We start from the raw sequence: 72,089 nt of genomic DNA, 5'->3' as shown, positions 1-72,089 counted from the left end.
AAAACAATTTTTTGGTGGAACCTAGTGTATGCATATCTCAATGTATACGTGCCTAGATGGATCTACTTCACATCTTAATCTTACACGGAAGGTATTATATTATTCTATTACAAATCAACGGATTATTCATTAGTCATTTACTGTATCCGTATCCGTATCCGTATCGTTTATCTCTATGAGGTACCGGGTGAAATAGAATGATCTTAGAAGGGATATAATGAAATTCCTCAATTGGCTCTTCCCAGAGTACCGATCTATTTTATTTGATTAATGGATCCAACATTATAATGAATTATAAAAGAGAGTGTTCTTATTCGAACGGTCGTGTGATCTTCAACCAGTTATGTGCTTCAATATAATTACCTGGCGTAAGTGCTATAGCCTGTTTCCAATATTCAGCAGCTTGATTGGACCAAGCTCTGCAATTACAGAATCTCCCTGTCGAATGGCCTGTTCTCCCCGGTCAGAATAGGTGGGTCAATTCCTTCCCTTAGAACCGTAAAAAAAGGTGTTTAAACATGTATTTATAGCCAAGTATCAAATATAGCCATTGGATTAACTGAACAAATATTTATGCACATCTTACATTGTAAGGTCCACAATGAAATTATTAATAAAAGGATTAAAGAATTGGGAAATATTACATGCATTTTATAGAGCACGAAGGCAGAACAAATAATATCAAAGGCTGCATTCCTAGATAGTATGAAATGCATATGGAATCCAAGAATACAACTGTTTTATTTTTCACTTCACATGGCCTGGACTGAAGCGAGCTAAGGGCTATGCTTTGAGCAGTATGAGGGTATGAAATGTTGAATGTGATGGCCATCTTATCAGCTTGTGCCTAGAAAAGATCAAAGCGGTATCAGTAGTTAAAACAAGAGGCCTTCAAGAAAATAAGCACTGACCTTTCCACTGTTCATTAATGTAAAACAAAACAAAAATTCATAAAAGCAAATGCACATAATAGATAATGAAGTTTCACAAATTGTACATAATGGTATAATATTATACATAGATATTCCATTTCCAGACAAATGATATCAGCAAGATTTCGTGTTTCGGTTTCAGTATGCGCTTTAATCGAAACCGAAATAAAAAAAGTGTTGATTTGGGGATGGAAATTTCTGTTAAAATCCTGTAAAATCATGAAAACAAATGAAAACTTATGTAAATGATGGAAATTTAAAATTTAACTTCAACGAGTGCCAGAATAAGCACAAATACACACCAAAACACATGATATAAGCAAAACAAATCACCCATAATAGTTTAAAAACACCGAACTCTTACTAGCAAGCGTTATCACGCATGCCTGGTAATTCAATATATACTATATTTCACACATAATCCATATAAATATCTATACATAATACATACACCATATTTCTAATGTAATTCACATATATAGCTCACCATAAGTTTGGTGAGCTCAGTTTCCTCATATATATATATATATATATATATATATATATATATATATATATATATATACAGGAATGAGGAAAGTGTTGGTGAGCTTAAGCGCCCAATCACATTGGGGCCTACTTTGTTAGGATGATCCAAAGCATTCATTTGAAAGGCCCTTACATAGATGGGGTGTGTACCAAAAATCAGCTCCATAGGATCATCCTAACCCATCCATTTGTGGAGGTCAAAATGAACAGACATTATTTGTCCACAAATCTGCCCATTTTTGTCCTCCACAAATGGAGGAGTTAGGATGATCCTATAGAGCTGATTTTTGGTACACACCCTATCTATGATAGGGCCTTGCAAATGAATGGTTTGGATCACCACAGAAAGTGCGGGACCCATGTGATTGGGGCGCTTGAGCTCACAAACACTTTCCTCATATATATATATATATATATATATATATATATATATATATATATATGAGAGAACGGTTCCTACACATATGTGTAGATAAGTTATCTACACACTAGCTTAAAATACAGTGGGGGCCACATTATTTGGGTGATCCAATCCATTAATTTTTAAGTCCCTCACATAGATAGGGTGTCCACAAAAAATCAGATCCATAGGATCATCCTAACCATTTGAACTGTGGAGGCAAAAAATGGATTAATTTGTGAAGGTTTAAAGACATCCATTTTACCTCCACAAATCGTAGGGGTGGGATGATCCTATGGATCTGAATTTTTGTAGACACCCTATCTTTGTGAGGGCCTTTAAAATGGATGGCTTGGATCACCCAAACAATGTGGGCCCCCACTGTATTTTAAGCTAGTGTGTAGAGAACTCTCTACACATATGTGTAGGAACCGTTTTCTCTCTCTCTCTCTCTCTATATATATATATATAGAGGAAAGTGTTTCTACTCGGTCCCCTAGATAAGCTTATCTACTCCTCCCTTTAAAAAAATACAGTGGGCCCACGCTGTTTGGATGATCCAAAGCATTCATTTGATAGGTCTTAACATAGATAGGGTGTGCCCAAAAAATCAGCACCAAAGGGTCATCCTAGCCCTTCGTTTTGTTGGGCACACCGTGTCCAAAATGGACGCATATAAACGTGGACGTTTATATGTGTCCATTATGGGCACCACAAGGCACTACAAAACGAAGGGCTAGGATGACCCTTTGGTGCTGATTTTTTGGGCACACCCTATCTATGTTAAGACCTATCAAATGAATGCTTTGGATCATCCAAACAGCGTGGGCCCACTGTATTTTTTTAAAGGGAGGAGTAGATAAGCTTATCTAGGGGACCGAGTAGAAACACTTTCCTCATATAGAGGAAAGTGAAGCTACACCGCCGGTGTAGCTAACTTAGCTACACCGCCGGCTTAAAATACAATGTGCCCACATTGTTTTGGTGATCCAAAGAATTCATTTGATTGGCCCTCACATAGATAGGGTGTCCACCAAAAATCAGCTCCATAGGATCATCCCAACCCTTCAAACTGTGGAGGCAAAAATGGACAAATTTGTGAAGGTTTTTACACGTTCATTTTTGCCTCCACAAATCGTAGGGTTGGGATGATCCTATGGAGCTGATTTTTGGTGGACACCCTATCTATGTGAGGGTCAATCAAATGAATTCTTTGGATCACCAAAACAATGTGGGCCCATTGTATTTTAAGCCGGCGGTGTAGCTAAGTTAGCTACACCGGCGGTGTAGCTTCACTTTCCTCATATATATATATATATATATATATGAGGAAAGTGAAGCTACACCGCCGGTGTAGCTAACTTAGCTACACCGCCGGCTTAAAATACATATTGTTTTGGTGATCCAAAGAATTCATTTGATTGGCCCTCACATAGATAGGGTGTCCACCAAAAATCAGCTCCATAGGATCATCCCAACCCTACGATTTGTGGAGGCAAAAATGAACGTGAAAAAACCTTCACAAATTTGTCCATTTTTGCCTCCACAGTTTAAAGGGTTGGGATGATCCTATGGAGCTGATTTTTGGTGGACACCCTATCTATGTGAGGGCCAATCAAATGAATGGTTTGGATCACCAAAACAATGTGGGCCCATTGTATTTTAAGCCGGCGGTGTAGCTAACTTTGAAAGTGAAGCTACACCGCCGGTGTAGCTAAGTTAGCTACACCGCCGGCTTAAAATACAATGGGCCCACATTGTTTTGGTGATCCAAACCATTCATTTGATTGGCCCTCACATAGATAGGGTGTCTACCAAAAATCAGCTCCATAGGCTCATCCCAACCCTTCAAACTGTGGAGGCAAAAATGGACAAATTTGTGAAGGTTGTTTCACGTTCCTTTTTGCCTCCACAAATCGTAGGGTTGGGATGATCCTATGGAGCTGATTTTTGGTGGACACCCTATCTATGTGAGGGCCAATCAAATGAATTCTTTGGATCACCAAAACAATATGGGCCCATTGTATTTTAAGCCGGCAGTGTAGCTTCACTTTCCTCTCTCTCTCTCTCTCTCTCTCTCTCTCTCTCTCTCTCTCTCTCTCTCTCTCTATATATATATATATATATATATATATATATATATAAGGGATTTGCTAGCGTCCAACGCATAAGGCATTTCACGGATGGGCCGTTGCATATGGGAGCAGCCACCTCATGAATGAAGACAAAATCTGCTGAAAAGTGAGCCTGTGTGGCCGCTCTCACATGCAACAGCCCATCCACGAAATGACTTCTGCGATGGATGCAAGCAAATCCCTATATATATAATTATATAACACATGGGTATGGTACAGTAAACCCCTATTACACTTACAATTGTAGTTTTGGTATGAGTTTTCGGAGTGGATAGAAACAAAAATATCATTTCGTGTCGATTTGGATGTAAATTTAAAACCACTGATATCAATCACTTGACACTAGAATAGGCCATGCAAGGCAATGCACAAGTTTAATATACCAAAAGTGATTTACCTGAAAGAGTTCCAAACTAATATAATATAGCATTCAATACTAAGTTTGATAATCCAAAAGTGATTTCCATAAAAGATAGCAAGTTTGATTGCAAGAGTTTAATAATCCATAATTTTAATATTCCAAAAGAAATTTGCTTAAGAAAATAACATACTACATAATCCAATACTATATTGTATATCATTACTTTCAAATATTTTCTATGCACAAGCGAATTATTAATTTGTCGAATACACGAGATATTGCAAAAACGCTTATGAATTTTGTGGTTTTGCAATAATTTGAAAAAGATTAAATTTTCATTAAAAAGTATATTGTATGGCATCATAACCTCCTCTTTTTCTTCTTTTTTTCCTAACAGAAACATCTTAGCCTACAAGTATCCCTGCATCCTCTGTTTTACTAAATCAATGTCTAGAAAATACAAAAGCATTTGTTCCAACGACAAAAAAGAAGGCAAGTAACAAGATGAACCAATTGACAAAATTCCAATACCACATCAAAATAAGCTCAGTAATTACCATCCATCAGTAACATTAGAATCAACATAATTCACACAAAGGCATATATGTAAGTGTTTTTTTTTTTTTGAATGGCAAGGCATATGATATTTTCAAACAGACATTAGGTGTTGGAAATGGGTCCCCAGAAAACCTGACAAGCTAACTAGTCAATATAGGCATGATGAAATTGGATAAGATATAGAAATTTTATTAAAAAAACAGATACTTAGAAATACATTAAGACTAAAAGATATGTAACAGCTAATAATTAATCATCAATACAAGAAAAGGACAAGATTGTTTCCATGTAGTAGTCTTAATGTGATATAAACAACCAATGTGTATCTTAAATGGATGTTTGAAACGAGAATGTTTAATTTTGGATTGATAGATCACCACTATACCATCCACGTAGACCACCAAAGATTGGGTAAGTGTTGGTTCCCGCTTGACAAGGTATGGTTAGCATGGCTTGGCTTTGTTGGTAGCCAACTTGGAATATTGCCCTCCTGAATCTACTGAACCTGGGCGGAGGGACATATAACTTGGGGGTGCACCCCCCGTCACTCCACCAATGACCAATGCAGGCAAACTGTAAATTAGTCCAGTCCCCCAAGTGTAAATTCCTGGCTTTGCCCCTGTAAATGAACCAACCCGTGGGACATCACCTTAATAGGGGGGCTTCTTGAGCTTGCACATCTGTGTTGCCTTCCATAGGGGCTTAAATCCTTATGGTGGAAGTATGTATACCTCCTCCGTAAGTCCTCATGATGAAATGCATTTTTAACGTCCCAACCGATACAGCAACCAAGATAAGTTTTCAGCCATAGATAAAGACCCCTAGTAGATTTCACCTTGTCCATCGAGCCAAAGGTTTCCATGCAGTACATCCCTTGAGTCTGAGAGTAACCCTTGGCTACCAGTTAGGCATTGAACCTTTCCATCGTTCAATCGAACTTGTATTTTGTTGTGAGCATGGTTTTAAATTTCGACCGAAATTTTGGATTTCGGTCAAGACCAAAATCGAAACGTACCGAAACCGAAATTGCCGAATGGTACCAAACTCCGACCGAAATTTCAGAAATTTTGGCAATTTCGGCTAAAATTTGGAGATAATATTAAATTTTTATTTTTTTACAGACTTTCGGCCCAAAAAACTGACATTTCAGGGCTTTCTACCGAATTTCGGCCGAAATTTCGGGATTTTGGCTAGGCCCAAAATTTATACCGAAACCGAAATTTAAAACCATGGTTGTGAGTACACATTTGCATACCATGTTTTTCCCTTCTAGCAAGGCCACAGGTTCCCATGTATTATTCCTTGTTAGGGCTTTCTCCTTCTCATCATACTTTCCCTCCATCTATGTTCAGATAGCGCCTCTGCAATATTGTTAAGAACAGAAATAGAGGAAACCAGCTCTTTGCCGGTGTAGGGTCATCTACCACAAGGTCAGGACAAGATAGAAAGATGAGAATAAGAACATGAATCTCTTCCAGAATATTATTCCCCTGAAGAGATGCCTGCGCTGAAAAATAAGGAACATGCTCGAAGGTGACATCCATTGTTAAATATCGATGACCACTAATAGGATCTAGAGACTTGTAACCTTTCTGTGTGAGTGAGTGACATAGAAACAGTACCTGATGGCCTAGCGTCAAGTTTGGTAGGGTATAGACCGAGAATGGGAAGAAAGAACACATAACCGAAACTACAAAGCACAATGAAGAGGCGTTGACTTGTGCACAAGAGTTGAAATGAGATACAAAACTGTAGAACCTGAGATGGCATCCGATTTATAAGATACAGTTGTGAGAAGAGCCTTCGTTGAGAACACTGAAATACTCACAACAAGAAGCATGGAGTTACTTATCAAAAAAGTGGTTGTGCTTAGGTGTACAATTCCATATTCTTCAAAGTACTGGTGAAGATTGCCTTCAAGGTATTCTCGAGCATTCTCAAATCTAAATATCTTAGGCATACTTCGCAAATTTGGCATCTTCCTCCCCCTCTTGAGATGTAGCCTCATCAACAGGAGAAGAAGACGGTGTAGATAATGGACCCCATTGTGGATCCCACTGATCCAATCGTGAACATCCGTCCTGCCACAGACGATGAGCTGCCTCCTCACGAGCTATCACTCACTCATGATGGGATGCCCCCTTACGAGCTTTCCGCTGGTGATACTAATAATAAGCTTCTTGAGCATAGATCTTGCCATCAACTAAACAAGCCATGCCTAAGTCATTGCACTCTCACAAGAAGTGTCTCCATTTCACGCATCTCTACATATTGTATCCTTAACTCGACGAATGGTCATTTGATGATCATAACCATAGTACTTGTGGTATGCATCAAGAACTTTAATCCATTGTAGACACACATTATCAAAATCTCCATAGCAATAGTAGTAGTAATCATAACGGTAGAAATATGGAACCCATGGTGCAATCATTGACGGGCAAATCAATGTTGCATGGGCCCAGATGGAATCTGTGGAAATCAGCCGTTAGATCTGTCCGTGGTGGCAAAAGAAACAAAATGGCTTTTGTGGATCTCAGATCGAACTCCCTGATGGCCTTAGATCAGCAGTCGGACCAAAACCGACTGATGATGAAGGATGCACGAAGTAGTACCTATGCTCAATGTGGGTTGTTGAGAAGAGGCTGGATAGACTCTTCAAATCGTCCAGATCAACTCTCGTGCCGAGGCGAAATTTAGCGGAAATGGCCCGAGTGAAGAGAGAGAAAATGAGATGGAGAGAGGAGAGAGAAGATGTAGAGAAAGAAAGAAAATAAAGATGAATAAGGGAGAAACATAAATCTTCTTTTCATTCTTTTTTCTCTTTTTTTCCCTTTGTCCTCTTCTTTTTTTTTCTTTTTTTTTCCCTTTTTTCTCCTTTTTCTTTTTCCATTTATTTCTTGCCTAAAACAGTGCAAACCATAGATGCAGGAAACGCCTAGGGAGGGGGGAAACGTACTTCCGAAACGGGTACGAAACGCTCTTTGGAAAATTGTGAAACGCCTGTGAAACGCCGGTGAAACGTATGTGAAACGTTTGTGAAACGCATTTCCCATTTCTTGGAAACGCGTTTTATTTCCATGGAAACTCGTTTCTTGGAATTTTAAGACTTTAAAAGGATATATTAAACCCCCTTTAGTTTACTGTGGACAGCCCTATCTAGTTTAGAATTATATATATTATATTCAAGATTCTAGTACAAGCATTTTCCTATTAATGTGTGTTACCATCACATTTATGTGTTTCACTAGCGTTTCCTTAAGGTTTCACTAGTGTTTCACAAGCGTTTCCCTTGCGTTTCCCAAGACGTTTCCCAATGCGTTTCACATGCATTTCTCTATCGTTTCCCGTTTCTCGTTTCCCCTTTGATTTTTTTCACGCGTTTCACGTTTCCGTTTCACGTACCGTTTCCCGTTTCCGTTTCCCGGACTAGTAACTATGGTGCAAACTTACCTATTTTATCTTTGAATGGCAGATCAAGCAAGCAGCATATATAGCAAGCTAAATCTCACAGTAACAAGAACATTCAGCAGATAACGCAAGAGAGAGAAACAAATTTTGCTCTCTTTTTCTTTCTTTCCTTATAAGTCACTTAACTAATAAGTCAGTCACGTGAACCACAAAGCTAAAAATAGGGGGTGTCCAAGGGGATGATGGGGGCGGAAATTACCTCTCTCCATTGGTTCACTTCTTTAGTGGTACTTGATTTGCAACTTTTGCTCTTATTACCTGTTATGCAGGTTGTAGGTAAAGATGCCTTTTTCACAACTCTTGCTTTCCCCTTTAGACAAAACAGAGCACAAAATCATGCCTTATTTTGCAACTTAACATTAGAAACTCCTTGTTTCTCACGAAAGCAACATGGAAGAGGAGAAAACGCCTGAAAAGATGGCTGGTCGTGGGTTTGCAGCGGCAACGCGAAATATAAGGCTGTGGCTGGAGATGGGGTGGGCAACGAGGACGACGGAGACGGCACAGTGCGACACCAACGGAGTCCGGCGATCACGCCGGAAAGGCCGGCGGTGTCTGATGATGATGGTCCGGCAGGCGTGTTCCCAAGATGGTGAAAAGTTATGAGGAAACTCACAGTTTTGGGTTTTTGGACATGGGGAAGAGTTATATATGGGACTGGTTTGGTTTTTGTGTGTGTGTGTGTGTGTGTGTGTGTGTGTGTGTGTGTGTGTGTGTGTGTGTGTGTGTTTGTGTGTGTGTGATAGGGTTTCAAGATGGGAGAAGGGGTGAAGCTAGGGGTTTGAGGTTGATTGTGTAATGGTGTGGCTATATTTATGGAGCTAGTAGACTGAGACAAAAAAGAGGGTGTTGTTCGGCTAAAACGATCTGGGTTTGGGTATGTTTAGGTGCAGGGATTCTTGGTGAAAACAAAAGGTGCGTTTTTATGGTATATGGGTTCTTGGTTGGGGGTATGAGTTGTTGTTATGGCTGTGAAACAGCAAAGTGCGGGGGGAGGTTTTTTTTTTGGAAAGAATTTGAGTTAGAAGAAACAATGGTTAAGGGGGAAGATGATGGTGTACCTTGAAGGGGATTTCGGGACTTATCTTCTGCGATTTGGATCCTTCGCTTGGTTAGTGAAACAATCTTGGATCTTTCGCTCTGATACCAAACCGATGTGATCCAGGGAGGAGAAATAGATTAAAGAGGAGAAAAGAGAAGCGGAAGAGAAGAAGAATGGTAGAATAAAAGGAGAAGAATAGAGGAGAAAGAGGGGAAGAAGGAGAAACAGCTTATAAACCCAACCGGGAACGGTGAAAAATAGGTGAAGACAAAATCAGAAGAAAGAAGAGAAGAAGAGAAACGAAAGAAGAAAAGAGATAGGGGAGAAATCGGTACTCTCAATTTAGTAATTCATCAAAAGTTGAAAATCTCTAATGCATGAGGCCTATATATAGGCAATTGAAATAAAATTCCATAGAAAATAAATAAATGCCCCAACTCTAAATAACATGGAAAATAAAAATCCTAGAAACTAAATAATATGAAAATAAATCCCTAAAAATCCTAATGTGCAAATATGCCACTTATTGGCCCTACATTGCACATAACTTTAACTTCTGGAAAAAGACATGGGAAACACCGACGGTTAAGAGTTTTATAGGGAAACATCATCATATAAGACGCCACTAGACCAGCTATGCATCAGCCTTTGCAAAAGTACATAAGAAACAACTGTCAATGTCTAAAACATCAAATTAGACTAAGAACTCAAGACATATCAAGCCCCAAGTTGACTCAGCTGAGTCAATGGATGACTCGGCGAGTTAAGCGAGTCAAAGGAATTCCCCACAAAGTGCTGGAGAGAATAAGGGTCGTCTGTTTAACACCTATGCTTAATCTTATTAGTTTCTAAAGTAAGCTCCATCAATCTACCTCATTGCCAATCGATTAGAAATTTTCTTCCATCGATCAGATATTTACATAAGTGCTGGAGAAAATAAGGGTCGTCTGTTTATACCTATGCTTAATCTTATTAGTTTCTAAAGTAAGCTCATCAACATACCTCCTTGCCAATCAATTAGAAGTTTTCTTCCATCGATCAGTGAAAATCTCTCTATGAGGGAGCACACGTATATGGTTCAAGAAAGAGCCCCATTAACTTCTGGAAAAAGGAGTGGGAGGCAGTGGAAGAATAAGAATTTTATAGGGAAACATCATCATATAATATAAAAATTTCCAAAAGTAGATAAAAATCAACTATCAATGTCTAAGACCTCAAATTTGACCAAGAACTCAGACATATCAAGTCCAAGTTGACTAAGCATGAGTCAATGGCTGACTCGGCGAGTTGAGTGAGCTCAACGAATGCCCCACAAAAGTGCTGGAGAAAATTAGGTGGTCGCCTAAACACCTATGCTTGATCTTATTAATTTCTAAAGTAAGCTCCATCAACCTAACTCCTTGCCAATCGATAAGAAGTTTCCTTCCATCGGTCAATGAAAATCTCTAAATAATGGTCTTATTATTTTCTTAAGTAGCTTAGCTGCCGTATATATACTAGTTTTGTTTTAACTTAAAATAGCCGTCACTGAGGCATAAATAAGTGAAATGATAAAGTATCTGTCTAATGAATCTCCATGTAAATTTGATAGAAGGGAAAGGGGAAAAAACAGAGAGAAAAGGAAGGAAAGAAGAAAGGGCAAGAAAGAAAAGATGCAGAATCCATGCACCTCGACTGTCAACCCGAAATGGAAATCAACTCGACTGTCAATAGAATCACTTCGTCATAGAGTTAAAAACTGTTTTAAGGAGTGATACATATTTCAGTTGGAAGGTCCTTTTTGTGGAAACCACAAGATTGTGGGTTCAAGCCAGCTTAAAACAAGGGCAACTTGCCCAAGTTTCGACTCAAGTCAATGAAATTTAAAATACCACAACTAATCACAACGAAAAGTACAAACATAGTGAGTCGAAATAAAAGAAGGGGGAAAGAAGATTAGAGCTCTGAAGAAATGATCACCACCAGTGCAAGCTAATGTCAAATTAAATACATATACCTCCAAAGGATCATTTCAACCAGAATGCAGATGTTATTAACTGCTGCTAACACAAGCACCAGCATACAAATGGCTACAGAGGAAACCAAGAGCGCCACCACGAGTTATATTCTGTAAATAACAACAACGATTCAGTATAAAGAGGTCTGACTTCGATACAAGTAGCATTTAGACGAAGAGAAAACAAGCAGGTAGCTCCGTCTTAATTTTTAATAAAACCAGATTAGTTGCTGAAGAACCAAAAGAGAAAAACAGCAATAAGACAGCAAATCACAAGTAATATTAAACAAGACGGCCCATAAACATATCAATACTAATTGCAGAGGATCTAACACATAAACAGTGATGAAATTCAAAATTAAGGGAGGCAACTGGGTTGCAAAGACAAGATAAATAAAAAATTCGAACAGACTAAGTTGTTAGAATATGTGATATCTCACCATTAGATTAGGCTGAGATATAACCACTCGATTGAGTCCTCAATAAGAAAGGTAGGCTAGATAAGGGAAATAGTTTAGATTAGGATTTCGTTCATCTTATCTTCTTATCGTTTTCTTACAATGTTTGTCCCTAAGTGGTTTATTTAAGCACTAGTTATTGTTAATTGTAATCAATCAGAGATTAGTGAAAAACTTCAAAGTTTAACGTGGTATCAAAGCACTAGTTATTGTTAACTGTAATCAATCATAGAAAAAGAAGGGAAATTCAACTATTACCACCACGATTAGCAGAAACATTATCATCCTGAGTGCGATAACGACTCGGCGGCGAACGAAAAGGCCATAACACGGAAAAGGGATTCCGCCTTCCACGACGCCAATTCTGATTCCCACTCCCTTCCTCATGTGAAATATCAGTATCATTCCCAAGATTACTCCCAGATGAGGCCGGTAACTCGTGCCGACAAACTGGACAAGAATTATGAATTTGTAGCCAAGGAATGATGCAATCCGAATGATAAACATGATTACAAGGCATCTCTTTCACTTCCCCACCAACCTCAAATTCCTCCTTACAGACAGGGCAATGGGACCCATTACCCAAATGGGTCGGCGTGATCTTAACAGTTGGCATTGCTTCAATGGCAAAATCAGGCGCCGGGGGTGGGCCCGGGCGATCATTCTGTGTCAGCTCCTCAATCAGCTCATTCAGTCCAGGCCCAATATAGAAATTCCGCGGATCAACAGAAGGGGAAGGGCTAGGGTTAGGGTTTGGATTGGGGTTAGGGTTAGGGTTTCTGGTGTGGAAGATAATCAAAGGGCGAGGAAGGGTTAGGGTTTCGATTTCGAAATTAGGGCGCCTAATCGGGCCATCTAATTCGCGGGTTTGGTGCCAATTTGGGGGAGGGAGAATGGAGGAGAGGGCTTCTAGAAGGCGGGATCCCGGCGAGAGGTCGAGGATGAGCCGGGGTTGGGGGAGGGCGACTTCAGAGACGAATTGGCCGGAGCAACGGGGGCAGAAGAGATCAGAGGGGGTCAGGGATGCAATCCTGACCGTCCGATGGCATTGGTAACACCAGTAGAGATTGTAGTTTCTGATGGTGTTGAGTCTAATAGCAGGAGGAGGGTTTATAGACATGGGTTTTGTTTAATTGGGTTGGTTGATGTTTGTTGTGTATTCTTTTTCCTTTTCTGGTTTGTGGGTAAAGTGTTTTTTAGTTTATGAAGGTGAAAATGATGGGGAAAGAGAGGTATATATGTACAGAGAGAAAGATAAAGAGGAGAAGAAGAGAATTGATTGATACCTTTGTAGATGGGTATGGAATGTTTGGGTGGAAAGAATAGCTTTTGGAGGTGAAGAAAGCAAGTCCCTCTCTCCATCTCTTCTGAGTCCTGCAATCCATATTTGGGGGAAAGGAATGAGGGAGTTTCTCACCCACTACTCTTGCCATCCATCCTCTGCAGAAAGGAATAGTGTTGATCTCTGATTCCTTTTTCTCTTCTTCTTCTTGTCCTACATTAACTATTTTTAAAACAAACTTGAGAGATATTCCCCACCGTTCACTTTTTCTGCTTTCAAATCCCATTTAAGATGGCACAAAGGTTACAATCTTAACTTTATTTAATTGGATTTAACTAACCAATGAATCTAGCATTCTTTTTTCTTTGAAACCATGCCTTAAACTTGAGAGAAAGAGAGAGATTCCCTCATTTTTTTTAAAAGAAACTTGAGAGATATTACCACCTTTTCTCATTCTAAGTTACAAATGTAAAAGATTGTTCCTTTTGGTAATTGGGATTTGCTAAAGACCATCCCAGGAAGCATTTCGCGGACTGGCTGTTGCATCAGAGAACAGCCACATAGGCTCACTTTTTAACAAATTTTGTCTGATTCATTTAATTCATTGAGGAGACCTTCTCTTATGCAACAGCCAGTCTGCGAAATGCCTTCTGCGATGTGCTTAATTTTATCTATAAATGTGATGCAATTGCTACTTTGAAAACTCCTACCTAAAATTGAATATGAAGAGTTAGAACTAGAATTCTTATCGGTGGTACTGGAACTCGTAGGGAAGAAAATGGATTTATGGATGGAATCAAATATGCAGTCTCTACAGAAAAAGTATTCGGTTATTAGGGAACAATCAATATACTTTGAATATACGGCTCTTTGAGAATGTCTCACTTTGGGGATTCTGACAATTTGCTTAATCAATACACATTGTAACCCAGATCTCGTAGATATTTCGATTCCAGCCAATGGGACAGTGATAAATTCATTAAATTTGCCCCTTCTAGGATAAATTCACTCCCCTTTGCTGGTTGTGAGGCTACAACACTGGTACAACCAATGCTCTCTCTCTCTCCAACATGAACCGTTGGTGGGGCCCAACAATTGAATTGTTTAAATCATTGAACAAGATCAGCCCGACCTTACTTATTCCAACAACCATTACTCTCTCTCACTTCTCTCTTTCAACATGAACCTTTAGTGGGACCAACAATGAATGGTTTAGATCTTTGAAGGTAGACACCATAAAAGCGTATTTTTTAAAAATCACTTGGGTTTGCTTTGTTTGAAGATCCAAACCATTCATCTGTTACGACCCACCCAACGTAAATAGGTCTTGCCTCAAAAATCATGTCCCTGGGATGATCCTATCTCTTCGATTCATGGAGATTCATATATGATGTCATTGCATTAGATCGGAGAGTTAGGATCATCAAAATATTTTTGGGGCACCGCCTATTTATGTTGTAGCTCAACAGATGAACGATTTGGAACTTCGAAAAAAGTGGCCCAATGAAGTTTCTTAAAAACATGCGTTATATGATATATGCATGTAGGTGAGGTGGGCCCAATTTATTCTAGATCTCCTCGTAGGTGAGCATATTTTGAAAAATAAAATGATGCCCACCTTATTCTAAGATCCAAACCATTCAGTTATTGGGCCCTAATGTTACTAGATTGTGCCCCAAAAATCAGCTCCTTTGAATGATCCTAACCCTCTAATCTATAAATAAATTACACCATATAGAAATCTTTATAGATCGAAGAGTTACGATGTCCAATGGAGAGATGATTTTCGTGGTACAACCGATGAGGCCAGGGGCGGAGCCACGAATTTACGCTTGGTGTGTGTGTGTGTGTGTGTTGGGGGGGGTGGGGTGTATTTATTTTCACTTTGCCGGCCGTGGCCAAATCACTTGGAATTATTTTTGCACATATCAGTACTAATAAAAGAGATTTTGCAAGTCATTGAGGGACTTGCCCCCCACCAACGCTATATGTGCCTCTGGCCCTGGCTGGGGCCTACTAATTGAATGGTTTAGATTTTTGAACAAAGTTGGCCCCACTCTATTTTTTAAAAAAATGCGTGCACCTTTGTACATACATCATACAACTCAATTCAAGTAAGCCTTTGTCCCAAACTAGTTGGGGTCGGGTAATGAATCCTTTAGAATATTTTCATGAAGAAGGTGAAAGGATCTACCTGGCTCAAATTGACTAAGTCTAATCCTGACACTAGTTGGGTTCGTCTACATGTATCATTTTCTTCCATTCTATCCTATCTAAGGTCATGTTCTCTGTTATGATCCTAGCCCTCAAGTCTTTCCTAACTATTTCTACACAAGTTGTTTTCGGTCTGCCCCTACCTCTTTTTATTCCATCTACTTGGCACAAGTCACTTCTTCTCACTAGAGCATCCAAAGGCCTACGTTGGACATGCTGAAACCATCTTAAGCGGTGCTCTCTCATCTTCTCCACAATTGGTGTCACCCCCACCCTTTCACGGATGTCTTCATTTTTAATTCGATCTAACCTTGTGTGGCTGCACATCCATCTAAGCATTTACATCTCCGCTACACTTATCTTATGCACATGCTGCTTCTTGGTGGCCCAACATTCTGAGCTCTACAGCTTGGCTGGCCTCACAGCTGTCTTATAAAACTTTCCCTTCAACTTGATAGGTATTTTACAATCGCACAGAACTCTTGAAGCATGGTAGGTATATTCTACTTCAACCAACCTGCTCTTATTCTGTGGTTAACATCATCGTCAATCTCGCCTTCCTTATGTAAGATTGAACCAAGATAACGAAAGATATATCTCTTAGGTACCTCCTGCCCATTCATATTTACTGCATCCTCGCCCCGACTCCTTACATTACTAAAGTTGCACTCCATATTCGTACATACACCCTAAAACTCATATTTATTAGAAAACTCATTACCACCCTTATTCTAATATCCAAACTATTCATTTGATGGGCCTAGTGTAAATAGTCCTTTCCCCAAAAGTCATCTATGTATGATGATCCTAACTCTCTGATGGTCAGAGGGTTTGGATCATCCTATGGAGATGATTTTATGTGCAAGGCCTATTTACGTTGGTGCCCAACAAATGAATGGTTTGGATCTTTGAATCAGATGGGCCCAAGTGATTTTTTTTTTAAAGAAAAAAATACACTTTTTACTATGTCCATCTCCTTCAAAGATCTAGACCATTCATTGTTGGGCCCCACCAAGGGTTTGTGCTCAAAGAGAAGAGAAATAAAGAGTACTAGTTGTGAGAATAAGTACACATGGAGCCTACCTTGTTCAAAGATCTAAACAATTCAGTTGTTAGGCCCCACCAAAGGTTCAAGCTCGGGGGAGAAAGAAAGTGCCGGTTGTAGCGGAGAGAGAGAGAGAGAGAGAGAGAGAGAGAGAGAGAGAGAGAGAAAGAAAGAGAGAGAGAGAGAGAGATGGTTGTACCAGTCATGATTGTTAGTTGGAAGGCGGATTAAAGGGATTTCTCAGGTGCAACAGAATGCCTGAGAGGAATCTATTTCAAAAACTTTTGATCCCTTCAATCCATTTCTCAAGATCCTAGTTACTAGATGATCGATGGTTGTGAAAAGAAAAACAGGAGAATAAGAAAAACATTACCAAATTGATTAGCCGATTGGTAATCTTTGCTTGATCTACTCCCCGATCAGCTTCACGCTTTCTCCAAGCACTTCAGAAGATGTGTTAGCCGAAGGGTTCAACAAGTCCTCTATAAACTTGTGTTTTGATGATCAATAAACCAACTATGTTATATAAGTGAACTAGTGCTTTTGATGTGCAAAGTGAATCTGTTTAAGTCCATAGTAATGGTCATGGCTATGTCATTGTATATCAAGATCAAAGGACCAAAGCAATAAATCAAAGAAGGTGCTCACTACTCGGACATTAAATGAAGAGCCAAAGCCAGTATCAAACTTGAAGACATTTTGAAGTTAAGGCAAGATCCTTAATAGCATGGGTGGGGCCGTTCATTTTACAATACCTGTTTTGATAAGGTGATGCCATCATTTTACACCCCGTGCATAACATGGGTGTGGTCCACCATTTTGCATCTCATGTTTTGATGAAGCGAGTGGGGCCCACCATTTTATACATCATGTTATACATGATATGGAAGAGACCACCATCTTTTCCTGAACGCCTGCATACGGTGGGGACCAACATTTTACATCCATGAGTGGGCCCACCATCTCCACTTATCAAATGCATGCATCGGGTTGGACACACTATTTTACCTCATATATCAATGGGGTGGGACCTACAATCTCCGCACAAACTCATGCATAGGGTGGGGCCAACCATTTTACACAGCACTCTTTTTAAGGAGGGCCCCACTATTTTACAACTTTTTTTTTTTTTTATGTAGGGGCCCATTATTTTACAACCATGCAGAGCATGGGCAAAAAATGCTAGCCTTCTAGAACGATTTTATATGTAGCAGTTTCTGTTTGGACATATCCTTAGGATACATGTAAATCTTTTATATCCTTTGTATAAAGAGTAAGCTCTTCTTACCCTACAAATAGTCAAGAAATCTTCATCCAGATATTGACATCTATTCATGTGATACTGCTTGATCTTAGCATACAGCTTGAACTGGAAATCCGCAAGGCTATAAATTAAAAATGCTAGCATTCTACAACGGTTTTATATACAGGAGTTTATGTTTGGAGATATCCTTAGGATACATGTAAATCTTTTATACTATAAAGAGTAAAATCTTCTTAGTAAAGAAATCTTCAACCAGATATTGACTATAATGCTTAATCTTGGCATTCAGCTTGAATTGAAATCCGCAAGCCTATAAATACTACCGTTTGAGCCTATACCTTCATATAAAAAAATAAAAAAACTGCCATAACTCTTAAGCAAGGATCAAACATGAAGAGTACCATTCTTCCTCTCTTTGTAGCCCTTCTACTCATCTTCTCCTATGGTAAATTATTTATACATTTAGCTTTTAGCATTCTGTAGCTCAAATTTTTTTTATTAACTTTTATTATATTCTAAGGCTGCCTACAAAAGATTATATTTTTTAGTTATAGATGTGAAATTTACTGCAATTTAGTCTACAAATTAAGCTTTCAACGTCTTTCAACAAGGCCCTATTTGCGTTGCAAAATTTTTTTCGAAAAGTTTCCAAAAGAAATTTCTTCCCAAGTTTCTTGTTTTTTCAGTGTTGAGGGGTTTATAATACCTTATTTATTTATTTTTTAAGAAAGGTAAGCTTGATTATACCTCAATATATGAGATGATATTTTATATATTGAATAGTAAAAATAACTAAAAAGTTAGGTATGGGACAATCTGTTTGATGATCCAAGCTGCTCATCTATAGGTCCTCGTTATGGAGTAGACAGTTTGAACTACTCCTTTCAATGGAAATTACTTATGGCCCCATTTGGATTGCAGGAATTTTCTGGAAAAGTAAAGGGAAACTATTTATATCTTAACTTTTTTACAAATGAAAAAATATAATTTCAACGATACCGATTTATTTTTCACATAGAAGGATTTGATATATCATAAGTTCGCTATAAATTAACCATAATTGTTTTAGTACCCTCTAAATAGCAGTATTTTTATTGTTTTAGTAAAACTCAAAATTAACATAACATTTGATGATGCCTATTTTTTTCATTTTGTGCACTTTCGAGAACGGAAATGATAAATTCACCCCTTTTTTTACATGGGGCAGTCAAATCCAGTGTATGTGGCAATCAGGCCCCTTGAATCCTTCCCATGTGAAGTAAATAAAACCATCTACAGTCATAGATACACAAGAGGTGGCTGTTCCAAGTAAAAAATGGGATGGATATATCACTTCCCTTCGATAACTTATATACAATTTTTTTAGAGAAACATAATCCCATTTTCTAGCATTTCTTCTAACTAAAATACCCATTTCCTTAAGGGGCTGTTTGGATACGTAGATTTTAGAATCCAGGTTTTAGTTTGAAAGTAGTGTAAAATTCTGGATTTTACAATGGAAGGGATTCTTAAAAAAAATAAATGATTACTTCGTTTCTTATAGTCATTTCTTTAACCAGTGGATAGGAGCATACTCTGGATCGGAATCATTGGGAAGTATAGCTTGACCATTTCTACCAACTTTAAGCCATCATTATGATTCCTTTTATGAAAAAAAATATCCTTTTGGTTTTGGATACCTTACATTATTTCCATGGAATCCTTTGCCGTCCACTCATTTTTTATTGATTACCAATATGGTAATTGGAACAATAACAATTGTAGAAACTTGATACTGGGGGGGGAAGTAGGTTGCAGATTGAGGATTTAAGTAAGAAATCCAAGTTTTAGAAATATCTCCCCCATCCTGAGATTTCTAAAACCTGGAAACACAGGATCATCTCCTACTTTCTGGCTCGATGGAAAGAAGGGCAAGAAATCAGAGAAGAGTCTCCTTCTTCTCTCATCTCCCATCTAAGATTTTGAGGAAATCCAAGATTATAAAATCCGCGTTTCCAAACATCCCTATTTGTTTCATTACACTATTGTATTCTCTAAAACTGATTTCGTCTTTGTGAAATTCAGGTGGAGTGAATGGTGCTCAAACCGATAATACCTGTCATTTTTCGTTCGGCCAGCCGATGTGCAAAAATGATGAGTGCAAGAGCTTTTGCGACATGAAATATGGCGGTCCCGGAACATGCAGCGATGCGAACACTTGTGATTGCACTGTGTCATGTACCAAAAACTGACCCTTAGATTGACTAAGGCTCAATTTATGTAGTTGTTTCCGCTTATTTTCATCGAGAATAAAATCTTCGCCATTTGATCGTGAGCTATGGATTTCATTTCTTTTTATTGAGATTGTTTTTACAGTACTTTTGAAGATTCTATGCACGGGAGATAAACATGGTTTGGAGTTGTTTTTAAGTTAATCTCTTTTTTCACCATTTTCTTCTCTTTCTTTCAACATGAAATGGGGGTGAAATATATTTTTGCCTATTTTTTAACTAAATATGGAGATAAAATTTGTTTCATGCCCATTTTACGTCGAGAGCCAACCTTATGTTGTAATTCTAAATATGGCTTACATATGAAATACTTCGTTAAAGTGTGACCTTATCACAGTACGATAAAAAAAACCCCTTATGGGCTACACTTCATATTCAATGATTAAAAATATAAATGGGATTTGAAAGTTTCAAATCCCATTTAAGATGGTACAAAAGTTACAATCTTAACTTTTTTTTAATGGGATTTGACCAATGGGGGCGCCTGTGAATCTAGCATTCCTCTTTCTTTGAAACCATGCCTCAAACTTGAGAGATATTCCCTCTATTTTTTGAAGGAAACTTGAGAGATATTACCACATTTTCTCATTCTAAGTTACCAATGTAAAAGGTTGTCCCTTTTCGTAATTGGGATTTGCTAGGGACATCCCAGAAAGCATTTCGTGGACTGGCTGTTGCATGAGAGAGCAGCCACATAGGCTCACTTTTTAATAAATTTTGTCTTATTCATTTAATTCATCCGTGAGATGCAACAGCGGCCCGCGAAATTCTTTCTGCAGTGTACCTAATTCTATCTATACATGTGATGTAATTGCTAAGCCCAATCATGAACGGTTTAGATCTTTGAAGCTAGACACGATAAAAGTGTATTTAAAATAAATAAAAAAATTACTTCGGTTCGCTTCATTTGAAGATCCAAACCGTTCAGTTGTTGCGACCCAATGTAAATAGACCTTGCCCCGAAATTCATGCCCGCTGGGATGAATTCAGGTGGAATGAATGCTCAGGCAGGTGGCATGTGTCATTTCCCTTTTGTTCCCCTTATTTACAGTGAAAATAAAATAAAATATTTGCCATTTGACCATGAGCAATAGATTCTATTGATTTTTATTTAGATTGCTTTTGCAATATGATAAGAAACTCCTTATTGCACCAACGTTCATTTGCAAGTTATTATTGCAAGTTGACATGGTGTGCCCTTAAAATAATAGTAAAACTTTGGGGAAAAAGAGTATCAATGTTGGGCATCACTCATGAGAATTCTATTAGAATATGTGAGATCTCCCCATTAGATTTGGTTGAGATCTCACCGTTGGGTTATCTTGGTGGTGGATTAGACAACTAGGTTAGATGAGGTTTCCTAGACATAATAGGCAATTAGGTTGGATTAAGAATAGTCTCCTTCCATGGTTATCAGGACTTCATTCTATGTTTATCTCCTAAGTGCCCAATATAAGCACACTTTGTGTTTGATAGGAATCATCTAAGATTAGTTGTATTGTAATCATCTAAGAATGTTGGTGAATCCAATTTTCATCACAGTATCAGAGCGGGCGGATCAATCCTCGGCCTGACCACAACACAACTAGCTTCCATCTTTGGTGGACGGCCGATCTTACTATCTGCTTGGCCTCCTTGCCTTTGCTTTCTCTCACACTCCAACCATCCTAGAATCATTCGTCCATGCATCTGTAACCACCTAACTTCGTCATCGAATAAATACAACTTGTTTGCCAAAATTGTTGCAATTGGCGCAACTCGCATCATGCCCTCTCTCACCATATTGATCTCACCATGTCTGATGCCACCATTGATTGTGCCAAGATATTCAACACCGACCCAAGCGTTCTGATAGCCCAAGGGTTCAACAAGTACTTTGAAACCCGTGTTTTAATGATCAACAAATCAAAGCAGCATTCACAGAAGTGGTTCACTACTCAGACGAAGAGCCAAAGCCAAAATCAAACTTTAAGACTTTCTAAAGCTAAGGCAAGATCCATGTTCAATTAATCGCGAAGCACCGAAGATTGGAAGAGGTTTTTATTCGATTGAATGTAAAACCAACTTCCCTAACCGCGCGCGGGACGGGCTTAGAGCGCGAGAAACTCATCACTATCTCGTAAGGGCGTTGAGACCATAGCATGTTACACGAAAGTGCCGCTTTCTCTGGAGTGTTGTCAGACAGCTTCCCGCCTAGAAGAGCCGCTCGCTCTATAGTGTTGTCACACAAGACAAGCAATCCATGGCACATTATCTACATGGATATCGAAACTTTAGTTGGCCCACGTCCGGTAGGCTAGTGTGGTGTTCATGTATATTTGAACCCATAGAGCAATTTGGTCAGTCAACCAAAGGAATGCCTAGAAGACCGAATCCCAAAGGTCGAATCTATTTAAAAAAAAAACCAGTAACACTCTTCGGTCAACCGAAGGATTAGCTCGATCAACCAAGGACATTGTCGGTAAACAGAGTAACATGTTTGGTCGATCGAACATGTGTTTGAGCCAACGGATTCATCCCAATGCTTGGTCAACCAGAGATCATTTGTTATGCCCATTAGACCTTCTAAAATAAGAGCCCTCTGAGTTTCTCTATAAATAAGGGCATTGGGTTCATTCAAAAAACTCTCAAGAACTCTAAAGAGACTCAACTATGTTGATTATCATCGAAGAACCTTCAAGGGACTCCTATTTCTCATTTTCAAGCTCTTTCGGCCAACTGAAAATCTTCCAGAAGCTTGAATATCACACTTACTCTCATGTGCATAGATCTTGCATCTACTTTAAGAGGTTGGTATAAGTTTATCAATGGTATATCTTTAAAAGTGTGAGAGAGTTAGATCGTTCATCTACCTATCAAGGGGCACAGTATTCTTTGTTAGAGTGTACACCCTAAAAGCCAGTCTTTGATGTATTGAACCTTCTTTTAATGAAACAATTCATTTCATGACATCTATTGGGTATTATACATGAGTGTTGATGTGCTTATGGAAGTGTCATGCCCATGGATTAACAGATCTTAAGGGGCAAGGAGATATGGCATTCCGGTTCTTTGCAGACCTAGAAGCTCCTAGTTAGGGTTGAGACTCGACATCTCTTCCTATACAAAACCAGCACAGAACTTGCCTCCATACATACATTCAGGTGCCTTTTCTCAACCACTGGGGTAGTGGCCCCAAAGCAAGTCCCAAAGCAAGTAGAATGTGTATGATGAATGGTTCATGCATTGAATAGAATCATGTCCAAAAGAGTCCGTGGACGAGGATATGGATAAGGCTATTCAGTTAGTCAGGACCGTTTATATTCCTTCGACCTTAGGGGTCATATTGGTTTGTGGAACTGTCTTATGGCTTTGGTCTATCTTAGAGTGGTCCCGGGTTCAGGATCAGTTATGGGTAGTACCAGACTTAGGGTAAATCATGAGATCAATAGCGATACCCAACAAGGAATCCTCCACCTCTGTCAAAGAGGATAATCATTTATAGTTTCGATCTCAGTATAGGCCTTTAAAATAACTCGAGACAGACGATTTGATAAAGTGTTTATTAAAGGTTTTCAAAAACATTTTTTTATTTTTCTAATGAAGATTTTCAAATTCATTTCGAGGCCCAGGCGGATAGATTGAAAAGCATACCATTGGGTGGGTCCAAGGGGTAGTTAATATCGACCCTTCTAGAGCCAATTGTTAGTCAAGGGTTCAACAATTAGCCATGTTTTGATGATTTACAAACCCAAATTGATTGTTAAATCATCTTGGACTAATGCATTGGTATTTGACTAAAATTATCGAAGTCCAGAAGTGGTAATCCAAGTACCTCAAGTGGCACTGTGATCAAAGAGCAAGAGCAAAATCATGAATTTCATCACTTGAATCGAGAAGCGAAGCCGAAGCTAGGACCACTTGGAGTCATTCACAAGCTAAGAAATGAGCAAAGCTCATTCAAGTTTAAAGAATTGAAGGCCAAGGACTTTTCAATATTAGAATGTATACTCCAACCTCCCCTAGTTAAAACCAAGTTCAAGGCAGTCTAAAAAGTTTAAAACAACCAAAATAAAATTGAAAAATCAAATGGACCCAAAGTGGAGAGCCCAAGCAATGTATAAAGATTAAAAGAACCAAGCTTGAACTTGGTCGAGCTACCGAAGGGAGCTTCTGCAGCCCAAAGGCCAATTCGGCCAAAAAGATAAAAAAAATTCAGAAACCTTTCTTTGGGCGCTTGAAGGTTGGTCAGGCGACTGAAGAAGGGTTCGGGCGCCCGAGCAACAATTTCCAGAATTTTTTATTAATGTATCGGCCAGTTACTCAGGCGACCGAGCCGCTACTGAGATGGCTCTTGTAAACCCTCAAATGGCTAATTTTCATTCTCCACTATAAATATGAGGTTGGTTTCTCATTTATAGCATCTTTAATCTTCATTAATCATCTCTAACCTTGAGTTCAGCATTCCTCCTGAAATTGGAACCAACAGCAAAGCAAGGAAATATTTGAGTTTTCTCTTACCCAGGAGAACTCTAGTCTCCAATTATAATTTAATATTAAGAGTTTTCTCCTATTTTAATTAAATATTGAGAGTTTTCTACAATTATAAAACTTCATAAGAACTCATAAAACTTCATTGAAAGAGCTGCCCAAGTTTGGCAGAGCAGAGCACATCAGAAGTGTCTACTTATTGCTTTTCACTTTGGCAAACAGAGGCAGTGAATAAGCAGCATATCACCACCCCTCTCCTCTTTTTGTCCTTGGCAGACTTTTGACACTACTCAACTTTTTTTCCTATCTCAATCTCATGAAAAGAAAACTTTTTCCATAATAAGTCAGATCTTCGAAAACTAAGGGACGGAGTTGGATGAAGTACATCAAGAGGAAGCACCATTGCCCATGTGGGATTCGAGCAGCAGCACAATCTTTGAAATCTGCATCCCTTGGAACAGTTGAGAAGCAAATAACCATGTTACATCCATGAGTGGGCCCACCATGTCCACTCAAATCCATGCACCGGGACACACTATATTACCTCATGTTTTGGATGGAGTGGGACCTCCCATCTCCGCACAAACTCATGCATAGGGTGGGGCCAACCATTTTACACCGCACTCTTTGATATGGAGGGCCCCACTATTTTACAACTTATTTTTTTATGTAGGGGGCCATTAATCCATTATGTTATAACCATGCAAAGCATGGGCAAAAAATGCTAGCCTCCTAGAACAGTTTTATATGTAGCAGTTTCTAATTTTCTATTTGGAGATATCCTTAGGATACATGTAAATTTTTTATATCCTTTGTATGAGGAATTCTAGACTGAAGGGAGCCCTTGCAAAAAAGAGGTGAAAGGGCTCCCCCATTGGCTGCACATCACCATCATGTGCATGATGGTGATGTGCAGCCAATAAGAGAGCCTTTTCACCTCTTTTTTACGAGGGCTCCCTTCAGTTTAGACTTCCTCCCTTTGTATATAGAATTAAATCTTCTTACCCTATAAATAGTGAAGAAATCTTCATTCAAATATTGACATATTTTCATGTGATACTGCTTAATCTTGACATCCTGCTTGAATTGGAAATCCCTTTGTATATAGAATAAAATCTTCTTACCCTATAAATAGTGAAGAAATCTTCATTCAAATATTGACATAATTTCATGTGATACTGCTTAATCTTGACATCCTGCTTGAAGTGGAAATCCAAAGGGCTATAAATATTACCGTTTGAGCCTATACCTTCATATCCCAAAAAAAAAAAAAAAACTGTCGCAACTTTTAAACAAGAATCAAACATGAAGAGTGCCGTTCTTCCTCTCTGTGTAGCCCTTCTACTCCTCTTCTCCAATGGTAAATTATTTGTACATTTAAATTTATTTCATTAGCATTATGTAGGTGAAATTTTTTTATTAACTTTTATTATCTACAAAGGATTATATTTTTTGGTTATAGATATGCAATTTAGCGCAATTTAGTCTCCAAATTAAGCTTTCAAACATCTTTCACCAAGGCCCTATTTGTGTTGCAAATTTTTTTTCGAAAAGTTTCCAAAAGAATTTTTTTCCATATATAGTTTCTTGCTTTTTCAGTGTTGAGGGGTTTATAATACCATATTTATTTTTTTGTAGAAAGGTAAGCATGAATATACCTCAATATATGAGATGATATTATATATATTGAATAAAAAGCTAAGGTATGGGACGATCTGTTTGATTATCAAAGATGTTCATCTATAAGTCCTTGTTATGGAATGGACAGTTTGAACAATGCCTTGCGATGGAAATTACTTATGGCCCTATTTGGATTGTAGGAATTTTTTGGAAAAGTAGAGGCAAACTATTTTTATTCTTACTTTTTGGGGAAATGACAAAAAAAAGCTGTTTTTTGGACTATTCACGAAAAAGCAGTGGGAAGTTCAAAAGGACCAAAAAGCAGTGATTTTCACTGTTCATGTTTTTTGAGGACCCTTTTACCCTTCACCCTATTGAATAAAGAAATTGTTTTTTTTTTTTTTTACCTTTAGTTTTGAAAGTGGCGTTTCTCTCTCCTTTCACGCTCCCTTTGAAAGTGACATTTAACTCTCCTTTGAAAATTAATTTGTAAATCCTTTACCAAATTAATTGAAATAAATTAATTAATTGAAATTTCCACGAAATTAAGGAAATTCATAAATTTCGGCCGACTTTTTCCAAATTTCGACCGAAATAAGTTACATTTCGCTGATTTTGGATTTCGCCGATTTCGATTTCATTCTTGGGCGAAATCCAAAATTTCGAATTTCGGCTGAAATTTAAAACCTTGATGGTGGGTACTCTCTCTCTCTCTCTCTCTCTCTCTCTCTCTCTCTTTCTCCATATATCTCTATCTCTCTCTCCATTTTTCAGTTTTTGTTGTACAGTGGTTAAGCTTAATCTGGTTGGTTGAGGTAAACCCTTGTTTAGTGGTTGTGAAACACAATGTAGTTGTTCAAACTCTGTGTAGTTGTCAATAGTTGTTCAGACACTATGTAGTTGTCAATAGTGATTAATGTGTGTAAGTAGTTGTTGAAACTCTTCTAGCACTGGTTCAAGATTGTTCAAATGTTGTTCATTGGATTGGTTTCCATCTAGTTGAGGGTTTCTGTCATTGGATTGGATTTCATCTACTTTAATAGTGGTTGATGATTGTTGGAATAATGTTTAAAACTGTGTAATTAGTAGTTGAAAGAGTATCAATAGTAGTTGCAGCACTGTCAATAGTGGTTAATGTGTAAGGAGTTGTTCAAACTCTTCCTAAACTTGTTCATGGTTGTTCAAATGTTGTTCATTGAATTGAATTCCATCTAGTTGAGGAGTTGTTCAAACTCTTCTTTTCACGTCTCCCATCTAAGATTTTGAGGAAATTCAAGATTCTAAAATCCGCATATCCAAACGGCCCCTAATTGTTTCATTAATCTGATGTATTCTCTAAAACAGATTTCGTCTGTGTGAAATTCAGGTGGAGTGAATGGTGCTCAGACCGATGCCACCTGTCATTTTCCGTTCAGCATGCCGGAGTGCAAAAATGAGAACTGCGAGGTCTTTTGCTACAATAAGTATGGCGATTTCGGAACATGCCGCGATGCGAACACTTGTGATTGCACTGTGTTCTGTACCAAAAAGTGACCCTTAGATTGACTAAGGCTCAATTTATGTAGTCGTTTCCGCTTATTTTCATCGAAAATAAAATCTTAGCCATTTGATCGTGAGCTATGTTCCATTGCTTTTTATTGAGATTGTTTTTACAGTACTTTTTAAGATTCTATGCTTGGGAGATAAGTGGTTTGGAGTTGTTTTTAAGTTAATCTCTTTTTTCACCAGTTTCCTCTCATCTTTCAACATGAAATGGGGGTGAAATATATTTTAGCCTATGTTTTAACTTAAGATCGAGATAAAATTTGTAACAATGCACATTTTACGTCAAGGGCCAACATTATGCTGTAATTCTAAATATGGCTTACAGTTGAAATACTTCAGTAAAGTGTGACCTTATCACAATACGATAAAAAAAACCCTTATGGACTAGATTTCATATTCAATAAAAATATATATAATAGTAATGAGACAAGTTATTGTGTAGAAATCTTCTAGGCAAATCAGATCTGAACATAATGACAAAAATAAAGAAAACCGCACAATTAACTCCGAGTTTTTACATTGTTAGGCAGAGATGCCTACGTCCAAGGGTAAGAACATGATCTTCTACTTTTAGAGAGTAAAATCTAAGAACTACAACGGGATTAACCGAAATATAAAACCTACAATCGGTAACCCTTATCATTTCTTCACAAATAAAGACTGTACATACACAAGCAAACCCAAGTAAAATCCACTTGAAGAGTTTTTGTTGATGTCACGCCCTAAACCCCACCCTGGGCGTAGGACATTACAGCGCCATACATCTGCAAGACGAATCCCACAAATGTACAAGGTTAGAAAGCAATAACAGAAATAACCTGGCATTTCAAAGCTAAAATATTAAAGTTCAATTAATGCGGACCCATCAGAGTCAATCAAATATCATCTCTCCCCAAGAGTCAAAGCAAAAATAAATAATATGATCTTTACATCTTATTCAAAGTACTCACTTTCTAAAGAATTTGAAATAACTAAACTAATCTTGAATATCCAATCTAAAGCTAAGCGTCTTGTTCCTCGTTATCTTCACGAGGGCCAAGACCTGAAAAATATTAAATAACCACAGTCAGCTGAAAAGCTCAATACATAATAAAGCACTACTCTAAGTATAGACTAAGTATGACAGGATTCAATGGGGTCAGATAACAAAGTCAAAACTGAGTACTGAATTCTTAACTGAACAGTAGGTATAAAGTAAATATAATGCGTGTCAAGTAAGGTTCTGAATCAAAAGTGCAATAAAGCAATTCAATGTTTAAGTTCGGATCAAATTCAGAGGTTTTCAGAATTCAAATACACTCCAGGCTCATCAGCATGGTCCAGAAGACATGTTATTGCTTATACACCGACAGTCAACGGTGTTGAAACTAGTTTCTCAAGTTCAAATACAAGTCGACAGGGCCAGCGTTTTATCCCACTGACGGGCCAGAAGTTTCAGTGTACTACCCCCACTGTGGGTTTCAGAATTTGCCATTTGTACTACCCCCATATGGCAGGGTTTCAAAATTTTCCAAGCCTCCACAGAAGGTATCAAAGGTTCATATTCAGATAGTTCAAAGTGTTCAAACGGTTCCGATAGTTCAAAGTTCAAACTGATAGTGTCAAAAGTTCAAAGTGTTCAAACGGTTCCGATAGTTCAAAGTTCAAACTGATAGTGTCAAAAGTTCAAAGTTCATAACAGATATTCTTAACAGTTATTTCCAAGGTTCAGAATTCAGAGCAGTTATTTCAAAGGTTCTAAAGTAGCAGCAGGTGAAATAAATGGCACGCTAGACTTTAAAGTTAATTCAGAGATTCAAAGGCATCGATACAAGTTTCCAAGGTCAATAGTGATTCAAAGTGAAGAGGGTTTACAAATACCCAAAGTAGTACGTTATTACGTACCTGAATGATGTTCAATTCCTCCCTTAATTCTGATTATGATTCAATACTCTAATCTGAACAGAACATATGTAACATATAAGGGCCCAAAAAGGTAACCCAAAAGCCTAAGAATCGAAATCCAGAAAACATATTCTCAGATTCAGACAAATTTTCAAACATCAAAGGCGTTCCAGTCGACTGGTCCTTCATTACTGTTTTGGTCTCAAAACGCAGTTTTGGCGCGCCAGTCGACTGCCCGTCAATTGTTGTTTCAATTTTTAAAACACAGTTTTGGGGCGCCAGTGACTAGTCAACTGCCCCTCGAGAATTCGTTGTTCTTGGGTTTTTACTCGATTTTTCTCAAAAACTTTAACTCATCATATCTTTTTTCGTTCGGACTCCAAATTGCGTGAGGTCGGATCCAATGGACTCGTATCGACGAGAGGACTCCATTAAACCCAATTTCACGATCCGAATTCAAACACATGATTCAAGAAAAATCACTAAAGATTCTTATTCGGGTCTCCAAACTTCAAATTTCAGAATTGGGTTTCTTATTAATCGACTTTGAGTTCGTTGAAATCGTAAAAAAATAATATTAGATCCAAGAACTCAAGATCAATCCAGAGATTTCTTATTTATAATCCATATAATCACAGTTCTTCCTTCTTTCTTCTTACCAAACCCTTGTTTTAGGGTTTCTAATATTCCAAATCGTTCATAGTTCGTAGATCTTACCTGGATTCGCGGCTTCGACTCCGAAATCGCTATCTTCTCGGTTTTCTTCTTCTTTCTCTCCAATTTCTTTCTCTAAGGCTGAAAAAAACGTTTAGGGTTTGTTTAGCCACGAAACGGTATATTTATAAGCTTTCTTAAGAAACCCTAATTTGAGTCAAATACAAACGGACAAAAACGCCCCTCTTTATTCAAGGGGGGACGAAAATTTTAAAGGGGTATTTTGCGTATTTACAGTTGATGTTGCTATCAGTCCCCTATATATTGTCGCAAACCACATTGGCCTTCTAAAGTACCCCACCTACACACCATCGAGTCATTGTTGTATTCTCTAAAACTTATTCAGTTTTGTATAATTCAGGTGGAATGAATGCTCAGGCAGGTGGCATGTGTCATTTCCCTTTTGTTCCCCTTATTGACATTGAAAATAAAATAAAAATTTTGCCATTTGACCATGAGCAATAAATTGCATTGATTTTCAACTATATGACAAAAGTTATTATTGCAAGTTGACATGGTGTGCCCTTAAAATAATAGTAAACTTTTGGGGGAAAAGAGTATCAATGTTGGGCATCACTTATGAGAATTCTATTAGAATATGTGAGATCTCCCCACTACATTTGGTTGAGATCTCACCGTTGGGTTATCTTGGTAGTGGATTAGACAGCTAGCTAGGTTAGATGAGGTTTCCTACAGAGATTAGGCAATTAGATTGGATTAAGAATAGTCTCCTTCCGCGGTTATCTATGTTTATCCCCTAAGTGCCCAATATATGGACACTTTGTGTTTGATAGGAATCATCTAAGATTAGTTTTATCGTAATCATCTAAGAATTGTGGTAGATTCAAATTATTATCAAGGTATCAGACGGGGTGGAACAATCCTCGGCTTGACCACAACACAACTAGCTACCTCTCTAGTGGACGGCCGATCTTACTGTCTGCTCGGCCTCCTTGCCTTCTCTTTCTCTCACACTCCAACCATCCTAGAATCATGTGTACATGCATCTGTAACCACCTAACTAAGCACAACTTGTTTGCCAAAATTGTCGCAATTGCCAAAACTCACATTATGCCACCATTGATCGTGCCAAGATATTCAACACCGACCCAAACCCTCTATTAGCCCAAGGGCTCAACAAGTACTCTGAAAAGCCGTGTTTTAATGATCAACAGCCAAAGCAGCATTCACAGAAGTGGGTCACTACTCAGACAATTGACAAAGAGCCGAAGCCAAAATCAAACTTGAAGACTTTCTAAAGCTAAGGCAAGATCCATGTTCAATTAATTGCGAAGCACCGAAGATCGGAAGAGAATGTAGAACCAACTTCCCTAACCGTGTGTGGGCCTGGCTTAGAGCACGAGAAACTCATCACTACCTCGTAAGGGCGTTGAGACCATAGCATGTTACACGAAAGTGCCGCTTCTCTTGAGTGTTGTCACACAGCTGCCAGCCTAGAATAGCCGCTCGCTATGTAGTGTTGTCACACAAGATGAGCAAACAATGGCACATTATCTAAATGGACATTGAAACTTGAGTTGACCTACATCCGGTAGGCTAGTATGCTGCTTATGTACAATAGAACCCATAGAGCACTTGGTTGGTCGACCAAAGGAATGCCTGGACGACCGAAGCCGAGAGATTGAATCTATTAAAAAAAAACCAATAACACTCTTCGGTCAACCAAAGGATTAGCTCGATCGACCAATGACATGGTCGGTAAACAGAGTAACATGTTTCGCGATCAACCATGTGTTTGAGTAAATGGATTTATCCCAATGCTTGGTCAACCAGAGATCATATGTTACGCCTGTTAGACCTTCTTAAATAAGAGCACTCTGAGTTTCTCTATAAATAAGGGCATTGGGTTCATTCAAAAAACTCTCAAGAACTCTAAAGAGACTCAACTATGTTGATTATCTTCGAAGAACCTTCAAGGTACTCCTATTACTCATCTTCAAGCTCTTTCGCCCAACTGAGAATTTTCCATAAGCTTGAATATCACACTTACTCTCATGTGCATAGATCTTGCATCAACTCTAAGAGGTTGGTATAAGTTTATCAATGGTATATCTTCAAAAGTGTGAGAGTTAGATCATTCATCTAACTATCAAGGGGCGCAGTATTCTTTGCTAGAGTGTGTTAGAGAAATAATTCTGTATCTGTTGGAAAGAAAAAGCAGTAACCAGTTTGCTTCAAGGCGCGAAATCGCTTTCCTTAAGACAGATTTCGCCCCCACTAGAAGTGTGCAAAGGGGATCCGCGAACTGCCTCCAAGATACAATAAAGCCAGTAGGAATGTCCTACTAATTTGACGACGCTATGCACAAGCGGAGTCAAATCCGAAATGCCCTTAGAATCTTACAAGTCTGAGAGAATCAGTCTAATTTCTGTTACTGCAGTATAACAGTAATTAGATAAACAATAAGAAAATAGTTTAGTAAAACGAATTTTGGTGGGAGCAAGAAATAGAGTATAATGCACTAGAAGTCTTAAGAATTTATCCAGAAATGGGTAAATTCGATTGTACTTTGAAATGGTTGGGTTCTGCAACTTTTATAGAGCCTCTGGTGTCTTTTCAGTGTGAAAAGCACCCCTGTATAGAGTCTTTCCAGATCGGTTTGAATTCTGGCCGTTAGATTGCGCCCATACGCGATTCAACGAACCAGATCAATCCTAGAGAGTCTGTTGGGATATTTAAATTCCCGTCCTCCCATCTAACCGTTAGATGATCCATCTATGGTACAGATCGCACCCCTTAGATCCTTGACCGTTGGGAAGGGACACAACCCAATGGATCGCACCCACTGACCGTTGGAGCACTGGGCCCGCTGGGCCGACCGTTGTGCTCGAATCAAAGCCCAACCCAATCGAACTATTCGACACTGGGCTTGGGCTTGATGGGCCTTTGAACTATTCGGCCCACCCACTAGACCGATCCACAATCATCTAAAAAAGCGCCACTATGCGCCCTATAGCCCATTGCCCACGCCGCGCGTGCGTGTGCGTTGCACCGTCCCGCGGGTCCAACCATGGGTTCAACCCAATGTACAATCAAACAAGTAATAGAAAAGTGTAGTGCTTTATAAGCCCTTCTCTTTCTTTTCTCTCATCCGATTTGGGACTATCTTTTCAACTACATTACACTATTCTCTTTCTCTTGCAAAAAGCAACTATTTCCAAAGAAAAGTTTTTCTTTTTCCAAAACACACTTAAAGAAAATATTTTCCAAAAATTGTTTTGACCAAAAACACTTGATTTTGAAAAATCTTTAACAGAGTGTAAGCCCTAAAAGCCAGTCTTTGATGTATTGAACCTTCCTGTAATGAAACATTTCATTTCATGACATCTATTGGGTATTATACATGAGTGTTGATGTGCTTATTGACACATGTTTGTCCTTAGGCATCATCGTAGGAAGTATCATGCCCATGGATTCACATATCCTAAGGAGCAAGGAGATATGACCTTCCGGTTCTTTGCAGACCTAGAAGCTCCTAGTTATGGTTGAGACTGGACTTCTCTTCCTATACAAAACCAGCATCAAACCTGCCTTCATACACACATTGAGGTGCCTTCTCTCGGCCACTGGGGTAGTGGACCCAAAGCAAGTAGAATGTGAATGATGAATGGTTCGCGCACAGTATAGAATCATTTCCAAAATATTCTGTTGATGAGGATATGGATAAGGCTATTTTGTTAGTCAGGACCCTTTATATGTCCTTCTACCTGAGGAGTCATATTAGTTTGTGGGACTGCTTTATGGCCTTGGTTTATCTTAGAGTGGTCCCAGGTTCACGATCAGTTACGGGCATGATTTGAAATTTCGGTTTCGGCTAAAATTTCGGACTTATCTGAAACCGAAATTTCAGCCGAAATCCCAAAATTTCGGGCAAAATTTTGTACACACTCACGAAATCCCGAATTTTTTAGACGAAATTTTGCCCGAAATTTCTATAATTTCTTTCGAAATTCTTCAACACATTAAAATATTATTATTTTAATTTCAATTTTGACGAAATTCCCTAAATTTCTGAAATTTCGAATGAAATTTGGTAAATTTCGATTTCGGTACGTTTCGGTTTCGGTCCTCAATGAAATCCGAAATTTCAAATTTCAATCAAAATTTAAAACAATGGTTACGGGTAGTACTAGACTTAGGGTAAATCATGGGATCAATAGAGATACCCAACAAGGAATCATCCAACTCTGTCAAAGAGGAGAATCATTTACAGTTTCGATCTCAGCATAAGCTTTTAAAATAAGTCTAGCCAGATGATTTGATAAAGTGTTTATTAAAGGTTTTTAAAAAAAAATTATTTTTCTAATGAAGATTTGCAAATGCATTTCGAGGCCCAGGCGGATAGATTGAAAAGTATATCATTGGGTGGGTCCAAGGGGTAGTTACTATCCAATTGTTAGTCAAGTGTTCAACAATTACCCATGTTTTTATGATTTGCAAACCCAAATTGATTGTTAAATCATCTTGGACTAATGCTTTGATGTTTGAGTAAAATTATCTAAGACCAGCAGTGGTAATCCAAGTACCTCAAGTGGCACCATGATCAAAGAGCAAGAGCAAAAGCATGAAGTTCATCACTTGAATCGAGAATCGAAGCAAAAGCTAGGACCACATGGAGTAATTCACAAGCTAAGGAATGAGCAAAGCTCATTCAAGTTTAAAGAATTGAAGGCCAAGGACTTTTCAATATTAGAATGTATACTCCATCCTCCCCTAGTTAAAACCAAGTTCTAGGCAGTCTAAAAAGTTTAAAACAACCAAAATAAACTTGAAAAATCAAATGGACCCAAAGTGGAGAGCCCAAGCAATGTTTAAAGATTAAAAGAACCAAGCTTGAACTTGGTCGAGCTACCGAAGGGAGCTTCTGCAGCCCAAAGGCCAATTCGGCCAAAAAGATAAAAAAAATTCAGAAACCTTTCTTTGGGCGCTTGAAGGTTGGTCAGGCGACCGAAGAAGGGTTCGGGCGCCCGAGCAACAATTTCCAGAATTTTTTATTTATGTATCTGCTCGTTACTCAGGCGACCGAGCCGCTACTGAGATGGCTGTTGTAAACCCTCAAATGGCTAATTTTCATTTTCCACTATAAATATGAGGTTGGTTTCTCATTTATAGCATCTTTAATCTTCATTAATCAACTCCAACCTTGAGTTTAGCACTCCTCCTGAAATTGGAACCACCTGCAAAGCAAGAAAATATTTGAGTTTTCTCTTACCAGAACTCTAGTCTCCAATTATAATTTAATATTAAGAGTTTTCTCCTATTATAATTAAATATTGAGAGTTTTCTACTATTATATTTTAAGAAAGGGAATGACATCAGCACAACCGTGTTTTTATAATTGCAGTAACCCATTTTGTCTTTTATTATTTAAAGAGCTGTAAAAGGGCTATTACAGTACTCAAAATTTTCTCAAACCAATTAAAAAGGAAAAGACAATCTGAGTGTGTGCAATTATTAAAACATGGTTGTGCTGATATCATTTCACTTACGAAATTTCACTTTTCTTCCTCCCCTCTCGCTTATTCTTGCTAGTTGTGTGCACTTGAGAGAGGACTAAAATGAACCAAAGGGTACCTGTCAAATGACTAAAACATCATAATTTTTTTAATTGGGCTAAAGAAAGAACAAAAATAACAAAACCTCTGATTTCCCAAACTGTGCAATTTCCCTTCCTCATAATAACATTGACCAAAATAATGCTACCCCACCCTAACCCCAAAGAACTCATAAAACTTCATTGAAAGAGCTACCCAAGTTTGGCAGAGCAGAGCACATCAGAAGTGTACTTATTGCTTTTCACTTTGGCAACCAGAGGTAGTGAATAAGCAGCATGCCGCCACCCCTCTCCTCTTTTTCTCCTTGGCAGACTTTTGACACTACTCAACTTTTTCCTTATCTCAATCTCATGAAAAGAAAACTTTTTCCATAATAAGTCAGATCTTCGCAGACGTTGAAAGTACGAAACTAAGGGGCGGAGTTGGATGAAGTACATCCAGAGGAAGCACCATTGCCCGTGTGGGATTCGAGCAGCAGCGCAATCTTTGATTTCTGCATCCCTTGGAACAGTTTAGAAGCTGGTCTCAACTTGATGCACTGCAAAAGAAAATAATCACGTTTTCACAAAATTTGTTTTGAACAGTGAAAATTTTTTTACCAGTACACAGATAACAAAACAACAACAAAAACACAGAAATATGATAGAGTTTGGCTAAACCAGTCTTGGTTGGATTTAAGTGTATATAACTACCTCATAGAAAGCATATGATAAGAGTTTGACTAAACTAGTCCTACTTGGATTTATGTGTATATTACATAAATACCTCAAAGAAAGCATATGATAAGAGTTTGGCTATACTAGTCCTAATTGGATTTAAGCGTATATAGGACTAGTATAGCCTATATACGCTATACTAGTCCTACATACGCATATTAGAAAAGTTTGGCTAAACTAGTCTTAATTGGATTTTTGTGTATATTATATAACTACCTCATAGAAAGCATATAATAAGAGTTTGGCTATACAATACTTTACCTTACAAAAAAAAAAAAAAAAGTTTGGCTATACTAGTCCTAATTGGATTTAAGTGCATATTATATAACTACCTCATAGAAAGCATATGATAAGAGTTTGGCTATACTAGCGCTAATTGGATTTATGTGTATATTATATAAATAACTCGCAGAAAGCATATGATAAGAGTCCTATACAAGTCTTAATTGGATTTAAGTGTATATAATACACTATGGGGATGGTGAGAAGAGATATATTTTACATCCCAGAAGGGCTATAATTGGAGATACTATTGTTTATGGTACATAAGTTCTTATATCAATGGGAAATGCCCTACCTTTAAGTGCGGTTTGAATTATTGATTTACGTAATTAGAAGTAATCAGTTAGGTTTACGACTACCTCATAGAAAGCATATGATAAGAGTTTGGTTATACTAGTCTTAATTGGATTTAAGTGTATATAAACACCTACCTCATAGAAAGCATTTATCTCTTCCTCAGTCAGAGCTTCTTCTTCTTCTCCTGCGTTTTCCTCAGGTTCTTCCCACCCGAGAGACCGCAGAAAAGCTGCTTCCTCCTCATCTGTACAAACAATTGCATCTGAACCATATTTCTTCTCTCCATTGCCAGAAAAACTATCACCATTGCCAGCCATGTTGCTTTCGTTCCCAGTTGAACAGTCCAACACAGGATCATTCACATCCTTTCCCTCACTAACAGTAGCATCACTCACTGGGATCTGTTCATCTGACTTTTCCAAAACGGATGACATAATAGGACATGAATCAGGGATAGCAGCTGAAAGATTTTCAGTTTTCTTCCTCAGAGATTTGAAGAAATCACTACGATTCTGAGCTTGAGACGGGGGTCGTTTATCCATGGAGGAGCTTTGTGTCACTGGCAAAGCAGGTGCCTTGCGATGATCAGTAGAAAGCTTTGGGGCGTTAGAATTAGGGTTAGGGTTCCTGGAAGGAGCAAATGGTCCAACACCAAGTGACGCTCTGTTGGTATTTGTCGGACTTTGACTGTCTTTGACAGTCGGGGAGAGACCGTTCTTTTCTCGTGCAGGTTTCAGGACAAGAAGCTTCCCAGCTTGAGATGTCTTGGGAACGTCTAATCTAGCAGGCCCACGGAGAGCATGGTTGACAAGCTGAGGGGATGAGGGTTGTTGGCCAACCTTGCTCACATTACCCAACTCGCCAATTCTGCTTGCTTTGGGTTTTAGTTTATCTGAAGAGTTCAGAACCTGAAAAGAAATGGAATCAGTGACCAACAATGGTTAAATATGTGACTCCCCAGCAAACAAAATAATCTAACTATTAAATGGGAATATGCATTATATTAAGCAGCAGGCAATATTGAATGTATCTGATAATTCACCATGGGAAACAATTACAAAAATGAAGACATTAACTCCAAAACAAGCTGAATTTGTAAGAACGCACATGGCGCAGTCACCTATGAGCTAAAGGACAGTCACTCTAGTCCAAACCACAATTTCAAACCGAAACAAATATAGTTGAGTGCTATGTTTGTTTGATTTTCTTTCCTTTGTTTCTGTTTCTTTCAAAGTTTCTTCATTCAAAGCGAGAGCTTGACGTATATGTATAGGTATGTATATGTATATGTGTGTGTGCATGCTTGAGTGTTGGAAGGGGAGATGATATTTCCACACCCCCTTGTCCAGCATTTCCAACAACTGTCTTTTCCTAAAACTAACTGCATTTCCAACCCCTTTTGTTTGTCTTTTCATTTTCAAGAGAAGACAAACAGAAAGCGATGGAGATATCATTTCCCTATATGTGAGTGAACATATTATATGACAGACATAGGAATATCTTGAACAGAATCGCATGTTCACCGATAGAACAGGAGACTTAAGAGATCCATGGTAATGGCAGCCAGGTGTATAGCCACGACAAATAATCATATTCTTGACCATTCAAGCCAGTCAGGAAAAAATAAATGCCATCAGCACAATTGGCTTCCATTATCATGATGTAAACATTCACATCAAGCGTAAAAGGGGAAAACAAAACGGAATATATGTTGGGGAGGAACAAATTCTTAACTACAACCAGTGAAACCTCAGTGTGGATAAAAATTCATGGACTAACAGGCAGCAGTTTGGCAATGATCGTGTAATCATAGTTGTCAACCCTTGACTCGACTCATGACTCAATTTCTTAATTTTACGACTCATGACAACTCGACTCGTGACTCGTAAGAGTTTTTGACAAGAACAGAAACTTAGTTGAAAAAATATATATAATTGTATATCAAAAGATGAAGCATGTAAAAAATATAACCCAATACCACATATATAAAGCATGAAGCCGAACATATAAATAAATATATGCTTGTAACTTGCATGCACAAAAATAATTAAGTTTCCAAGTTTTCAACCATCAAAACAAGAAAGCCCAAGCCCAGCGAATCGACTCGACTCGTAAGAGTCTTATTTTTTCGAGTAGACTCGCAGCGACTCATAAGAGTCACCAGACGACTCGTAAGAGTCTTCAACAGAGGCGAGTCATCCATGCGACTCTACTTGAGAATTGACTCGTACGACTCGTAAGAGTTTGGCAACTATGCGTGGAATTGTGAAAAATCGGAGGTACACCTGATTTCAAAAAGTGGAAATCCTAGGTTTGAGCAGCATTAGGTAAGAATTATTCCCGAGATGCCTGCTACCTTTCTTTAAGGAGAAACAATCCTTGTTCATAATAAAATCATGGATCAGCCGGAGATATTTTTTATTGCATGGTTCATAATCTAGTTGACAGAGTGCAATTCACACAATCAAATCTCACTCCATAGCCATTCCAGATGATTCTGAATAACACAAGTTCAAAAAGAAAGCAGAATTGTCCAAGTCCCTAAATAGATTTGAAAAGGTATGTACTGTGGGACTCCACAAGAATACTTGATTTGGACTCAGTTTGAATTAATTGATCCTGAACTGATTTGGGAGGGTAGGGTGCCTCAATTGGAGTCAACTAGTTTGAAGCAAGAGATGTTTTACATGAATATAGATATTAAGAAATAAATCCAAAGAATACGAGCAGCCCAAAACAACAGAACATGTGTTTACATGTGAGTCATCCATTATCTAGGTTATCCAGGTACACTGACACTTTGGTGATATACAAGTGGGAGAATGACAATATCCCAAGAAACGTAGAAAATATCTACGAGGGAGGTCAGCTTCGCCTAGCCCAATGGTGATAAAATCTCTGCAGATAGCAAAGATCTTAATTGCAAATTAGAAAATAACAAAGAAAATCCATAAACTGAATTGGGGTTGAAAAACCTCAAATCAAATAAAACCCATTGGAAATAAGTCAACAAAGACATGGGAGGTATTCTTCGCGAGCAATATGCTACTATGAGATGGGCATATACACGACCTTCAGGGCGTACAGATACAACGATTGCAGAGGCTCATACACTTTTAGCAAGAATTCAGTTGATAGAGGCCGCCGAACTGGACATAATAAGAGACTCTAAAAATGTCATCAAGGATGAGACACAGAGAGGGTCGTGAAGTAGTTTTCCAAATGTTTTGAGATCCGCTAATAGCGAAGCCAATCAGTTCACCCGGTTCGGTACCTTTAGAGAAGATTTGGAATGCTTGCAGTTCCTTCCATCTTGTTAGCTATCGTGCAGCTTTATTTTCCTATGGTCTTTTTTCTTTTTTCTTTTTTCTTTTTTCTTTTTCGTGTTTTTTACCACTGTGGTCACCAACCTTTTGGCCCTTTATTTTGAGTAATGCATCATTACCAGTCAAAAAACAGAGAGAGAAAAAGAAAATAAGCCAGCAAAACATATTCCTGCTAAAACAAATAATGCTCAATGAATATATCTAAGAAGTCTCCAACAGAGAGAGACTTAAACTTCTAGGCTTCCTCTCACATTCCTCCCACTCTGAAATTCACCAAATACGTAGTAGAGAAGGCAATGACATGGTTAGTGATGTGACCCGAGCCATTGGATCATTCGGATCCTTCTTTTTATTATTGTATTTATCTTATTTTATTTTATTGGATTATTGGACTCATTTAAATTCATTTTTATGTGCCTAGGATGTGGGGGATGTTCACATCATCTAGGGCCCACCATTGCACACACCACTTACCCTTGTTTATTTTTGTTTAGTTGCTTATTCCTATTATGCGCTTATTGTCTTTTGTTCTTCTTTGTGTTTAAAGGGGCAAGGCAGTCTTTCCACCCTCCATTAAGTAGCTAGCAAAGAGGGCCCACTAAAGGAGATATATAAAGAGAGAGCCACATGGGGAGAAGCCTTAGAATTGACATTTTGAAAGAAATCCAAGAAAAAAGCCATCGGCTCCCTTCTTCTCTCCCTCACACCTTGGGCATACGCACATCTCTCTCTCTCTCTCTCTCTCTCTCTCTCTCTCTCTCTCTCTCTCTCTCTCCTTACCTAGCCATCTTTTCTTAGAATCCTCCACCTCTTTACCCTCTTTCCCTCATACCTTCCCCCTATTCTCTTTCTCGCACCCTCATACCTTCTCCCTATTCTCTTTCTCGCACCTTCATACCTTCTCCCATTCCCTCGAACCCTCTATAATCTCCTCCCTACTTCTCTTTTCTCCTTCAAATTCTTATTTTGGGGACGGCGTTGATGCCCGAACATATGGATCGCACCGAGGAGCTTCTCCCCCATTCTCTTGGCCTCTTCGCTAGAAAGATTTAAAGTGAAAGGACTGTTGTGTTCAAACCGGTGAGATTTTTCCATATCTTCAGCCCTTTTCTTGGTCATTTTGTTACTTTGAAACCTGTAGGAATCTTACTAGTAGATTACCCTAGCCATTTTTAAGCCTTTTGTCACCTTTTAGTAATTTTAGGAGCCCTACTAGTAGATTACCCTAGCCATTTTTAAGCCTTTTGTCACCTTTTAGTAATTTTAGGGACCCTAGATCATTATTTTCCCTTGAATGCTATGTTACATGGATTCTTTTGAATGGGTGACAAATCCATGTGATGCAGATGGTAGGCCAAATAAGTGGCATATTTGCCCATTAGTATTTATTTACATATTTTTAGTTTTTCAAATTATTTAGTTTCTAAGATTTTATTTTCCATGTTACTTTTAGGGCTTTTATTTTCCATGGAATTTTATTTCCATCCCATTGCCTATATATAGGCTTCATTATATTAAGAATTATTGACTTTTGGATGATTAATTGAATTGAAAGCTTCTCCCTCAGATTTCTTTCTTCCTCTGTTCTTCTACTTCTCTTCTTCTATTCTTCCCTCTCATCTCCTCTTCTCTTATTCTTCTTCTCCCTAAATTCTTCTCTTCTTTTTCTTCTTTCTCTTCTTTCTTCTATTTCTCTTCCCTTTCTTTTTTTTTGAAATATTAATATATTGATGGAAGGAACCGAGAAGGTTCACAAAATACAAAGACATGGAAAAAGAAAATACAATTTACGGAGGGAGATAATCAAACCACTCTAAAGTAGCCCTGCTAACCCCAGATTTGGCAAGGGAATCAGATTCGCCATTTGCCGAAATTCAAAAAATGGCGGTTCTACATCAAAAATGGCGGTTCAGATTTCTCTTCCCTTTCTTCTATTTCCCTTCACGGTTCTACATCAAATTTGGTATCAGAGCCAAAGCTCCCAGAGTCAAGAAGCAGTTGAAATTCAAAAAATTACGGTGCCGTTGATCTTGCCGGATAGCGCTCCCGTCTTCCGCCGCAGTGGTGTCCGAACCCAAACCACACCAAAATTTCCACCCGAACCATCCTCCAACTAAATCCATACCCTAACCAAGCATCCCCCTGTATCTTCTTTCCCCAACCTCTTCTCACACTCTTGAACCACCCCTTTGCATCCACTTTAATCTCGCCTTGAACCCTTGTTATCGTTGCCAAATCTGCCCATAACCATTCCCTGTTTCAACCATATCTCCCTGGCCCAAAGTAGCCCAGGTACGCATAAAAATCCATCTTCAACTTGTGTGTGCATGGACACAATAGGAACCAATCCCTAGTTCATCCCATCAGCCACTTTGTTCCATCCACTCATAGCCTTGCTTCCCTGTAGTTAAACCCTCCTGTTGCAGCTGCCGTGAGCACCATTGTTTGTCATCCTTCAAGACGTAATAGAGAAGGAAACTTTCACTTTCTTTCTTTTTTAATGAAACTGATAAGGTAATAATTGGCAGTCCACATCACTTATTGACATTGCTGTTGCCGCACGCAAGAGAACTAAGTTTGCGTGTTTGGGAAGGGAAGTGATCGATCTTCATCTTATTTTAATAACCTACAGCCATAGGTGTGTTGACTGGCAGTAACAGGTTGCAAAAGATGGAGCTAGCTTCTACTTACCTTTTACATGTAACCCACAGTTATAGGTAAACAGGTAAAGCTCATTAACTTTTAGGAAGGGCTATCCACCACCTTGGTTTCTATTATTGATTAGAGAAGTTGCTTTTAGATAAAAAGAAACGTTGCTTTCCTGCCGAAATTTACTTCAAGGCAAGTATACAGTAACGTACAAAGAAAGTTACTTTTTCTTGAAAAGGTAATACCTCCAACCCCATTTTCCTCCCTTGAGCACCCCTCTTGTTTTATTTTTTTAAAGTTATTTAACCCCCTCTTTCCTTCCTTAGACTGCCCCTTTATATTATTTGGCAAAACAGATTCTGAACCCTTTATTTCCCTTGGACACCCCCTTTCTATTCATTAAATAGTTTCAACCCCTCATTTTCCCCTTTGTGCACCCCCCCTTACCTTACCTTAGATAACAGATTCAATTTGAGTCTGTCACGTGAATCTGTTAGCACAGAAGGTAAAGAAAAAAAAAACAGAAATAGATTTTCCCCTCTCTCTCTCTCTCTCTCTCTCTCTCTCACCCGAGCCATTTCCGCTCAAAATTGGGTTTCGCCATCAACACGAAAGTTGTTCGTGACAACTTTTAGAGTATATCCAGCCTACTTTTAGCAGTCAACGGTGAATGCAAGCACTACAACGACCAACTTTGGGCGTCCGTCCGTTTTGGTCCGACCACTGATCCGAATCATCCAGGAGTCCGATTTGCGATCCGAGACAGGCATTGTGTTCTTTTCGACATGACATACAAATCACACGATTGATTTCATTTTCCAACGCCGATCCCAATGGCTCCGCCATATGTTCCAGGATTTTATGAGTACGACGATCGATATTTGCAACACCGGACTCACTACCGCTATTATGAGGATGCATGTCTATGGTGGATCTATGCTCTAGAAGCATATCATGAGTACTATTGCTATGATCACAGTGCTACTATCTCTCGAACCAGAAATAATGTACTACGACAAGCCCAGTTGTTCTTGCTAGAGATGGTGAGGGCGCGCCGTATTGCAGATGCACCTCCATTCAATCGATGAGAAGAAATCCGTTCTGAGTCTATGAGAACGTATGTACAGAGATTGAAACGCGAGCGAGCAGCATATAAACAAAGATTGATGCGTGAAGAAGCCGCTCGACGAGAAGAAGCTGCTCGACTTGCACGAGAAGCTGAATTTCAAGCTATATTGAGAGGAAATTGACAAATCAATCAGCTGAGATGGACTTTGTTAACACTACAGAGGAGTCGCCTGATGATCCAGCTGACATTGTTGATGAGATTATTATAGTTGAGTCCTTAATTATGTCAGATACTGAGTCTATGATGGCAGATACTGAGTCAGGATCTCCGATATAGAGCCAAAGAGTCCAGTGATTGCCGAGGCTAACGTTGATGAGCATGACGATTCAGAGATTTCCCCAGCACCAGTTGCCGAGCATCCAGAGAGACAGCTTCAAACTTCTGAGGCAGATATTGTAGCATGCCCACGTGAGGCTGCTCCACTGACTGAGTCGACCAAGCATCATCCTGAGTCAGCACCGAGTGACTTGACTTTTGCTCCATTACCTGAGACGGATGATCAAGATTATATTACGGAGGATTGCCCTATCTTTGAGCCGATTGAGCAGATTGTCGAACTTTGTGTTGACACAGAGGAGCATCGTGACAGTGTTGAGTCTCCCGTGGATATTCCGACAGAGGATTTTAGCAAACTAGTCGACATCATTGAGCCAAATACGCCCCTAGATTTTATTGATGACTCCATTGAGCCTGATGAGATACCAGCGAGTGTTGATCTTTTGAAGCGTGGTCATGGATTGATACTTCATGTAGCTCTCATGCCCGTCCAAGAGGAGTACGTTGCCATTTTTCCAGTTTCCTTGATTCTCAGGAGAGGTTCATGTTTTTTTTTTTTTTGAATGGTAGAATTCATTAAAAAAGACCGAGGCGGTCAGTATGTACAAATAGAAAACAAACAGTACAAAGAAGGCAATACACCCTCAACGGGGAAGAAAATCAAATTTCTAAAAGGACTCTAAATCAATCCCCCTCCTGACTTGTGAATCCGCCTCTCCATTTGCCGATCTCCTAACATGATTGAACCTCACATGAGAGTCTCTGATAATATCAAGGATTTATGATTCTATATAAGCGATTTCTTCCCTATCACTCGGCCAGCATTTCAGATCACTTTCACGGTTATTATGAGTTTTAGACATCAGGAGTGCCTCCTACGGATTACGACTACTACTACTTGAGTGGGTCGTCAACGTATTTGATCCGGGCGGACTAGATATCGAGGGTGAGTTCTTTTCAAGCGGGGGAGAATGATGGAGATAGTAGGCCAAATAAGCGGCATATTTGCCCATTAGTATTTATTTACATATTTTTAGTTTTTCATATTATTTAGTTTCTAGGATTTTATTTTCCATTTTACATTTAGGGCTTTTATTTTCCATGGAATTTTATGTCCATCCCATTGCCTATATATAGGCCCTCATTGTATTAAGAATTATTAACTTTTGGATGATTAATTGAATTGAAAGCGTCTGCCCAAGATTTCTTTCTTCCTCTATTCTTCTACTTCTCTTCTTCCCTCTCATCTCCTCTTCTCCTATTCTTCTTCTACTTCTTCCTAAATTCTTCTCTTCTACTTCTAATCTTCTCTTCTTCTTCTTCTTCTTCTTTCTCTCCTTTCTTCTATTTCTCTTCACTTTCTTCTATTTCCCTTCCCGGTTCTACATCACCATGTCAGACACGTCTCGGATTCCAATGCTTTACGATTCACGGAGACACTTCTAGGTCTCTTTTAATTTTTTTTCCCTGAATATTGCTCCCATAACCTTACAATTACTGCATGTTTCAACTTTTATACACCCTAATAGTATGTTTTTATATGATAATAAAACATTATATTTACTCAACCTACTAAAAATTTAATATATTATTTATTATAATTAAAATTCCAGAATTAATTAAAACAATTTGGCAAATCAACGAATCTTTCTTTTTAAGGTTTGCCGAGTCCGACACTCTTGCCCTTCCTGATGCAACATGGCTTGAATGTGATTATCATATTATCCTAGAAGGCATTGACTAAAAATGTGATTACCATATCCTCCAAGAAGGCATTAAGTAAACCAATCCAGTTAAAAAATAAATGTGAAGTTACAATTCATTTGCTCAATCAAATTAGTAGAGAATCAAATTATACGCAGCAATCTCACTCCATGATCTCTACAGTTACAGGTAGTTGTTAGTCATACTAAAACAATAGCTGCCTCAAGCAAATCAACTCCATTTCCACATGTCAATGATTATTTCAAATGCCTAGCAGGCAAACAACAACATCCATTAAATTTTTTGCACACTTCTAAGCAGATTGGCATGTGAAGAATTCATATTCAGATTCATCAGAGAGTGCATAGAAATATTAAGTTGGCGAGTATAGCAGCTTTAGGCTTTAAAAAATATCTTTTTTTTTTTAAGATGTAAAAAATTTGGACCATTTCTCAATTTTCACGTGTCATCCTTGCGCAGGGGCCATGCTAATCGATTTTGAACAATCTCACAATCCTCCATAGGACCCTGCTTCATGCCTCAAAGCTCTTGAGGCATACCAAATTCTGCTTAACTTCTGCATTCCAATTCTGAAACTGTGTGAAGGTAAACATCCAACTGCAAACAACTTTGCAAGCTACACCCAATCAATTTTTTTCCAATGGCTAACCCAATCAAATTTCTCTTGCAATAAGGTAAGAGCCCATCAAGTTGAAGTTCTAGCACTACCTAACTTAACCATAAAAGTCCAACTCACCAACCGACCCCATCTGCTTCATATTCAACCCTAGAAGGTAAATGTTCATTCCAAGTCCCAAGAAAAAATCATATCCGTGCCACTTTTGTCTGTTTCCTTTTTTCTTTCATTTATAAATATAACCCTAGTGGTTGAAAAAAACCTAGTGGTCAAAAGTCATTCCCATCATGTTCAATATTCACAAGAATATTTCTTCCTTTTCTCGTGCCTTTTGTGTGACACCCCCAAGAAAGGTGCAACAATCTAGCTACTTAAAGCAATGTGGGATGACACAGCAAAAGCAGAAGGAACAGATTTGATCAAGAGGGGGAGGGGTGAAACCCCCAATGAGAGCAACACACACACGCACACACAAGAGAGAGAGAGAGAGAGAGAGAGAGAGAGAGAATAAGGATGTTTTCTGGTCGTACGGCCACTTTGGGGAGAAAGAACCTCCTCTTCGTTTTCATAAATATCCAATAATCATCTCCATTACAGCCATAGCTCAATTTGTCATTAAGCATCTCTAAAATCAATCGCAAGCATTGAGATAATCTATCAACCCCAACCCCCCCACCCCACCACACACCTCCTCTCTCCCCTCTTCCCTTTAAGTGAAAACCTAAAAGGCCACTAAGTGATATAGTCTCTACCAATTAATGCTATTTAAATACTGGCATAAACAACTTAAGTTATGAAAAGAGTCACTTAAATTATGTAAGTTATAACTTGATGTTCCTCTGCCATTTTAAGTCACTAAAACCCCCAAAAATATAAAAATTAAAAAGGGCTGCTACTGCTCCTTCCACAAGGTTCTAATGGTGTGTCTGCATCAACTTCCACAGGCTGAAGGGAACTTGCCTCCAAGGAAAATCTAGTAAATGTTGATGATTTATGAATGGATCCTACTGGTTTAAGTCACCGTCCGAAATTGATGTGCTTTCATTTGGTCATCAAAGCCACTTGATAAGGATTCGTCAATATTGATTACCTCAACGTGAAAGGGCTTCTTAGGCAATTGTTTTGATTACCTCAACGTCAAAGGGCTCCTTGCCCAATTGTTTCACCCAATCACAAGCTGTAGGCTGATCATCAATTTCATCAAACTCATAATAATGTGAAGATCAGCTGCATTTAATATAGGACTGATTTGGAGATCGTAAGTATCTCTACCGCATAAGCATTAGAGCTGATTTTCTTCAAATCCTTCCACGGACCAATCTTTATATTCACTTGGGAAATCATTAATTTCTTTATTGCACCTAAACTTGATCACCGTTGCTAAATTCTTTGAAGCAATGATGCCGATTTATTGATTCCATGTAGTGCTCATTGCGATGTGTTTAAACTTTAAAGTGATCACTCATCCATCTTGAGGCAAGAGGACAAGATCAAGAACGCACTGCAATTTATGCCCAGAAGTTGCTTCGAATGGGGTCTTCTTGATAGGGAAATTAATTGAGGCATTGTAGGCAAACTTAGCCTGAGGTAGAATTGACTCCAATGTTCTCATATAGTACCCAACAATTCAACAAAGTAAGTTATTAAGGTTTCGATTGACAACTTACGTTTTCCAGTCTATGTGTGGATGACATGTGATGGAATACTTCAATTGAGCACCCAATTTCTTCCATAGAATATGCCAAATATGTCCCACAAACTTAACATCCCGATCTGAAACTATATTCTAGGGAACACCATGAAGACAAACTACTTCATTGAAGAATAGCTCGGCTACGTGGTGTGACGCATCAGCCGTCTTTGAGCATGGAATAAAGTTGACCATCTGTGTGAAACAATCAACTAGTACAAATATCATATAGGCAGTCTTTGGAAGTCCAAAACTAAATCTATTACACTAAGATGGACCCATGTTGAAGTGTGTGTTGGCAAAGGAATGTATAAACCTGTATTTTATGATTGTCCCTTTGCAATTGACATATTCAACACCTCTTCACTAATCACTCAATGTCCTGGTGCAACTTCGGCCAAAAGTATGACGTTCAGCCACCATAGCAATGGTCTTAACCATTGGAAAATAACCCCCAAGTCCACCTCAATGCAGATCTCTAATGATCTGAACATGCAAGGATCCCTCTGGTATGCACTAATTGGTTACCTTTAAACAAATAGCCATCATGAACAGCAGAAGTATTTGACGCACCTTCAAACTCCCATCAATACACAGCTGAAAAATAGAGCACTTCTGTACTTAATTTTACAATTTACAGATCATCGAAGCCCACAACTCATGCATGCATTGTAGTCAATGACTCAATAATAATGAGTACATACTAAGTGCATTATTTGATTCCCCCAACTTGTGCTTCAATAGTTCAATGAGAAGGTGAAGTCTTAAAGAGCTCCATTTAGCATGCCCAGGACTAAGATTCTTTTGTGAGGTCAAGTATGGCGTAAACGAGAAATTCTTGGTGCACCAAATAATGTCAACAATATTGTACTGTACGCACCATAGAGATCCAAGTCATAAGTGGAATAATGTTTCTTAGTGTCCGTCAACTTCTCACAAAGAAGAGTACAGACCTGCCATCTTGGCTCAGAAAAGACCCTATCCCAACATGTGATGTGTCACATAATCAAACTTCAATTTCGGCCCAGACTTCAATCCCCACGGAAGTGGAAGTATTTTGTGAAAATTAATATAAGTCCATGGAAATCATATAAAAATCAAGAAAAACTATGAAAATGATGGAAATTTGAGATGAAACTACAGAATATACTAAAAAAAGCACAAATGCACATTTAGAAACCATCGCATAAGCAAGATAACCATCCACATAAATTTAAAAAGATCAAACACATAGTGAGATGCTCGCTAGAACAACAAGGTTTAATCTAAAAATAGATATTTCAGATTTCAGATTTTTTAAAGAAGGATGATCATGTCATTTCTTTTACTTTCAACTTACTCATCTTATTAATAGAATGGGCAATAATATTTCCTATACATATGGGGTTTTTTTGTTGGGTACATGGAAGGAATCAATCATCAGACTTCTATCAAGGCTTCATACTTCGGTCCCCACGGAACTAAACATGTCAGTTAATAGCTATGTTGCATGGATTCTTTGCCCTCCTATGCCGAATCCGTGTTGACACGTCTCCACATGCGAATCAGCCATGGATTCACATGGGACACACCCGGATTCTTTTCGTAGCCGTGTCCCGCAGAAATCCTGTTTTTTTCGGGCGAATCGGATTCATCATTGTTTCTTTTGAAATGCGAATCATGTGTATTTTCCCTTTAAATATGTTTTCTTATCCTTTTTTATATGAAAGCACAACCCATGCTCTTTTAATAAAAACCCATACTCTTTTAATAAAAACCCTAGCACCTCGACCCTCGAGCATCGACTCCCTTTCCTCCGTCGACTCTCTTAATACAGAACTCGCAACAACCTTCTCCCCTCAAATTTTTCATGAATATATACACATGCATATACATACATATATATAAAGGGAAAATAGAGGGCTAGCCTTGGCGCAACGGTAAGGTTGCTCCATTGTAACATGGTGAGCACGGGTTCGAGTCACGTAAACAGCCTCTCTGCAAAGTAGGGGTAAGGCTGCGACGCTGCGTACATCTTGCCCTCCCCAGACCCCGCAATGGCAGGAGCCTCGTGCACTGGACCACCCTTTTATATACACTTGCATATATATATATATACATATTCAAATTTTTTATTTTGAAAATGTTATTTCATTTAAAAATTACCGAATCTGAATCCTACTTTTGGGGGCTTGCCGAATCCAAGACCTCGAATCCGTGTCGGATCCCGACACTCGAATCCGAATCCATGCAACATAGGTTAATAGACACGTGTTGGTGGAAGTTTAAAACCAAGCTCACGCACCAACCCCATGGAAATCACATAAATGCCTCTCTCTAAATCTCATCCCTACGATTAGGCGGCATTAGGTGCACATTTTTATTCGGTGAGACAGCTCCTACCACCTCAATGACATGCAAAATACTCCTCATTCTCACTCACCTTGTGGCAGTCCATTTGGCAAGTCTTTTTTTTTTTTTTTGAAAATTGACAAAAATATATTGATAATTCATACGAGAATTACATGAAGAAGGGACCAGGAGTCCCCCATGAATTACATCGTATGAGGACCTAGGAGATAACTCCAGGGCCCTAAGAGAAAAAATCCAAAACTATTCCCCCTTTACCATTCCCCTTTACATTCACCGGTCCAAAACAAAAACACTAAAATTTCAAATTCTGCAACCTTCCTAGAGATTGTCCCCGATATCCATGATAATAACACTCATTCAGTAATTACGCCCCCTGAATACAATACAGTGATCCTCCCTGTCAGGTGCAATAAAGACACTCGTGATCTCCAGGAAAAACACCTTCTTTGGCCAGGCAATCTACCCTCACATTTGTCGACCCCCTCCTAGTGCTATCATCGGTCTAATTTCACGAACGAGGTACCCGAAATCATTCGCAATCGGAAAAAATCCTCCTTCCAGACAACAATAATACCCCCAACGGATCCGACTTCATCTTATGATTGTTTCCACCCCAAATCTCATTGATAGAATTCTCCGCTACCCCCAAAATTTAGACTCAATGATATAAAAGATGTCAGGTTTTCTCCTATGGAAGATGTCCTTTGGCGCCATCTTCTTCTTCATCTCCGTCCCCAAACCCCTAATCTTCCAAATTATAATCTTCTTTTAAGAAACCGAGTAGCCCTCCCACAATACGCTCTAACCTTCATTCGTCATAAGGCTTTGTGCTCCCTTTTTCCTTTTCCCAAGCTTTTTGTTTTATGTTTACCGGCTCGATCCCTATTTTCGATCTCCATGAAAGTCTTTCGGGTGCAAACAACATCATTCTTATTCAGCATGCCGAGATCGTCACCCATAGCATTCATGGCGACAAGCTCATCATCCATGACCTTATCCACTGAACCCTCATCAACTTGGCTACGAAAATAATGAGATTTGATGTTCCCGAGAAGCGCCCTATTAAGGGCCCTACATCTGAACAACACAGATTTTGGATCCTTGGATATATCTGAGGAGGGAGAGTCCAGATCCTCCAAGATATTCCTCTTGGAATTCTCTCTCAGCATTGACACATGGCGGAAGGGCGTTGATATTAAGAAATCACTCTCCATTGCTTCACTTCCGCCTATAATACCGCCAGTAGTAGGTAACCTACCACTGACACAGCTGGCAAAGGAGGCATCTGTCATTTCATCATTTGAAATTCAAACCCCTCGATACCTTGAGCAGAATTAACACCAGTTTCACTAACGTGAGCCATCGTCCTCTCCGGCTCTTCACCATTTCCGGCAGCAGGAAGATCCTCCTCCTCACTCTTCATCAAAATATCCCCTAAAGTTTCACCCTCACTACCTTCATTTTTCGACTTTAAATCCATTTCATCGGCATTCCGGAGATCATCTTCCATTGAGGAGCCTGAATTTTCTTCCCTTGAAGCTTTAATCCAGAAAACTTCTTTATCAATGGTCACCGGAAAGTGAACAAGATCTGGACATTTGCCTTTCGTCAGAAGTCAGAATTTGAATCCTAGCCATCTCGTAACCTCTCCATTTGGCAAGTCTTCACTCTCTAATATCCTACATTAAGTTCTAAATTTTAAAGGAACTAGGTGATGCCCTCAACTTAATCCTCTATGGTCCACCCAACCAGAATATAAACCACCCTGATTTCCTTATCTTCTTCTTCAAATTGGTATGCCAAAAGGTATCCATGGAAGAACGGTCCTCCTTCATGGTATGTAAAGTCAATTTTTTCATGTCATTTCGAACCATGTCTGTGCTTGGTGTCGTGAGGAGTACCATGTCATGATCAGACAACTATGATCTTCCCAACAATCTGTGTCAAGCATCCATTGGTGAAACAACACACCAAGCCTAATCCATTAAACCATCACTCAAAGAAAATTTAACCAAGCAACGAGTAATAGCATGACTTCATTGTCTCATTGGAAACCAGCCATTTTATATGGGTGTGGGTGTTTTAAAAGTCTCATTAGACATGTTCCCACTATTAATGCCATCCAAGATGAAATCACACTTTTACCAGACAGGTGAACTGTGTGTGAAGGAAAATATTTCTGTGCCTCCTGTCTTTATTTTTTACCACCTTCGGAACTATCTCATCACTTGTCCAACCACCAAACACTCCTTCAACAGGCATGATGTCAATTTCTTCATCGTAGTCCTCATATTGGTCACAAAGTGGCTTAGCGAAGTCCTCTTCCTCATCACCAACTTCAACCAAGCCGAGTCTATTTTGTGGGCAGGCATGAGATGCATGCACGGCTCTAAATTTCAGCCGAAATAACAAAATTTTGGATTTCGGTTGGGACCGAAACCAAAACCACCAAAATCAGCGAAATTTCGAATTTTCGATAATTTCTGCAGAAATTTCAGGAAAATGTAATTTTTAAATTTTGTTCCAAAAACTCGGCCAAAATTACCGAAACTTCGGCATATTAATGAAATTTGCCTTCCTTTTTTTTATACTGAATTTCGGCCGAAATTTTAGTGTTTTGGCTGAAATTTCGGTTTCGGCTAGGTCCGAAACTGAAATTTTAAACCTTGGATGCATGTCCTTTATCCCCAGAAGAGAGACATTGAAATGTCGACCCATCGTCCCCATGTGAAGATCTCGTGTCAATCTAGTAATAGGGTGTCAATCTAGTAATAGGGACCCAACGTTGTCAATTCCTTTCCTCCATTGTTTCTATCAACTCCTACAAGCCTAGAACCTATTCGACTTGAAGTCAACACCCGATCACTAATAGTGATTGTTTGCTCACACATCCACCCCCAAACAACGCTAGAACCCCTAGATTATCCAGATGAAGTGACATAGCCACATCTTCCATTGCATGGAATAAGGATTTGGAAAGTTTCCCAAGAGTCTAGCACGTCAAAGAGAGTCGGTTTGAAGCAAAAACATGTAACCACGTTTAAAGAAAGTAGCCCTCTACTGCATCATGTTTCTGTTTCTAAACGAGTCCAAGCATATGTTTTTATTTATGGTGTGAAGAGTTTAGGAATTTAGATTGCAGAGTTCAACGATAGAAAGATAAGTATTTTTAGTTTACAGCACTTTTAGTAAGAGTTTATGACTTTTCTATATAAGCACGTACGTGCTATGAGTTGTGAGAGACGATTTTTTTTTATGGAATAGAATTTCTTAGCTTGTTGAATACGATTTGTTTTGTGCGTCGTGGATTCGACAGTACCCTTCGAGGATTCAAAGGTTTATTGAACGGAGGTTGACGTTGTTCAACCCCCATCTCGTTCTTCGCGCTAAGCCAGGTGGTATCAGAGCCTTGCTATGCTCCATGGCTCCCCACGAAGAACGAGAAAATCAATTAATCAGGTATAGATGTTCAATGCTCTATAGGCTACCGTTAATCAAATAGCTGTGCAATTGACACGGTTGAATCTTATTGAGAGCGAGCATCCCCATATCGACGACAGCACGCTCAAACTCTACACCGAGTTCCGCACCCCGTTCCTAGAGTTTCATATCTTCCCGACGATGATTACTCAAGCAAGGAGGAATACGAAGACATCATCCATCCGAGGCATGCCAATGGTCATGTTTCGTCAGCCACGGTCCGTGATCGCGACTATTAAATTAAGGTGGATTTACCCGAGTTTAACGGCCAACTTCACATAGAAGGTTTCCTCAATTGGCTTGCAGCGGTCAAGAGATTTTTTGACTATATAGAAGTACCCGAGGAGGAGAAGAAGACAAAATTCGTAGCTATCAAGCTTAAAAGAGGAGCTTCGGCATGGTGGGAGCAGCTCGACTCTCTCGTACAATGATGGGAAAGTGACCGATCTGGACATAGGCACGGATGGTCAGATCCTTCGTGGGAGATTTCTACCCATCGATTATGAGCAAATACTCTTCCAACAATATCAAAATTGTCGCCAAGGTAGCAAATCAATGCAGGATTACACTGAAGAGTTCTACCGCCTATCATCCAGGAATGATACTGCGAAGACCTAGACACAACGCGTAGCGCACTAGATCGACAGTCCTGGTCAGGAAATCTATGATCAAGTAACTTTTCACCCAGTTTGGACACTATCTGAAGCCGTGAAGATGGCCGAGGGAGTGGAGACTATGCTCAATCGTCCTGCTCAGAGGACTTTTTACATGAGTCAAGCCGTGGTAGAGACACCACAAACGACGAAAGAGAATGCGGTCTTGGATCTTCCTATGAGCAAATACTTTTCCAACAATATCAAAATTGTCGCCAAGGTAGCAAATCAATGCAGGATTACACTGAAGAGTTCTACCGCCTATCATCCAGGAATGATAATACGGAGACCTAGACACAACGCGTAGCGCACTAGATCGACGGTCCTCGTCAGGAAATCTATGATCAAGTAACTCTTCACCCAGTTTGGACACTATCTGAAGCCGTGAAGATAGCCGAGGGAGTGGAGACTATGCTCAATCGTCCTGCTCAGAGGACTTTTTACATGAGTCAAGCCGTGGTAGAGACACCGCAAACGACGAAAGTGAATGCAGTCTTGGATCTTCCTATTAGGATAAGAAAGTCGGCCCAGGAGTTCCCAACACGAGGAAGAGGACATGGAGACGTTCCTTCGGCAACGACCCACGCATGGTTTTAAATTTCGACCGAAGTCCGAAATTTCGGATTTCGGTTGGGACCGAAACCGAAATTTCCTGAAATTTGATATTTCGCGAAATACCAAATTTCGGTCCAAAATTTCAAGAAAATGGCATTTTTTTAAAATAAAAAAAATGTTACAAAATTCCGGTCCAAAATTTCGGAATTTCGGTCCTAAATTTCAGAATTTCGGTCCCAAATTTCAAAGCTTAATACCAAATTTCGGATTTTGCCGAAATTTCGGATTTCGGTGGGGTCCGAAATAGGTACCGAAACCGAAATTTAAAACCTTGGCCCCAAGTCCCACTGTGTGATCCGTACAAGTCACAACTCGAGCAGCGGATCATATGCTACAATTGTAACAAAATGGGTCACAATCCAATCAATGTCGCCCAAGGTGGTCAGCGTACCACAAATCTAGTTGTTGGTGACGAACATAGAGAAGATGAAGAGGAGCATGAAGAGGAACAAAATATAAAGGATCCCATCCCTACTACTTGTGCTCCTGGGCAATCGCTGGTGATGCATCGTGCGATGTGCACATCTAAAGTGGAGGAACTCAAGCAGCGGAACAATCTCTTCAAATGCCAGTGCATCATTAAATAGAGGGTTTGCAATGTCATAATTGATAGAGGTAGCAAGGAGAACTTCGCGTCAAGGGACATGGTAAAGAAGCTCAAGTTAAACTAGAGAAGCATCATACTCCCTACAAGAGCTCAGTCGAGACGAATGAGTTTTCTACTAACACTGGAGGGCAAAACTAGACCTAATACAAGAGCTCAATCAAGGTAAAACCAAGTCAACCCAAGTGAGTCGATGATTGACTTGGGGAGATTTTACACAATGAAAGTAAGCATCTTCATATGGATGAAAATTATGGTTTAATTACAAAATACAAAATAGCTTATAGTTATATTGGAAATTATTCTTTAAAAAAAAGAAAAAAAACTTCAAGGTGCTCTTTGCTTTTTTATCTTAATTGTCACCTTTTTTTTAATGGGATCTTAATTGTCACCTTCCTATCCATGGTTTTAAATTTCCACCAAGACTTACACGGAATGCTCGAGATATTTTCTTTCCCATTCCCACTAAAACTGAAACGCATATTGAAGCCACAATCTTAAGTGCATTAGTGGTATACTATATCAGTATGTGTTACATAACTATATTTATATGAATTGCATGTGAAATGTGGTGTGTATTATGTGTAAATATTTATATCACATGTGAAATGTAACATGTACAGAATTATCAGACATGGTGACAATGCATGTAAATAGGTGTTACATATTATTAAACTATAATGGATGATTGTGTTGCTTATGTGATGATTTGAGTGTGTATTTGTGCTTATTCTAGCATTTCCTAAAGTTTAATCTTAAAATTCTATCATTTGCATATGTTTCGTACGTTTCCGTGATTTTACCGGATTTCCACCAAAATTTCCAACCGTAACTGAAATGTTTTTGTTTCCGTGGCGACCGAAACCGAATTCAACCTTGCCTCGCAAAACTAAGGACCTAGATCAACGGTCCTCTATTTATCATTGATGCTTACATGATGTTGCACTTACTCTCGATTCTTTTACTAGGATCAACTCCTATCTTTTTTTTCATGTTTGCAAATGTCTCTCCTTTATGCCCCACTAACCAATTTCACTAAAACATACAAACAATAAATATGAGATTATCTTCAGAAATAAAGGAGTGCATGGGTCGCCTCAAAATGTAATCATTTATAGTAAGCAAGTATCAAAAGTAAAATGTTTTTAAGTTCAAAAAAGGGCTCAAATACAAGGCTTCTTCGATATTATATCTTGATTTAATTGTCCAAAAAAGGAATGGTTATCATTAGAATTATGAAAGAATAACTCGTTGAGACTTGGAAAGCCCTATTGCAGCTGGCTAAAAGTTAACTTCAACGGCAGCACGAAAGTGATACAGAGTTAGGGAGGATTGGAATGGCACATGAATTGGAGATTTGGAGAATCGAACTTGAATGAATGAAGGTGCATTTTTACTAGCATTCGTGGACCAAAAGGGTACAAGCAGGTGATAGAGGCAGAGGATGAAGGCTTATGACAAGGGAACAGATTTATGGTGGCTATCTCCTTAGCTATTTCTCTCAAATGGCTTTCTACATTTCAAAGTTTGCTGGTTGAAGAAGAAACAATCACAACCTTAGCAATTTCTCTCTACTGGCTTTCTACATTTCAGTCACTTATTCTCTCATGTGACAACTTGTGTGTTGATCATGGTCATCTTATGGGGTAACTTGTATTGAGTCGCTGATGTCAGCTTTCTCCTATGTCTTAAGTGGTCCCACCGTAATGATCTTTTTATTAATAAAGATATTAATTTATTGAGAAAAAAAAGAGATGGGATTATTCTATCATATCGTAAGTTAAGTAAGAAGAAATCTTAAGGATAGTTGTCAAACTCTACTCATGAATCAAAATCAGTCAGTAGATACTTGTCCAATACATCATTGTAAATATTGTGACACTGAAACATCACTGTAAATGCCAAACAAAGGATAAAAATGGGCAGTATCAACCATCAAGTGATATGGGCATTTTGCTCCAAAATGATGCAGCCAATTTACTATCCCATGGCTAAAAGAATTAAGCACAACAATACATGCATCACTTAGTATACTATAGCACACAAGGTGCAGCAATGCTATAAAAGTTTTTTTTTTAAATGCAAGTAAATGACCTTAATAATTTAGAATTTGAAATGTAAAAAACAAGGTAGCCACCTGCTATGAAGCACGGGTACGGGCACAGGGTGCAGGTACGACACGACACGGGTACGTGATTTGCCAAAAAAAAATGGGTGTGGGTACGTTCGGGTACGCCGAATATAAGAATATATTTTAATATTTTATTATATATTTAAAAAAAATAAAAATAATAATTGTAGAGCAATTAAATAACAATAACATCACCAAAATGAAAAATTCTAATATTACTCTTCATTTCATAAGTGATTAAGTTCCATATTTCATAACATGAGGCATCAATACATCATTCATTAGAAAAAAAAGTTTGTCGTCACTGTGTTGATCAGTGCCTGACAAGATGAATAATTTTTAGAGACCAAATTATGAGATTTTTTTACCGGACTTTTGAGATTTAATAATGTTTGGACACGATAGATTTTATGAATTTTTAAATTTTGAAAAATACCCCACCGTTTGGAAGTTAAGAAAGTTAAAATTTTGACCCGACCCTTTTTCTTTGAATTTTGTACTAGAACAGGAGAGTTGACATTTTTTCCTTTTAGATTTGGGTCTTGAAACTATTTTTAATAAATCCAAATGGGGAGTATTCCGTTATTTACATATAAATCTTAAGTAAATGGATTTACTTAAATGGTTTAAATGTAAATACCGAGTACAGGAAAGGAGAGAGAAGTACAGGAGAGGAAAGAGAAGCAGCAGGAAGAAGCAGGACGTGTCGGGTACGCGTGGGTGCGCACCCGACACGCACCCAACAACCAAAATTGGTTTTCTTTTTCTTTTTAAAATGGGGTACGTACCCGGGGCGTACCCGCACCCCATACGTGTCAGGTACGGGTGCGGGAGCCACGGGAGAGTACCCGTGCTTCCTAGGCCACCTAATATTTTCTAGGCAATATAAAAAGGAAGGGAAGAAACTAAAAACAAAAACTCATGAGTTAATCCACTCCTTATTAATGTGGACTGGGGATTGAACCATTCAAATGTGAAGCATCCTTTCATATTTTTAAATGCAGCTTACCTATAGAAACAAACATAGTATCGAAAGGAAAACAAAATTTAAGATAATTAAAATACTATATAAAGGGGGGGAAAGTCTGTTTATTGACTCTATGAGAAAACATTCAGTAATGGGAGTTATTATATGGTGTAAGCCCTTATAGTCCCGTATTTTTCAAAAAATACCGTACGGACCACACTATAGGATTGATCCAAACCGTCCAGGTGATGGGCCACAACGTAAATAGGTTGTGCCCAGAAAATCATTTCTATAGGATGATCCCAACCCTCTGATCTATAGAGGAAGTGCGTATCATGGAAACTTCTATAGATCGGAGGGCTAGGATCATCCTATGGAAATGATTTTCGGGGCACCACCTATTCAGGTTGTATTCCATCATATGGACGGTTTGGATCATCCTATGATGTGGTCTGTACGGTACTTTTTGAAAATATAGGACTATAAGGGCTTACACCATATAAAATCTCCAATAATAGTATCATTCAGAAAAAAAACAGTGATAGCTAAATTATAAAAAGTAGGTGAACATATGTGTTAGTGGATAACGACCTAAAAGCTATCACATTTTTGTATAGGGAGCTGATTTTTTCCACCTCTCCATTTAGACTCCATTGGTCATACAACTTGCAGACAATTATAAAAATCAATTAGAAATCAATTGAAAAATTTCCACCCATTAACATGATTTGATTGCAATGATTTCAGACTAATCTCTTCAACATTCAATCATTCATACCTTGGACTTCCACTTAAATGAACATTTTCTTTCTATAAGCACTAATGAGTCACAAGCATACATCAATTCACATCAATAAGTAGAACAGAAGCAACCAAATAATGCATAGGATTCCATGTTTAAGCAACCAATTAGAAGTAATACAACTAAAACTGTATAGGGTTCGTTGTTTTTTCCGCTTAAACATCTCCACAAGAAGGTGACTACCACTTACCAAAGAACTCTAAAATTTCTTTCAGCTTTTAATTAGATATAATGTGAGAGCAAGCCAAACATACATAGATAAACAACTCTATGAACAACCATGTAAGTCACCAACGGCATTCAATAAACAGTAAGTGCTAAAATGGACAAGAGAAGATGAAAAGCTTTTAAGAAATGACAGGGCAAAAAAAAAGCAAATTTCCTACCGAAGTTTTAGGAACTGAAGGTGTCATGGGTATTAACTGCCTCGACTGTTTAATAGCCAATTCCTCGAGCCTTTGAGTCTCAACAGATAACTACAACCGAGTAACAAAATATGTCAAGAACCAGAATAGGTCCGAAACAAATGACAACTAACAAATGCATCTTATAGTCACCTGTGGAACACTGCGAGCCCGTGACGGGGCCTGAGCCAATGTTTCAGCCATATTGAGGCCAGTGGTCGTGCTTGGGGGCACAGTGGCCAAACTTGCAGGGGCACTTTGTTGAATAGATGAAAGTATTGGGCTATTGCTTGAAATCATGACAGGCACTTCTGCCAAGGCCGAGGTCCAACCATCGCCACCAATTACAGTAGAACTACAAATTGGCAAGCTTTGAGAGGCAGTGCTCAAACCAGGAGATGAGACACGGCAGATATCAGGAACTCCTTGTTTTTCTTCAGCTCCGAGCGATGGAAAGTCTCTTTCAAACGAAGCTTTGTGAATGTTGCTAACAATACTCCCCCCAACAAGCTGACCATTGTTTGTGTCATTCCCTACTCTTTTAGGCCATACATCAACTCGTTTGCCCGATATCATGGACTGTGAACGTCTTAAAGTATCTTTCTCGATCCTACTTGTACGAATGTCAGTCAAAGAATCAGAATAATCACGGTCCCTGTGATTGCCCGAAAGCAATCTCTCCTCACGATAATCAAGGCCCTTCTCCCAATCTTTATCACGATGGCTCCTGTTAAAACTACTGTACGACCGTGAGTATGCAGAAGGCTCTTTGTCATGAACCAAAGCACCATTACTACTTGAACTCCTACGAAAGTACGAAGACGACGTTCTATCCATCAAAGAAGAACGTGGGGTATCATGATCACTAGAACTAACAGATGATCTTTTCCTCGCTGGCAGTACAACCGAATGATCATCTATATAACAAAAAAAACACACACACACACACACAAAAAGTCACTTAGCGAACCAAAATGATAAACAACCAATTCTCTTTCAAAAAAAAAAAAAAAAAAACCCAATTACAAAAGCTTAAGCCGTTGGAGATGGCATTATTCAATCTATTATACTTTAACAGTCCCCCCCCCCCCCAAAACACATGCGGCCCCTCTTTTTTAGGGTTGGCCTACACGTGGCACACCTTTTTGGGCTGGCCATTACATGTGGAGTTTTAATATCAAGGAGTTTTGAAGCCAGGCAATTTGCTCTCATACCATGAGAAACAACCAATTACTCAAAAAGCTTAAGCCGTTGAAGATGGCGTTATTTAATCTTTTATACTTTAACAAAAACATGCTAAAGATAGAACTTAAGGAATAAAATCAAGCAACCATGAAAATACCTGATTGTGAAGAAGATGCAAAATGGTGGGCCGTACTGCCGCCGCCGGATATGCCTCCGTTCGCTCCCTTCAACCATTCTGGTACTAACGCCGGCTCACTTCTTTCCATAACGATTATCGACCATGATCAAAATGATATGATTACTATTTGGGTCTATCCTCAAAATGCTATTTAACCTCACTTCTTTGCATAACAATCATCGACCACGATCAAAATGATATGATTGCTATTTGGGTTTATCCTCAAAATACTATTAAACCTTCCCAACAAAATTTTACTTTCTATACAAAATCCAGAACCCTATCGTCCTAATAGAGTAACCACTCCTATCAATTGAATTCTCAAAAGTGTTCCCAAATCAAAATCCTACTCCCCCAGATAGTTAAAGTCGGAAAATAGATCTTATACACAACGGAAATAAAATATAACCGCCACGAGACTATATTCCTATAACTCTGATTTTCACTCTATACACTATGATGTAAAAGGAATGAATTGAGGAACCATCTTTGAAGACAATGTACTATAAGATAAGGACCTTTTCTACACATCCATCCTTGAGAAGAGATGGATTTGCATATACCAAAATAACACTTATAAGACCCTCATCTTCCCTAAATCAACAACAAACTAATCAAAAAAACTTAACGCGAATTACCCAATGACGGTGAGACCACAACACAATTCAAACTCATCTCTGGTGAAACCAAACCCTAGAAGAAGAAAAAAAAACCCTAGAAGGGGAAAAATATAGGGGTGCCACAAAACCTAGGGTTTGAAGAAGAGAAGGGGGAAACTAAGTTCTCGAACCCCCTCCTCGGCGTAAAATCGTGGCCACAGGATCCACGCTTAAGAAACCCTAACCCTAGGATTTTTTTCCCAATGGTATTTCTCTTCTTTCTAATTTTTTTTCTTCTCAATGCTAAAGAGTATGTTTCAGAGAAGAAAACAAATAGTAATAAAGAGAGAGAGAGAGAGAGAGAGAGAGAGAGAGAGAGAGAACTTACGAAGGGAAAATTCTTAATCTGAAAGCTTTTGGCTTTGAGAGAGAAGGAGAAAGAAAGAAGAAGAAAAGATTTGGGTTTTATCTGAGAAAGGAAAGAGAATTTTCTGTGTTGCTGAAACAAAAATGGTCTCTCTTATGTGTAGTTGTTTTTTCTCTATATCTCTCTCTTGTTCTTTCTATGTTTATGACCTCCTCTTCCTACTAGACGTATCTAAATCTAAATTAAACCAGAACGATAGGATCAATGCTGAAGATTAATATTTGGATCTGGTATTTGAGATCTTGACCGTTGATTTTTAGGATTGATGAATCAAGGGTTTTTTAGTTACATTTTTCATTCTAACAATAGGAAGATGACATCCACACTACCTTATTTGACAATGCCATTACTCACTGTTTTATTCTTAGAAGAGTGTCCATAAATAGCGTCTTGACTGGGTGAAACTTGGGTCGGGCTCAACCTGAACCCAACGGGTTCAACCCGATTTTGACTCGGGTTGGGTTGGTATTTCCTTGGGTTGGGTTGGGTTGCGTTGGGTTAGGGTTAGGGTTGGGAAAAGCCAACCTGATTTAATTTCGGATTGGGTTAGGGTTGAGGACTTGGTAACCCACCTGAACCCGACCTCCGTCCTCTAATTTTATATTGATTTTCTTTGGGTCATTGTATTTTTCTGTTTGGCCCAAGGTGAACCCGAACCAACCCAACTCAACTCAACCCAACCCGATTTTCGGATTTCGGATTAGATCGATTGGCTTAGGATTGAGATATTTAGAGGCGGGTTGGGTTAGGGTTGACCATCCTCAACCGGAGGCTCGGGTTGGGTTGGGTTGGGTTGGGTTAGGGTTGAGGGAATGCTATCTCAGGTTGGGTTAGGGCTAGCCTCAACTCGATGCAACCCGACCCGAGTTGCACCCCTACTATTATAGTAACCTTTAAATCTAATTAAAAATGGGAAATGATATCAGCACAACCATGTTTTGATAATGGAATGATAAGTGCAAGGGCCCTCTTGATGCAAGGGCTTGAGAATGGCCCTTGAATAGATCCAAGTCATTTTTAAAGTCGGTTGAGAAACTGAATTCGGTGACACTCAATGATGTGGATCTATTCAAGGACCCTTCTTTAGCCCTTGCATAAAGAGGCCCCTTGCATCTATCATTCCTCTTTGATAATTGCACAAACCCTGCTTGTCTTATCCTTTTTAACGGGCTCATGAGAGCTTTCTGCAAACGTTCATAACCTTTGACAGATCTTTGACTACAAAAAGACAAGATGCGGTAGTGAAGATATCAAAACACGGTTGTGCTGGTAGCATTTACCTTAATAAAGGGAAGTGATATATTCACCCCTATTTTTTACTTGGGACAGCCCACTTTAGTGTATTTATGAATTATGAGTCTATAACTACTCTTTTACACTAAGGGGGGTTTGCTAGCAATTTCGCGCCTAACTTTTGCACTAGAGAACACACACCAGTTCACTTTTCGGCAGATTTTGTCATGTTCATTTAATTCATCTGAGGTGGCTGTTCTCTCAAGCAAAAGCCAGCCGCAAATGGCTTTCCACGAAATTGCCTAGCAAATCCCCGCTATGGGAGTCTGTCCCAAATATTAAAAAGGGAAATCATCAAAAAATAATAATAATAATAATAAAACGGGGCCAATATATCATTTCCAAAGGTCAGTGGTGTCATTATAAAAATAAGATAGTGCAGATATCAATGCCCTAAAAATATTTTAGAGCAGGAGTAGGTAATAAACAATCAATGTGGGGATTAAAATATTTTGGGTCCCACAAGGGAACTTACATATGTCTAATCCGTACCATTGATCACCTCAAGGAAACTCACATGGTACCGATCCCAAATCGAATGGACATTCTGTACACGTGATTAAGGATTATAAAAATCAACGGTCTATCTTTCCCGAGTGGAACCTATAAGGAATTGCCACGTGGGGCCAAAGAAGTGGCTGTTTAGGAAAGAGCCTAACAGCTACTATCTTTGTAACATGTTTTTTTCATTAGGACACTGTTTCGGAATTAATTTGTAATAATAAGGGGAATTATGATATTATGTTTGGGAATTAATGTATAATAATAAGCGGAATGCTCCTTAAAATATGAGGTGGGCCCTTGTAAGATTTGGGATGGGGTCCACTCGCGCGGTGTAAGCCTGATTTGGTTCATTTATCATGTGGGCCCTAGAATATTTTGCAGCCTAAAAATCTTGATCGTTAGATTATATTGATTGATTGCATTCAAGTCATTCAATTGAATCGACTGAAGTTAGAAAGGTTTGATGATCTTGATTTTTGGCTAATAACATCTTTCTAGTGGGGCCCTCTTGAAGAGCAATCAATCATGGTGTGGGCCCACCCAGTAGTGCATGTGGGACCTACACCAACAGATGGGCCGCAGTTTTGAATTCACGTTCTAATCATCTTATCCATCACTGAGATCTAGCCAACCGATCAATGGCTAAAATTGTAAGATGATGATATTAAGTGCCTTTGATCGAATATGTGATGTCTCATAAATTGGTCGAATTTTCTAGGCATGCACCATCCATGGTGGGGCCGTCTAGTGGTGTGCGTCCCTCATACGCCTAACATGTGTCGTGTGCAAGGTTTTAAATTTCGACCGAAATCCGAAATTTCGGTCTGAAATTTTGGGTTTCGGTTGTGACTGAAACCGAGATTGGGTAAACTCGAAACGTTATAAAATTTCGATCGAAATAAGGAATATCACCAAAAAATCTGGGTTTTATTTATTATTTAATATTATCCTGAAATTTCAATAGAAATCACCGACCGAAATATCGGCTGAAATTTCAGGGAGTTCGCCGAAATTCTGTAGAAGATAAAATATTACGTTAATTGATTTAGAGATTTCATCCAAAATTTCAAATTTTCAGCTGAAATTTCAGTTTCGGTGAGGACCGAAACGCACTTCGAAACCGAAATTTAAAACCTTGCCCGTGTGTGGTATAGTTGTTTACACCAATTTTACAGAATTAACAGGTGACTGTCCACCTGGACTAAGTTAACGTAATTATGTGCCACAACGTTACTTAATGGATGTATAGGAGAACGTGCGTGAACCAGAAATGATAGAGGTGTATTGTTATTGAAGGTCCCATGAGAGCACGTTCATCTTCAGAAAGACAATTGGTCAAATGGGACCAAGTTATCACGATGGTACCTGTTTGGGATGATTCGAGGATGTGGCATGGTTGTTACCAATCGTGGGAAGGTGGATAGTAACCACTTGGACTATGGCGAAAATAAGGTAACCCATCATGGGTGGTTACGAAAAAGTTTCCCGACAAGAAGAACATGGGGTAATGAGGAGCGCCTACACGAATAACACCATATAAGGAGGCGTTAGTCTCCAAGGAAGACGTCCCAGAACCAAAATCCATACATGTATTAGCATTTCGATCTTTATTTTTCCAGCACTTGTAACATTTACTTTCCGTAGCTGCAGCTTGTACCCAGATTAAGCAATGAATTCATCTTCTCAGGTGAGTCTCTCCCTTTAGTTTGATTTATCCCTCGCACTAGCGCCTGGTTTGTGTTGTTTTGTCGTGTGGTTTGAGTCGGGCCAGTCGACCCCGTGTCTCATCCACGCCCTGCGCGTGTAGGCACCCCCTCTTTCTTCCTTACTTTTAACGGCGTGCTCTCCACCTAAAATGTACTTTCCATCTATGCAAAGGCAGAGGAACCCACAGAAGAAGTGCCGTTCCCCTCTTCTTCTCAATCGCCTGTAATCCAATTCCAGGGACAAAAATGTTTCAGTCTTCGACCGCCCTTGAATTGAGTTTCTGGTTTCTTGTCTCGAGAGAGGCCGACACGCCCGCACACAAACTAGACGAAAAAAGGCCGAACAATAGCGGAACCAAGTTCAATTGGACTTGACCATGGAATAGTGTATCCCACAACTACGTGTTTAAGAATTGGTATTTACATTCATTGCTTTTAGTGGCTTTCTATCATACCAGTCCGTCTTATTTGACTTGCTGTTGGTTTTTACATACAGGGCAAACTGACACACAATGGCACACCTAAATTTAAGGGGGCATTTGGATTTGATGATGATGCTTTTGGTGGAAATTTCAAATTCATTAAAACAATGTGTTGACGCTCAAATCTAGATGAGAGTGTGAACGGCCTAGATGGTTCTGCTTTCTATCTAGTTCTGACGGCATGCAAGGTTGGCTTGACCTGTGACCTGCGCTCACAAACAAAAGGTTAGGGACACCCCCCCCTGAGGTGGACCTCCGGGGGAACCCTTCGACATTCAAACTAGATAGGAGGCCAACATAATGAAAACTTAGCACTAGAAAGTAGTGTGTTACCTAGCGTTTGAGGAGGGTTCCCTTCTATAGACGGAGGTTCGTATTTCAAGGGACGACGTTGCGTCGTGTCAATCGCTAGTATGGGGTGCCGACAACTGGTGTAGTACGACCGCTAAGGATGAAGGTGAAAATGCACTTTTGGGGCGTGATATGGCTACTAGGAACTGCGGGTAGCTGATGTGACATGTTCCCTATGAAGCGGTGCATGTAAGTGAGCTGGCGAGCAATGGGTGATGGCATACCCTCAAGCGGCAACATGTCAGTGCTTTGACGAATGATGGGATGGAGAGTTGAAGGGGAGGCAGAAGGGACTGTCGAGGGGGTCGCCGAAGGAAGAGAAAATGTTGGTGACTTGGAGGGAGATGGCAACATTTTAGACCTTGCGGTGCGACTACAATGGAAGCTTGGGGGTTCTCGCCGGTGCGGCCACCGTAGAAGCTTGGGAGTTCTTGCAGGTACGGCCATGGTAGAAGCTTGGGGGTTCTTGCTGGTGTGTCCTTGGTAGAAGCTTGGAGGTTCTTGCCGGTGCGGCCATGGTAGAAGCTTGGAGGTTTTTGTCGGTGCGGCCACGGTAGAAGCTTGGAGGTTCTTGCTGGAGTGGCCAGAAGCAGAGAAATGGAGCCTCCTCTTTTGAGCAAACCCTAGGTCCTTTAATAGCACGAGATGGAGGGATTTTTAACAGCCCCCCACTTCCTCGATTCGGTACAAGTCGGAGAAGTAGTTCCAATTCGTTGTGGGACTCTGTCGTGGGAGGATTTTTGAAATACCCCCATGTGAATTTCGTCCCTTCCCTTTAGAGGGAGGGTATTTTGGTCCTCACCTAATTAGTGACTAGGGCTTCCGCTTAAATTAGTATAAATATTAATCTTTGGCTAAGACCTACAGAGAAATTGCAAAACCTAAGAAGGGAGACTGTTGGTGAAGACCAAAACCGTGTAGAGAACCTTGGGAGATCGCGTTTGGAGATCAAAAATCAAGGTCAAGGTAAGAACTCTCCATAAATCTTGTAATCACGTCATTGGAATGGTGAAAGTAGGAAGTTGTTCCTTTCTTATGATTAAGGTTCATTGTATCTTCTTCTCCGGGTATTTTCCATGTCCTTGTCTTGTTCCTCGGAGTCTTGTTACCACAAGAGATCCCATAGAACACAGGTTTGATCGTTATCAAATCCTAGAAAAGTGGATACACGGAGTTTCACCCTAAACCTTGGATTCTCCTCTGATCATCGTCTGATGAGTTTCCAACGGCCGGATTGGATTTGATGGAACCCTTTCACCACGAGGGGTCCAAAGGATCCAACCGTGATCAGTTTTGATGATCGGAGCGTAAATTATGGTCATCTGAAGTTCTAAAAGTAAAAATGAATTGGGAAAATTTTGGAAAACTCGAACGAGCATGCATGGTCGACTGTGGGAGACTGTTCGCAGAGTGCCCTTGGACGGTCGACCGTGGAGGGTTCTATTGGCGTGGCTTAGTTTCACGAATATCCCCGTTTTGTATGGATTTTGGGTTTTTTCCCTCATGTGTTCTTCATCCCTAAACCCCTTTAATGATAAGGTGATGTGTGATGATATGTGATCGACCCCTGGATTCGTGAAGTTGAGAAAAATCTTATCGAAGCACGTTTTATGTTGGATCTAAGGGAATTCGTACCCTAAAAAGAATCCGTCATTATTTCAATCTGTAACTTGGGTTGTTTACATGTTAGCTATGTCTAGCTGTTATTATTCTCAATGATAATAGGTCACTTGAGTTTTTTTTTAATCTTGTTGACGTGTTCTGAACTGCATCAGGTTAGGACAAGGCATGCCAATTGTGTTTTCTTATGATCTATTATTGTGAAATCATTATTGATATATGTTGTTTACTGATTTATCATCCCATGTTGAGTTATGCACATTTCTACTGCATATTGATATACACAGATTTCATTTCATGTTGTGTGATGCACGGGTAGTGTTGCAGTTTTGTATTCGATACTAAGGATGCTTTGGTCGGGCTCTAGTGGCTTGTGTGGTATACCTAACACGTGGTTTGCTTTGGGCGGGCCTTCAAGGCTTGTGAGGTATACCCTACATATTGAATATTAAGGACTGCGAGTCTGTGACTTGAGTACCAGGTGCTGTTGTGTAGTTATTGCTATGTGCTTGCTTCGCTCAGCTTGAGGAAGCAAAGGACGAATGGGCATTCGAGAAATGTTTAATTGTTATTCCATCGTGATTGTCTTATCACCGGATTCGTTGACACGTGCTATACTATGGCCTTTGTTATCTTATGGCATGCCCGGATCCATCATGGATTCTCATATAAACAAGCAAGGCGAAAGCTGACTGTTGATATCATTCTGCAGATCTTGAGAGTTAGCTTAGGACGTGGTCGAGAGGCTTGGAGTTCGAGCACGGCTGATATCTTTGGACTAGCGTTATTATGATTTATTTATTTTTCGTGAGTACTATTAGAAACATTGTAATTGTTAACATTTCTTTTGAGTTTGGGTGTGAGAACTACGTTATCTTTAATTGCTTTTGGATTTGGGATTGGTTATTCATTGATCGTCGGTATAATTGAATAAGAGTGGGTTACTTTGCCTTGTGGATTTCTGGTTACTTTTGCCTTGCATATCGTGAGGTAGCTTGCAGGTACGCGGCGTTGTCACATGCCTGGCATGTGGCTCGGTTCGGGGCGTGACAGTAAAGTGGTATCAGAACCCGGGCTTTAGGTCCCTAGGGCTACGAATTCATGAGATTGTGAGAACATTCATGGCTGCCAAACCCGGCCGAAGTGTATTTACGTTGATATATAAATCTTTAGAAAGATATATTTTTAGGCTAAATCATATTCAGACGATGTTCCGACATAAGTTTCAGGAACATACCCATATAGCTTTAGTTCATGGGAAAGCTGATCAAGCATGGCATAAATATCCTTGGACTGGATGTGCGACTTATCTCCAGCAACAAACTCATGAATGCCACAACCAATCTCTATTGCACTAGATCCAGGCTTCTTCCTTATTCCCATTTCCTTCATTGTCTTCCTCACCATGCCTACACCATCCCATCTTCCAACTGCCGCATAAATATTCGATAGGAGCACATAATTTGAATCACAATCTGGCTCCAACTCAACAAGATAGCCCATTAATCTCTCAGCCAAACCAACATCGCCGTGAATCCTACAAGCAGCCAACAAGGACCCCAACACAACTTCATTTGGCTTCATGGACATGCTCTCAATTACATGTAGCGCATCTTCCAAGCGCCCAGCGCGGCTAAGAAGATCTACCACACATCCATAATGCTCAACTGTTGGTGAAATGCAATTGATTGTCGTCATGTTTTCATAATACCGAAGCCCCTCATTGACTAAGCCAGCATGGCTACACGCAGTAAGTGCCCCCGTGAAACTCACACCGTCTGGCTCGAATCCTGCTTTTTGCATTAGTAAAAAGTGCTCAAGAGCATCCGTGGCATGCCCGTTAATGGCAAAGCACACAATTATGGAATTCCATGACACTAAGCTTCGTTTAGGCATTTCATCAAACACCTGACGAGCATATCCAATACACCCACATCTCGAATACATGTCAATTAGCGAATTGTTAAGCCGAATATTGGTTCTCAAATCTCGTTTCAACGAATACCGATGAATCCATAGACCTTGCCCAAGCGCGCCCAAATTAGCACAAGCTGTAAGCACGGCAATGACAGTCACGTAGTCAGGTTCCACTTTTGCGAGCTGCATTTCTCGAAAACATTCCAAAGCTTCCTCGAAACGATTGTTCTTCACAAACCCACCAATCATTACAGTCCATGACACTTTGTCTCTCTTCGGCATCCGATCAAACAACAAAATTGCATTGGCAACATCACCATTCCTCATATACCCATCAATCAACGTATTCCAAGTAACCGAATTCTTAACAGTCATTCTATCAAACACTTGGTGGGCAAAATCCACGCGACCGCATTTCGCATACATACCAACTATGGCAGTTCCCAGTACTACATTGTCTTCATCCATAGCTAATTTAAGGACGTACCCATGAATTAAACGACCGAAATAGAAAGCTTTGGAAGGGAAATTGGCGCACCCAGAAAGCAAAATTACGAAGGTCACGTGATTGGGTTCGATGTCGGAGGAGAGCATGTTGGAGAATGCGGTTGCGGCTTCGGAGAGAAGGCCTTGTTTGCAGAGGCGAGCGATGGAGGACGTCCATGAAACGACGTCTCTCAGAGGAATTTCGTCGAACGGTTGGTGGGTGGTTTTGAGGGAGGGGTTGTTTTTGTTGATAGGTGGGTTATGAAGGTGGTGATTTGTGGGGATTGGAATTGTGGGTTGGGAGGATAGTTTAAAAAGTTGAGGAATTTGGGCGGGAAGGGGAATAGAAGCCATGGAAATTAGGTTTAATCACATTGATTATTAGTAGGGATTTCAATGGACCCAGAGGGTTTGATGGATCTAGAGGATCCGAATGTTGATGGAAAGGACTTGGGGACAGAAACTAGATTTGAACTGTGTCCCTTGGATCTATATCCTAAGGTCCAAAAGTATTTCGGGTTGTGGCCCAGACATAATGATGATCATCTTACATACGACTGGAGGGCACTAAAATACAAAAATAACAAATCAACAAGGGAAATTATATCAGCATAACCATGTTTTGATATTTTCGCTAACTTTTTTTTGTTTTTTGAATGCTGATATTTTCGCTAACTTATCTTGTCTTTTAGTGTTTTAAGAGTGGTCAAATCATTATTACAGTTCCCAAAAAGCTGGCCCAGGCCAATTAAAAAAGAAAAGACAAGGTAAGTGTGTGCAATTATTAAAACATGGTGTGCAGATATCATTTCCTGATCACAATAAGGTGAGTTGTACCATTATTGATTAGGGCTGCAACTTG

At 39.2% G+C, this 72,089-nt stretch overlaps 3 protein-coding genes, 2 long non-coding RNA genes and 1 pseudogene across 7 annotated transcripts; 2 read left to right on the top strand and 4 right to left on the bottom strand.

The window, feature by feature from the left end:
• Positions 1-499: 499 nt before the first annotated feature.
• LOC143857948 (RING/U-box superfamily protein) lies at positions 500-13,543 on the bottom strand. 3 transcript variants are annotated; one of them, XR_013238814.1, is made up of 3 exons: positions 12,140-13,535; positions 11,424-11,534; positions 500-847 (listed from the first exon to the last, which is right to left on the bottom strand). XR_013238814.1 is itself a non-coding variant. In XM_077368515.1 (2 exons), the coding sequence occupies exons 1-2, from the start codon at positions 12,999-13,001 to the stop codon at positions 837-839; spliced, it is 873 nt and encodes a 290-aa protein (XP_077224630.1). In that variant the 5' UTR covers positions 13,002-13,543; the 3' UTR covers positions 500-836. The 3 variants fall into 3 exon arrangements, 1 of the variants encoding a protein (XP_077224630.1); XR_013238815.1 differs by having other exon boundaries at positions 13,168-13,534; XM_077368515.1 differs by lacking the exon at positions 11,424-11,534 and having other exon boundaries at positions 12,140-13,543.
• A 4,497-nt stretch (positions 13,544-18,040) lies between these two features.
• Positions 18,041-20,004, top strand: LOC143857849 (uncharacterized). Its single transcript, XR_013238771.1, has 2 exons — positions 18,041-18,131; positions 19,751-20,004. It is a non-coding gene; the product is annotated as an uncharacterized LOC143857849 (long non-coding RNA).
• A 5,684-nt stretch (positions 20,005-25,688) lies between these two features.
• LOC143857799 (uncharacterized) lies at positions 25,689-27,703 on the top strand. The gene is made up of 2 exons (XR_013238767.1): positions 25,689-25,786; positions 27,413-27,703. It is a non-coding gene; the product is annotated as an uncharacterized LOC143857799 (long non-coding RNA).
• An 8,057-nt stretch (positions 27,704-35,760) lies between these two features.
• LOC143857897 (uncharacterized) lies at positions 35,761-63,018 on the bottom strand. The gene is made up of 5 exons (XM_077368430.1): positions 61,822-63,018; positions 60,633-61,396; positions 60,462-60,551; positions 37,195-37,968; positions 35,761-36,303 (listed from the first exon to the last, which is right to left on the bottom strand). The coding sequence occupies exons 1-5, from the start codon at positions 61,928-61,930 to the stop codon at positions 36,175-36,177; spliced, it is 1,866 nt and encodes a 621-aa protein (XP_077224545.1). The 5' UTR covers positions 61,931-63,018; the 3' UTR covers positions 35,761-36,174.
• On the bottom strand, positions 46,579-46,639 carry LOC143858339 (U6 spliceosomal RNA; annotated as a pseudogene).
• A 6,974-nt stretch (positions 63,019-69,992) lies between the features above and the next one.
• PDE247 (Tetratricopeptide repeat (TPR)-like superfamily protein) lies at positions 69,993-71,795 on the bottom strand. Its single transcript, XM_077368374.1, has one exon. It carries the CDS (start codon positions 71,579-71,581, stop codon positions 70,010-70,012), a length of 1,572 nt encoding a protein of 523 aa, XP_077224489.1. The 5' UTR covers positions 71,582-71,795; the 3' UTR covers positions 69,993-70,009.
• Between the last annotated feature and the right edge of the window lie 294 nt (positions 71,796-72,089).

This window comes from Tasmannia lanceolata, unplaced genomic scaffold (genome assembly GCF_043159265.1).
Source record: "Tasmannia lanceolata isolate RefF3 unplaced genomic scaffold, GAP_Taslan_0.1 ptg000025l, whole genome shotgun sequence".
Taxonomy (NCBI): domain Eukaryota; kingdom Viridiplantae; phylum Streptophyta; class Magnoliopsida; order Canellales; family Winteraceae; genus Tasmannia; species Tasmannia lanceolata.
Note: the sequence above shows the minus strand (reverse complement) of the source record. Positions and strands in the feature narration are given on the sequence as shown.

Excerpts from the sequence above, each read along its gene's own strand:
- LOC143857948 (XM_077368515.1), bottom strand. The coding sequence starts at position 13,001 with ATGTCTATAAACCCTCCTCCTGCTATTAGACTCAACACCATCAGAAAC.
- LOC143857897 (XM_077368430.1), bottom strand. The coding sequence starts at position 61,930 with ATGGAAAGAAGTGAGCCGGCGTTAGTACCAGAATGGTTGAAGGGAGCG. Across the intron at positions 37,969-60,461 it reads CTTCAGTTCCTAAAACTTCG|GTTCTGAACTCTTCAGATAA; the intron begins GTAGGAAATTTG and ends ATTTCTTTTCAG. Across the intron at positions 36,304-37,194 it reads AGATAAATGCTTTCTATGAG|TGCATCAAGTTGAGACCAGC; the intron begins GTAGGTGTTTAT and ends TTTCTTTTGCAG.
- PDE247 (XM_077368374.1), bottom strand. The coding sequence starts at position 71,581 with ATGGCTTCTATTCCCCTTCCCGCCCAAATTCCTCAACTTTTTAAACTA.